The sequence below is a fragment of the Trachemys scripta genome, unplaced genomic scaffold, assembly GCF_013100865.1.
Source record: "Trachemys scripta elegans isolate TJP31775 unplaced genomic scaffold, CAS_Tse_1.0 scaffold_28, whole genome shotgun sequence".
NCBI lineage: Eukaryota > Metazoa > Chordata > Testudines > Emydidae > Trachemys > Trachemys scripta.
Window position 1 is genome coordinate 2,467,470 of NW_023260513.1, and position 69,375 is coordinate 2,536,844.

The window sequence follows — 69,375 nt, forward strand, 5'->3', positions numbered from 1 at the left end:
TCGTGAGACCGAATTCACTCACATTTTAAGAACAACAAAACAAAATTAGGAGATTTTTCATCTGAGCCTGAGACTTAAGCACTGAAATTCCATAGGAATAATTGGATACTTCACTTAACTTAATGCTCTCATTCAGACTCCTTTATACCTTCTTTGAGGTATTTCAGGTACTCTGCTTCTAACAACATTTTTTCATCCTCCGTAATGGTTACACTTTTCCGGAGGACGCGGAGTAAGAGATCTCTTTAAAAAATGCCTCTGAAATAAAGAGCACGTGCTGACACCAGCAGAATTGTTATGTTTAGTGATCACACAGGAAAAGAGCACAAAGTCAGTCAATGGTCAGGCAGGATTTGGTCACTGCTGAGGCTTCTGGGGAACAGATTTCTCCAGTGGAGCTGAGACAAACACCAGCCTAGAACACAGGCCTGAGGTCAGAGTGTGAGGCTGTTTATTAAATAAAGTATTTTGTCCTTAGCATGTCAGCCTATGGACACACAACACATTATATTGGTGCAATGCAGTAGAGTACCTCAGTCTAAAGGTAGCGAGCTCAGGGCACTTCAGTCCCCCTCTCCTTGTGCCTGGCAGCACTCAGGAATCACATGACATCTGTCTTATAAAAGAATGATACTTGCTACTTCCCTTTCTGTTAGTGATGGACAACAATCCCCCCGGCAGAATCGGAACGTGCCTCTTTGTGAGTGAAGTTTGAAAAATTGTTTCATTTCCATTCCTCATTCCCCTTCCTGCTTCCATTTTAAGCCCCCTATGCACCTTGTGTGCTATGTCCTCTCCTTTCTCACCTGCCCCTTGTTCTCCTGCCCTCTTCTAGCTGTAAACAAGTGTAAAAGTGAAGGAGGGAGGGAGTAGAGCAGCTCACAGAATGTTTTTTAAAAGTGTCAGGGTGGCTGGTCTACACTGTCGCGCTACATGGGCGTAGCTGGACCGATGCAGCTGGTAACGATACGCTATGCCAATGTGAAAGCGCTCTTCTTTTGGTATAATGACTCCACCTCAACGAGAGGTGGAAGCTATGTAGGCGGCAGAGCGCCTCCTGCCAACATAGCACGGTGTTAGACGCCGTTTAAGTTGATGTAACTTATGTTGCTCGGGGTGGGGAGGGGTTGGCTTTTTCACACCGAGCAACGTAACTTACATCGACTTACGTGGTGGTGTAGACAAGCCCTTTATGTTTGCATAGTACTTCATTATTATTGGTAGTCCATTGCTGCCGCTGCTGCTGCAATACTCATATATGGCTACGCCTATGACTCCCCAGCCCGAATCCTGATGCAGAGTCGGCCGCACTGAGGGATGGGAAGTCTGGATCTATGATATTTGATGATGCAGCTCTGTGGTGCCTTTCACGTGCAGCCTGGAGATAATTTCGTCGATCCCGCTCAAACTTGTCACATCCTGATCTTATCAGAGACCACCAGTGAGTCCTGTTCTGAGTCACTTGCTCAAGTTCGTTGGGACTGATACCAGCCCACTGGAGACTGCTCTTCAGATGATCTTTGAAGCACTTCTACGGACAGCCCTTCTTTCTTTTGCCCTGACTCAGCTCCCCACAGAAGATCTGTTTTGGAAGACGGTGGTCTTCCATTCTGAGGACGTGACTGGTCCATCTAAGTTGTGCGAAGACTGTTCCGGTGGACTGGGCAGAGGAAATCAATTTGTGATTCCACGGCCATAAAGGCAGTTCAGCAACGTGCTGTGGGGCATGTAGAGCATGACAAGGCCTGGAAGACGTCCTGGTCACCACTGGAGCTAAGGAAGTCCCCAGTCATAATGATTCTTTGTGCTGCTGGAATCTGGCTTCCACAGCCGAGAGAATGGGACTGCCGCTGTGCAACCACTTTCTCACTTACAAATGTCCCGCACAGGTTTTCTCACCGCTCTCATTCCATTAACGGGGTGTCTGGGGGACTAGGGAGGGGCAGTACCTCTGCTGGAGGAACACATTGTGCTCCTTCCTTTGGGACTAGTTCATCCGCTTTGGTCCCCACCTACACCCAGATCTCCCCTGTGGCTCCAAATAGCTGTTTGCATGTGACAGTGGCCACACCCCAGGAAACTGCTTTGACTAGTGGCCTCACCAGGTGAGTGTAGCCGATGGGTCTTTTGCCCACCATGAGATAGGGAAACTGTCTTTCTCTAGCAAAGTACTTTAAACATTTAAAGAAGAGACGAGAGCAGTGGTCCCATCTTCATTGTCCCCAATCCACTTTTAAACAACCTTAACTCTAGAGCTGGGTGAAATTCTTTGGCCAAAATTATTTTTCAATTAAAAACGCAGATTCAGGGTGAGCGAAACATTTTGCAAATTCATGTCTAATTCGCTAAATTGTTTTGATCGCAGACAAACCTAAAAAAGTCTCTCTCTCACACACATACACACCCACACACCATGGAAACACTTTGTTTAAATGTTTTATTAAAAAAAACTAAACCTTTTGAATATAATTGGCTTTTAGTTTTGAAATGTACTTCAAAAACAATTTGTAAAGGAAGAAAACAAAATGAACTGTTTGGTTTCAGGTCCAACAAAATGTTTCATCAATCTGAAACAATTTTTTGTTACTTTTTGGTTTGCTGTTTTAGTTTTAAAATTTTTGGTACAGTAAGTGAACTGAAAAATCAGTTGTTTGTCCTCTTTATAACAGCTCTCAACATATTTGAGGACTGTTATCAGGTCCCACCCCCACAGGGTTCTTTTCACAAGACTAAATATGCGCAGGTTTTCAGGGTCGAGTGCTGGTTTCTTGAGGTTTGGGCTATTGCTGTCGTAGCCCTTCACAGATTCCATGGGCCAGTGTTGTTCTGGCCATGGAATCTATCAAGGGCTATGTGTGATCATCTACACTGTGATCATCTAGTCTGACCTCCTGTAGACCACAGCCCAGAGACCTGCCCCAAAATAATTCCTAGAGCAGATCTCTAGGGGAAAAAAAACATCTGATCTTGACTTTAACATTGTCAGTGATGGAGAATCCACCATGATGCTTGGTAAGATGTTCCAGTGGTTAATTACTCTCACTGTTAAAAATGTACGCCTTATTTCCAGTCTGAATTTGTCTAGCTTCAACTTCTAGCCATTGGATCATGTCAGACCTTTCTCTCCTGGACTGAAGAGCTCGTTATTAAATATTTGTTCTTCCTGTAGGTACTTCTAGACTGTAACTTAGTCACCCTGAAACTTCTCTTTGTTTAGGTAAATAGATTGAGCTCCATGAGTCTATCACTGTAAGGCAGGTTTTTAATCCTTTAATCATTTTCATGGATCTTCTCTGAACCGTCTCCAGTTTATCAACATCCTTCTTGAACTGTGGACACCAGAACTGGACACAGTATTCCAGCAGCTGTCACACCAGTGTCAAATACAGAGGTAAAATAACCTCCCGGCGCCTAGTCTAGATTCTCCTCTTTATGCACCTCAGGATTGCATTAGCCCTTTTGGCCAGTGTTGCCCTGGGAGCTCATGTTCAGCTGATGATCCACCATGACCCCCAAATTCCTTTGAGTCACTGCTTCCCAGGAGAGAGTCCCCCATCCTCTAATCATGCCTTGCAGACTTTGTTCCTAGATGTTAACATTTATATTTAGCCATATTAAAATGCATATCGTTTGTTTGTGCCCAGCTTACCAAGTGATCCAGACAGTTCTGTATCAGTGACCTGTTCGCTCCATTATTTATCACTCCTCCAATTTTTGTGTTATCTGCAAATGTTATCAGTGATGATTTAATGTTTTCTTCCAGGTCATTTCTATTAATGTTAAATAGTGGGGGTCCAAGAACCAAACCCTACAGGACCCCTCTGGAAACAGACCCGCTGGATGATGATTCCCCATTTATAACTACATGTTGAGACCTATCCATTAACCAGCTTTTAATCCATCTAATGTTTGCCATGTTCATTTTATAGCTCTAGGTTTTTTAATCAAAATCTCATGTGTTACTGAGTCAAACACCTTACAGAAGCTAAGTATGTTACATCAACGTTATTACCTTTATCAACTAAGCCGGTAATGTCATCAAAAAGATATCAAGTTAGTTAGACAGGCTCTATCTTCCCTAAACCCATATTGATTACTGTTGATTCTATTACTTTCCTTTAATTCTTTGTTAATAGATTAGTTAATTAATTAGCCCTGGTAAAGCTCCCGCTGTTGGACACTCACCAGGCTTCTGTGTTTGGGTCCCATCATGCTAAACCCTTTTGCTTCAAGCTCTGAGCAGGCCCCAGTGGTCTCTCTATCACTGGCTTCTCTGGCTCCCTGCATGCAGGCACTGTGTCTGTTGCTCCTTCATGGAAATGGGACCTTGGGGTCCAGTTACCTTAGGCCCCCAGGACCAGTGTTGACCCTTGCATAGACATCCCAGTAGCTTACACATTCTTTTCCAGAGGTCTGACCTTATGGGTATTTGGGGTGACAGGTTACCTCTGCAGGGACGTGGGATAGCTGAAGCATGTAACACAGAGACTTTGCTCCCAAACCAATCACTGTTCTTTTAGATTGCTCCAGAGATGTACAGCTCTTGTCAAAACACTAAAACATCTATACATCGTTCCTGTTTCACTTTCCTCCCCATGCTGGAGTGTTCGTCAGGATTTGGGGCAGTATCCTTTCAGGGTTCCAAGTCCCCTCCCCTGCACCTCTCGCCTCATGACTTCTCCTCTGTAACATGCAATCTGCTCTCTCCTCCTGCTGCTTCCTTTGACCCTGGCTGGTCCCACAGTCAAAGAAGGTCCCCTCTGCTACAAAAGCATGCCTCTCTAGTCCTCTCTCCTGCTCAAACTTCCTGTGTCAGAGTCCCTCTGAGTCTTTGCTGAAAATCACCACCTGGTTTCTTTGTTTTCCTGTTTGTGGGTTTTCCATTCTCCAAAACCCACTCGCTTCAGACCATCTGGGTCAAACTGGTTCTCCCAGACCAGGCACCCTCCTTAGCATACCCACTGTTTGGCCAGAGACCCGGCATTAAGGTTAAGGATTTATTTTATTTTTTCTAGAGGTTCTTCCAGACCATGGAAGGAAAGGAAGAGGGGGTGTTGTACATCTCCAGGATCCTGACAGACATGCTGAGGCATTCAATGACACAGGAATTTCATAAAATTAACCAGAATTCATAAGCTGTACAGAGACAGATTTCCCAAATTGTCTCAGTTGCGTTTTTCAAAGAATTTGACAGGTGAGCTTCTCTGAAGGAGGTGCTGATTATTTCCATGAATAGTGGGCATAGCTGTTCCTACCTGACTTGTAACAGCGAGGAGGGGCATGGATCTGTTTCACAGGCTGTATCTCTAACATTTCTCAGGGCTTCTTGAGGTTCAGTATGTATGATGGGGGCAAACTCAGGGATGGTGGGGTGAATAATACAATCTGGTGAGCAATGGAATTTTCTTTCCCAGTCAGCTCCATTCATACATATTTGATTGATCTTATCAGTGAAGCATGTTGACAGCTCTTCACAGCAGTTGGCGCCTGGGTCTGATGTCTAGGCTATGTAGCCTGGATTGCTTAGCCAGGTCACCGTGCAAAATAGCTCCATTGACCATGATTCTGCTGCATGGATGTTGGAGGATCAGAAGGGTTGTTTTGCCTCCTTTACTGCAGTGCTGTAGTCATTAGGATTGCTGTACAGAGGGGTGGATTTGCTGCAGTAACAGGAGGGGTACGAGGGATGGACAGAGAAGTGAGGAGAAGAAACCTCTGGAGCTGCAGATTTATCAACCAGGTAGTTAATAAACTAATATTATGCAAGTGCTACGTGACACCTAGGGGTGCCGGCATTACTGCATAAGGCCGGTTTTTCCTCCAACTGTACATCTTACTTGTCAGGTCACTGTGGGACTAGGGAACCTGATTATTTTACTGTGGGCAAAAATTCTGCAGAACGGTGGCTGATTCCTACAACACAGGGATCAGACACAGGGCTCTGTCCTGTGCAGTGCTGAGCCGCCCTTTCCTCTCGTTACGTCAGTAGGAGCTGATGTCGCTCGGTGCCTCGTAGTCCTAATGCAACAGCGCAGCTTTTCCCTGGAGCAGGCATAGCTCGCCAAGGAAGTGCTATTACAAGAGTCTGAATACCTCGAAGGACTGGTACTAATGCTGTTATTGCAGGTTTAACCATTGGCCTCCATCTAAGTCACGGTGGTTCTCAAACTTCTGTACTCGTGAGACCTTTCCCACACCCAGCCTCTGAGTGCTGCCACCCTCTTATTAATTAAAAACACTTTTTTATATCTTTAACATCATAAATGCTGGAGGCAAAGCGGGGTTTGGACTAGAGGTTGACAGCTCGTGATCCCCACGTAGTAACCTTGCGACCCCCTGAGGGGTCCCAACCCCCAGTTTGAGAACCCCTGATTTAAGATAAGTTAAGAAAAGCCCTGGCTGGGATGATTTAGTTGCGGTTGGTCCTGCTTTGAGCAGGGGGTTGGACTAGATGACCTCCTGAGGTCCCTTCCAACCATAATCTTCTATGATTCTATAATCACAAGTCCCCACTTAAGACAAAGGTGGATGTTAGTGTGACGTTGCACCCCATAATGCTTTATGGAAATATGCTTATGAATGTGTATATGACATGACTGGAATATGTTTTATGCTACATATGCCATGTAACATATCTCTGCAAAGGTTATGATCTACTGAATCTATTCATCCTATTTGTATTCATGCATCATTTTTGTATTCGAAGTTATGAATATTGGCTGCATACTTGTCTGAGTCTAAGTAGCCTTAGTAAAGCATTTGGTCAGCTTCTTGAGAAAGGAATATGCAAATTAAGTGGCCAGTCAAGAAACACTTAACTGACAATGGATCTTGGAAGACTCCAATCTGCATAAGAAGTCTTCCTGGAGACATTCAAGATAGCATGTGAGCAATGGCTGCTGCCTGTAAAAACTGAGTCATGGATGGACATGTTACTCACCCATGGGACTCCAAAACTCCATCTTGGAGCTGGGTTTTACATAGGAGAGCGGAGGGGGTCTCCTCCGACAAGAGAAAGTCTATTTAAGCCCCTGGGAGACCTCTCCATTTTGTCTTCAGCTGGCTCAAGAGAGAGCCTCTCTACCCCCAAAGGAGACCTAAAAGAAACTGGAATAAAGGACAGTAACCATGGGGGTGTGAGTGATCGCTGGACCCAGACTAGAAGGAGGCTAGTCTGTAAAAGAGGCTTATTGGAACATCCCTGAGGGTGAGATTTTATCTGTAGTCAGCTTCTTACTGTATTAGGTTTAGATTTGCGTGTTCTATTTGCTTGGTAATTCACTTCATTCTGTCTGTTATTACTTGGAACCACTGAAATCCTACCTTTTGTATTTAATAAAATCACTTTTTACTTATTAATTAACCCTGAGTACGTATTAATACCTGAGCAGAGCAAACAGCTATGCATATCTCTCTCAGTGTTATAGACAGCGAACAATTGATGAGTTTATCCTGTATAAGGTTTATACAGGGTCAAATGGATTTATTTGGAGTTTGGACTTCATTGGGAGCTGGGCATCTGAATGTTAGAGACAGGAACACTTCTTACTCCATTTTCAGTTAAGCCTGTAGCTTGTGGGGGACGTGGTTCAAACCTGGGTCTTGGTTTGCAGCAGGCAAGCGTGTCTGGAATCCAAACCAGGCAAGGCACTGAAGTCCCAAGCTGCCAGGGGAAACAGGCTCAGGGGTAGTCTCGGTACATCAGTTGGCAGTTCCCAAGGGGTTTTCTGTGATCCAACCCATCACAGTTAGCCCACTCAGAAATTAGCACTGTGTAGGAGAAGGCTACATGCTGTGTATTGTTTGGCCAGAGATATGTGTGTGTGTTTGTGTGTAGAGAAGAGCAGAGAGAGAGAAACCGGGGCTGGACGGTGAGAGGGGAACAGACACGCAGCCTGAACAAGCCACTAGAAGCATGGTTTGGCCAGGGGAGTAGCCTAGAGAGAGGATTTGGGGTGGAAAGCTGAAATGAGTTTTGGACCTGTGAACAAGGACACTGGCTCCTGTTCGGTTCCTCCTGTGTTTGGGGAAACAGGACTTTGTACATTCTTTGTAAATAAGATTGAATCAAAGGTAACAGACTCAATCAGCGATTTCTCTTCCTAACTGGAACGACCCACATCGCTCCCGACTTTGAGCAGACAGTCAGGTTAAAAGGGGTAACAGTGCAGAACCTGAATAGAATAGCTAGAGAGAGGGGTATGACTGTCCCTAGTGATGAGATTAAAGACGTCCGTCTCCAATGGGAAATATGTATTGTAATTAAAAAGTTCTTATTTTTCAATCTGTTTTCCAGTTTAATGCGTTAAGAATTTCTCATCTTAAAATGTCCAGAGCTTCTGAACCAAACACAACAGGGAGCAGCTTTCTTTTAATATAGGAAAAATCAACAGTTCATTTGAAATCCCAGTACCAGCTCTAACGTATTGAGAGAATGTCTCAGCTTAGCTATTGCAATTGTTCTTTAAGCACTCTATTTCTAGTGCCCCGATTTCTCTCTTAGGTTGCTAGGAAAGAAGGAAGTCAAAACCTTCTGATAGACACTTCCTCTTACTGGATAGGTCTGTCATCTTGGCTCATGCATAAATATGAGGCAACTCTTAGACAGTCCGCCTTCTTGTCGCCTCTCATCTTCCTCTGCACTTGCCATGGCTGGAGAAATAGTATATGCTGATTTAAACATTCCTGGAGCTTTTTCCACTTCAAAGTCACTGCATCCATCTCAGCACCCCAGTAAGTGTATTTAGCTTCTTAGTTTTGTACCAATATGGTCTCCTTTTTTTGGTTTGGATTCCACTTTTTGGATGTATTTTGTTTTTGTTTTTACGGGTAGCACAGATATTTAAAGAAAGTTTTCTAGAAAGAAAGAGCAGGTGGGTGTCTCTCTGTTCCATTTGTAAGTTAGGACTCAGCAAATCTGAGGTAATTTACCACCTGTCAGAACTAGGAACTGAATCTCTTTAATGCAATATTGTGCATTTTACTTTAATGTTAATACAGAGTGTCACAGAAATCTTCAGAGCTACTGACAGTCTATACATGTAAATTACATGTGAAGAACAATACAGCTTTACTTTATGGCATTTTTATACATACTTCATAAACCCTTGGGGGTGGATACTTACGCTATATTGAAGATGCAGTACATAGTGTAGTGGGGTAAGTCAGGGGGAAAGAGCAATGCACTGGTCAAGGCTTGGGAAGACTGAACACAAGGAGTCTAGGAGACTCGTTTCAATGTCTTTCTTTTCTTGTTGGAGAGAATGTTATATCACACAGATCAGGGAGAAGAGACTGGATCTGGAAAATTGCTGAGAAGTCAGTGCAGTCTCAGGGAGGTGATTCAACATGATGAGGGAAATGTGGAGAAAAGGATCTGCTAAGATTCATGAAGACGCAAGTGGGGAGACTGAAGTCTAGTACCTAGGTTAGGAAATAGGTGAGGAGAAAAGAAAGAAATGAAGGGCAATGAAGGATGAAGAAAACTGTGGGGTTGGGGGGGGGGTTGTTTACTGGATTCTGAATAGACCTGGATAGGGAAGATTTGTGAGGAGTCAGGTCATTACACTTCAGAGGAATTAAAGTATGGACAACTCTTAACTTAGGGGAGACCAACAAAGATGATCACAGTCATAAAGAGAAGAGGAAACATAATAGCTTTCAGTGTTCCAGGAATAACGAATATACAAGGAACTGTAAACTAAACTTAAAAGGATGTAAAATGTAAATATATAAATCATGGTATGTTTTTTACAAGAGTCTCCTGCAAAGATTGGTATCTGAAAACAAAAAATCCTAATTCTATTTTGCAGAACTGTAATGAAATGGTAAATATATCCGCTATTTTCAGAGCATATTTTCTATAACTAGAGTCAGGCTACTAATGAGAGGCCATTTTAGATGACTATTATGCTGTTCATCTTAGAATCAAAATATATAACGCTGATATTTCAATTGACAAGCAAATTAAATACTAATAGTTCAGATATTTTAATCACTCAGTCTGTGTATAGTACAGTATATGCGGGATTACATATAAAACGTTAAAAACCATTATTTAGTTTGCACAGTGAAGCATTCAAAAGTTAGGACATGCCAGACATACAGTTGCTGGTACAACCTTAATTCTGCCCCACTGTGCAACCATCTTGTGTATTCAATGGGGTAGGGATCCTCTGGAAAAAGGTAGTCTTTAATTACATGGTCTGTAAATCTGGCATTTCCTAACTTCTGAGTGCTTGACTTTGCAATCTAAATAACATTCTTCTGAGAGTTTTCTTTGTATGTAATTTACTAGAGATTTTTAAAGGAAAAGGTAAAACTGCTACTGCTTGAACAACAGGACTAATTCAGTTAGCTGGCTGCAGCAAAACACTTTTATCAGAGATAGGAAATCGACCACTGCGTTCAGGTGTTGGTTTGTGGTATGGCTCTTGGGGGAGCCCAGTCCATGCCAGCTCTCTCTCCCTCCAAGCCTCCAGGAGTTGGAAGCCCTGTCCATGTGATGCACCCAGGCCCCTGGGGTCATGGGCTGGGTCCAGGATGCTGTTGGGGAAAACCTGACCCCGCTCTCTGCCCCCAGGGAGTAGGGGGAGCTCCAGCCCCATGCGGTGCCCCGTGGGGCTGGAGAATGGAAATGGGCCATGGTGGCAGGAGATGGGTTCTTATACATGTCCATTACTTTCTTTGGACGCTAGAGCTTAAATTGTGGAACCACAGTAGTTACACTTGTCAAAGAGTTCTAGGACAAGCCTAATTTTTTAATGCCATCTCTAATACCCCTCCCCCTATTTTATCCAAAAAATTGTTAATCTGAAGCCAGAACTTTTTTTTTTTTTTTTTTGGAAAATTTGAAGTCAATTTAACAAATCATTTAATTATTTTGTATTAAAAGACAGAAAAGCAATTTTTTACTTTTTTAAAAAAATACACCATTTTTTGTCCACGTATGTCTCCAGAACCTCTTGTTCTATTAAGGACATAAGTTTTATTTGTTAAGTCTCAGTGAGAACTCTCACATAAGATGGACTTTTATGAATAATGGGCTACTCCAAAGTTTTTAAAGTTACTCGAAGTTAAGTTCTTTGACACTGAAAGCACTGAAGTCTCCTGTCGTGATTACAAACTCAGTGCAGCCTAGAGACTGTTACTCTTTTTATTTTAAATGATGTTTCTAAGTCTCTAGCCCTTTTCCTCTTTGAAGACAGCCTTGAAAATGTAAAGCGATTTCTGGGCTTGTACTTCATGTGGTCTTGTACTTCATGTGGCTTTTCTAATTTTTTTACAGTAGGAAAATATCAGCGCCATTTTAAAAGCCCCAAACATTAGAATGTCAAGAAGTGACAGTTAAGGGGCTGAACCTGTTCTCTCAGCTACGGTCTATTGATGTTTTTTCTTCATCCCTCCCTCACGGCCTTTGTGCACCATCCAACCAACCATCATTTTCTTCCCTAAAACTTTCAAAACTATGTGCAAATGTCAACATAGCAAGTGACGAGGAGACTAGTTTTCCATTCAAGGAATGTACTGTTCAAGGGATTTAAAAACTGAAGCATGTTCAGAAACTATTCTGCAGATTTTAATAATGAAGTCAAGATGGTCACAATCTGCTTGCAGCTGTAATCAGAAGGAGAGGTGACCTCTATTTTCCCAGCTCAAGTCCTAACCTTTCCCATGACAAGAAGACACTGCTGTATGACATGGATAGTCGTAGATTTGACAGAATATGCAAAAGGAAGGCAATGCAAGGGATCTTTCCTCCAAGAATTTTCAAGCCCCACCAATCACTGATGGGGGCCAGACATTCAGGAATCTGTTCAAACCTTAATGGAGATGACAAACCCAAACCTCCTGCCCCAGTAGAACTCTAGGTTTTGGTGGAAGCTCCATCAGCCATTGCCCACTCCAATTCTGGTGCCTCATCCATCAGCACTGGTACTGGCTGAGCCAGCACCGGCCTAGCCTACTGTCCCCAATCTCAGGGTCTCCCCTCCCAGGGGAACCCCCACCCCCTAGCCCCACCTCACCTCAGTCTTGGCTACTGCCAGTCACCACTTAGCCCCCATTCACTGGGGTAGACTGCAGTGTATCAGCCACTCATCACAGGCAAGGGGGGTCTGGACCTGCTGCCTCTGCCTTGCCTACCCATGGGCTGCCCCCTGCAACCCAAATGCCCCGTTGGCTTTACCCTAGGCCTGCAGCCTGGGGCTTTCCTAGGCCGGAGCTCCCCGGCTCCCTTGGCCTTTCCCCAGCCCTGCTCCACTCTAGGCACTTGGTTAAGCTCCCTGCAGCCAGGCCCTTTTCTCTCTGAACACACAGAGAGACTGTCTGCTCCTGGTCCACTGCCCTCTTATAAGGGCCAGCTGCGGCCTGATTGGGGTGTGGCCCTGCTGTGGCTACTTCCCCAATCAGCCCAGGTTTCAGAACTGCAGCCCTCTCCAGGGCTGCTTTCAAGCCCTTCAGGGCAGGAGCAGGTGACCATCCCGCTACACTGTCCCATTAGAAAGGTGTCAGTTCCTTCAGCAACACTGCACCTGTACCTGTGATGGTGTCAGTGGGCCAGGGCAGGCCCAGAGCCTTGCCTTCTGCTCTCACAAACAGGGAAAGGAAAAGATTTGTTCCCTTTTTCTACAGGATATGTCCCTCAGGCTCTCTAGGACAAGCAGTAATGGCCAAGTAGAGCTGTGCTCTCTGGGATACCTGAACCCCTCTTGGAGTCTCTCCAGAGGAACAGAAGCAGGCAGCTAAGGGTGCTAGTAAGGGAGGGGCCGTACAATGGGTAAACATCCTCTTAACACAGCCTTGGATACCAATACAAGGGCTATGGCCACTGTGATAGGCCTGTGTAGATATTCCTGTCCCCATTTCCACCCCCACCCCTCCTGGCCTGATTACAGCAGCCCAGTGGAGGATAGAAGATCTGCCTTTTAAGGGCAAGGTCCTCTTCAGTGAGAAGATCTGAAGAAGATCAGATCTACCAGGGCCACAGCTAGAAGCGTGTGTCCTACCTAGCCTGGGAATGATCTGAACCTTGACAGGTTTCAAAGGGCGGGCTCAGCAACTTCTCAGGCCTGCTCCTCATGAAGGAGGTTTCAACCTCTCTCCACAGTGGCCAGGGGGGGAGACCTCGAAAGCACAAGAACAAACACTTCCAGCGTTCTTCTTCGCAGTCCTCCTCCTCTGCCTACAAGCTGCCAGTTTAATGGCACACTCGGGAGTCACACAAGTCTTCTGGCACCTTCCCCTCTGACATTCTCTGTCCCCTCCCTTCAGTCCTTGTCTATTCTTCTACAGAGACTGGTGCACAATAAATAACTTCTGATTGCTGGGCTTTGGAGACTGTCACAAGGCCGGGCTTCTCCCCCCGCTTGCCGAGGATTCACTGCCATACCCACAGTTGTCTTTAAGCAGGTTTATTGTCCAAACTTAAACAAACAATCAGTTCCTCAGCTCTCCCTTTCGATGTTAGGCTCTTGCTGCCTCCCCTCCCAGTGGACTCTGGCATCCTGCAGCTTCCTAAATTTCTCTGTCAGCTTCCTTCTCACAGCTGGTCCTCGCTCAATGGAACTTCCCCTAAACCTTTAGTGCCCCAGGCGCAGTTCCCTCCCATGACTGGCCCAGCTGGGAGCACCTGCTGTGTGTGGCACAGGCAGGGCCGGCTCCAGGCACCAGGCAACCAAGCACATGCTTGGGGCGGTACCTGGTAAGGGGCGGCCAATCTTGGGGTGGCGGGGGGCGGCGCGGCGCTCGGCAGGGGGGCGGCGGGGGGCGCGGTGCTCAGGGGGGGGGTTCCAGCAGCGCGGCGCTCGGCGCGGGGGGCTTGGCAGGGCGGCGCTTTTTTTTGCTGCTTGGGGCAGCAAAAAAGTTAGAGCCGGCCCTGGGCACAGGGACGCTGTACTGCTTCAGTGAGAGGAGACCATTCCATCCAGTTCTGCACCAGGTCCCGTCCCCACTCTCCTGCCTCCTTCCCTCCTCAGGGCGACACCCCTCTCACAAGAAAGACTTCCTGGAAGAAAGCTATAGACGTTCCTCTGTGTAACCAAGGGAAGGGACTCTATTCCCACTGCTTCCTCATCCCCAAGAAGGAAGGTCTATAACCTATTCTGGGTCTTGAAGGCCTGAACAAATATGTCAAGGTTCAGATCCTTTCCGCACTCTTAAGGAGACTCGTACTTCCCTCTCGATATGAAAGATAGTTACTTCCACCTGGCTATCGGGAAGAACCATTGCAAATACCTGGGATTCTGCATGCATGAATGAACTCCATTTTCAGACTTTTTCTCTCTCCTTACTCAGTTCCCAGGTGAGAGAGAGCCCCAAGCTTTTTCCAGACTCCACACTTACCCTCACTCCGCCCAGTCCTTTGTTCTGGAGCTGGGGTCTCTGCCCTGCTTCTCTGCTGAGAGGTGGGCAAATCCTCCCCCCTCTGGATCATTGGTTGCTAGGTGTCAGTGCCCTGGTGACTGGGCTTTCCACTGTCTTCTCAGAATTTCCACTGATATGGGTCAGCCTTGGCTAGTCCTGTTAATGACCCATCTGGTCAGCTCAGACAGCACAGTGACACACACACACATCTCTCTCAGGCTATGTCTACACTACGCAGCCTTTAACGACACAGCTGTGTCGCTACAGCTGTGCCGCTGTTTGTCAGCTCTCCTGCTGACAAAAAACATCCACCTCAAATGAGCGTTAATTTTGTTGGCAGGAGAGTGCTCCTGCTGACAAAGTGCTGTTCACACCCGGTGCTTGGGCAAAACTTTTGTCTTTCGGAGGGGGTGTTTTTTTCAATACCTCCTGAAAGACAAGTTTTGTCATTCAGTTGCTAGTGTAGACACAGCCCTTAGTCCATCCTGACAGCAAACTTAATCTTTTTCTCTTTGGTATTTTCTTCAGCTTCCCGCTACTTCCATCTAGTTAGACAATTAACGTTGCCCTTGTGAGGGTGATGTGGCCTCAGAGTTTTAAACTCTGAGCATGGTCATTTTCCTCCTCATATTCCATGAGCTTGAACTTAATCCTTATCTGCATATGAAGTAAGTTGTGCAGCCTCCAAAGGAGAGCAAGTTTCCATGTTTTCTTATAAATCTTTACCCAAGGTTTTGATTCTTGCAGATAGCGCTCGGTGCCCGCGCTGGCATCGGATGGCTCTATGGCTTGGATGGGCCGGGAACGTCATCCTGCTGGCAGCTGTGATCGCGCTTGGTGTTTGGGGTGAGTATCTCAGCGCCATAGATTCATTGGCTCAGTGAATTCTCCTCTTCCTCTGCAATTCCATTTAGATTCTATTTTTTGCCTCCAAAACATTTCTGAATAAATTACCAGGCATTTTATCACTGCCATAGACATCAAGCATGTTACATAAAAAAGGAGAGTTGAGAGCTTGATACATGAAACATGCATTATTTGGCTGTAACAGCACCACTGTGAGATGTTCATTCCACATTTTTGCACCTTACGATGGATAATGAGCGAGATTCCATCTCATACTTCTTCCCTGTCCCCATCCTAATTCAATAGATCTCCCACGGTATTTGGTGACTTGATACTTTTTACCTTCTCTCTTTTGTTACATGTCCTTGTGAAGGTCAGACTGGAAGACAGAGAACAACAAATGGAACTGAATGTAATTCCAGCCTGAAGGATTCCCAGTCTTGCTCGAATCAAAGTTTGTATCCAAAGCCAGACAGCAACTCAACAGGTAACTGTATCTGCTATTCTTTGCGCTCTTTGCAACGTTGTGTCCACCTGGAAGAACTCTCACTCCAAACTCGCTAATTGAAAATTCAGCTACTGTGTGACAATAACTTATATATAGCTGAGACGTGCCGGACCTTCATCTTCCCGTCTTTATTTTTCTTGTCATTTGTTCTGTTTAATGGCTGCAAAATAAATACTACAACTGGCTGAACATTTTCTGATTTTTTAAACAAAAAGAGGGTTTTGTCAAATTTTTTTTATGGCAAAATTTATTTTTAAATTTTCTGAAATTTTTCCAAAGGGGAAATTTTTAGAGAAAAACTAAATATCTTGTTTCATGGCCTTTTCCCCACTTTCCTATACATTTGATCTTACCCCATCTTTTCTCCAGTGAGAAAAAAAGGTAGAAAATAAAAAAGGGGAAAACCCTCTGAAAATTTCTGTCTGGGAAAGTCCCACTTTTCAAGGTTTTCAGATGTTTGTGCAAAGTAGTAGGAGTGACATCTAGTGGTCATTCAAAGTACTTTCAATGTGTATGAAACAGGCATATTTTATAGCAGGGATTCTCAAACTGGGGATCGGGACACCTCCGGGGGTTGCGAGGTTATTACATGGGGGGTCACGAGCTGTCAGCCTCCACCCCAAATCCCGCTTTGCCTCCAGCATTTATAATGGTGTTAAATATATAAAAAAGTGTTTTTTAATTTATAAAGGGGATCGCACTCAGCGGCTTGCTACGTGAAAGGCGTGACCAGTACAAAAGTTTGAGAATCACTGTTTTATAATGTAATAAAATTTCTATTATATAAAAAAACTACATTAAAAAATGTTTTGGCTGCAAAGTCAAGAACTCAGAAATTAGGAAATGACAGATTTATAGTTGTCTATAAAACCTTAACTCTGCCCTTTTGTATTAGACTCTTGCTGAACGTCGCATAGGAAGTCTGTGGCAGAGTCCAGTCCAGTGCTTTCAACACGAGAGCATCTTTCCTCTTCTTAAAACCATCTGACTCATCCACTGTCCATCCTATGCACTGAATGAGGCAGGGTCTCATGGAAAAAACAGAATGTGATCATGTCATTCAAGACTGTATCAATGTTTTACAAAGGCCGATTAAAAGTTGTCTGGGCAATCTTACTTCCTAGATTTCAGCTGTTCACCATTGCAGCCCAAATAACATTATTTTAACATATTTGTAAATGTAATTTAATACTTCCCACTACAAGAGCTTGTTTTCAGTTGCTTATATTTTTGCTGAAGATTAAATGTTCAGGCTGAACCTTTCCATGCCAGGGGTCTGCTGCAGCCTGAGTTTTATTTTATTTATTTTTTTTTAATTTCAGCCAAAACAGTCCAGCTGTTTGTGAGAACCAGGCTAGTGAAAATACATTGTTTTCCTCATGTTCAAAAATTCTGAAGACTTTGTTTTTCAGAGGCTTTAGTGCCATCCCCATGCTTTGGAATAGAGACTTGACATTTGGCCAGGGGGTGGCTTACGAATCAGGGATCTGTCTGCCTTGTGCTGCGCCTGTGAATATCCGCTCAAATTTGGCTAAGTTTTAAACCTTTGAAAATTCATGATTCTATCAGCAGTGAGTGCGCTCCAGCCCAGAGCTACAGGGGGCTGAGTAGTAGGACTTCCCATGCAATTGTATCCCTGAGCTGCTGCAGGCAAGGTTTGGGGCCTGACAGTGGCACTGAGAGCGGGGAGCCTGTCTCTCCTGTGCTTTCTGTGTCCCTCTGAGCCCTGGCAGCATGGAGGAGGAAGTTGCCTGAGTTGAATGCAGAAGGGACATGAGCCAGAAGGCGGGGGAGAGAGTACATTGAGGCTGCTGGTGGAGGAGAGTTACTTAAACCAGTCCTTTCACAGGTGGTCACTCTGTGTTCCTCATTCATTGGGTGCCTGAACTGTAGAAGTGTTGAGCAACTGTAATTGAAATCAATGGAAGCTGGGCACTGAACTTATGAAGTACTATAGAACGCGAAGTACTTTGAAAAATCAAGGCATTGAGGTGCCTAATTCCTGCCTAAATACCTTGTGAGGAGCTGCGTCCAGGTGTCTCAAGTTGGATACCCAATGTTAGTGGATACTTTTGACCTCAAACTCTCCGTGCCTAAGTTCCCCATCTGTAAAATGGAACTATTGCAACCTTCTGATCACACAGGGGTGCTGTGAAAATTCATTACTGTTTTGTGAAGCACTCAGATACTATAGAGCTGGGTGCCAGAGGAAAACCCAGGAGGAAATTAATAGTTCTGTCTTCAGAGCCGGCTTTGAATAGTGCGCAGTACTACTGGGGCTACCCATTGAATGAGAAGAAAACAAAATATTGAATAGCTGCTCAGTAAGTCAGCAGCACCGTCCGTCCTGTGCCCTGAATGACGCAGGGGTCCGGTGCAGAAAACTGGTATGTGACTATGTAATTACAGACTGGATCATAATGCATATGCACAAGGAGGCCCAATAAAGATTGCACAGGTAACCTTAATTCTGACACTGCCTAACTTTCTTTTGAGTGCTTGACTTTGCAACCGGTAGGTAGGCAGGCAGGCAGGTGTGAGAGAGATGCACAGAGCCCTCAGTTTGTCTGGGAACACTCTGGGAAGCCAGAACTTCCTCCAAGAATCCCTTGCCTCCCTCCTACTACTTTTAAAGTGCTTCAGAAGTGGTTCAGCAGAGAAGGTGACAGTTTTGTTGTGTCTTTCGTTTCAGAGGTTCGGTGCTCCTTGGGGGGAAATGCATTGTGTGATACTGAGCCTGTAAAATGTGAATTGTGGGCCCGATCTTATGAATTCCTATTCACATCACAGCTCTGCCAGAGCACCTCCCTCCTGCCCCGCACCTCCAATGGGCCTTTCCTCGAACAAACCATGAATAAAGAGAAATGTCTTGGCTGAGAATGTTTATCGTTTGAAAGCCCCTCGTGAACATAGGGAAGCTCAGCACAGTTCAGAAGCTTCCGGCCTATTTAATGCTGCCTTTTCCATGTCTATTTCTAGAGGGCTGTGGGTGTAAACTGTGCCCCGCTGACTGGCTGCCGCACAGGAACAAGTGCTACTGGGTCTCTAAAGAAAGTAAAACGTGGAGTGAGAGTTGTGAGGACTGCTCAGGGAAGAGCTCTCAAATGCTCGTGATCCAGGACAAGGAGGAGATGGTACAGTAAATAAAAATGGCTTAACCCCCCCCTTGACAGATGAGTGTCGCTAGTTATAATGTAATACAATGGGCTTGCAGCAAAACAACAGCGCCCCAGCTGTATGACATTTGGCTTCAGAAAAATCTATTACAGAGCACATTAAAGTATCATTGATACGTGGAGGGGAAGGAGGGGGTGAGACTGGGAAAGGGAAACACCAGAAATTGGGTTTATATCTATTGCAGAGCTATGTAGCAGGTTCTCTTCCGTCATTTGCAGAGAGAGCAAAGAAGCCAGAGAATTCTAGCAGGTTATATTCACCCAGACTCCTCCCTCCTGTCACTTACAGGAGTATGTACTGAGTATTCCACAACTGAACCAGGTCTGGCTTGGACTCAGTGTTACATCCCCAGAGAGGAAATGGACCTGGGTGGACGGCTCCACGTTCGATGAAACACTGTGAGTGTTCATGGTTCCTATTTTGGCTTTGAAACGGAGTGTGTCTTGCATGGTGCACAAATGGGAACACGAGGTTAGTGCTCTCTAGTGCTAGCGGGAGCAGAGGCTGTCTGTGAGCACAAGTAAAGTTAAGCACCAGGCAGAGACCTCCCCATGGAGAGCTGGTCAGTCTCAAGCCCCCTTGTGCTTGCAAGACCACAGGATAAAGGGGGGGGTCAGGGTCTGTTTGGAGAATGGGCATGTCTGGGAAGACACTAGTTTAAGCACAATCCTTGTCTTGTGAAGAGGCACTTAGCTGTTCACACCTATGTTAGCTCTCAGCTGTGCTGCTCTGCCGGAGTGAGGTGGCCCTTGTCCTGCAATGCGCTCGTTAATGCAGGGTCAGGGTCCCCTCTCCTGCTGAGCAGCACATTTTACCTCCACCGGGGCTGCAATGCAGGTGGGGAAAGTGGTGGTATTTTCCCAGCCCCGCCCACCAATTAAGCTCCACCCACTTCAGACACCACTCAGTGCACATGGCACAGTTGTACAAAGCAGGACCACACAGGTGCTGCTGGGCTCCTCGGCTTGGCTCCCCAGCAGTGGGGTTTGAACACACCCACGGGCAGTGTGGTCAGTCATCGCGGTGGATTTTGCTTGTTTTCCAGCACTGAACTGAGCCTGCCCAGCTCCTTTTCCACTCTGGGAGGCATGTTACTAACTAGGGCTCTGTAGAAAAGTACGGCTGAAGGAAGCTAGTATGGAGACAGGCCACTCCTCTGAACGAGGGATGGCTGCTAAAAATCTTGCTCAGTAAAGCTAAACACCCAGTGATTCCTGCTCTTTGTTCCCCAGGTTCCAGCTGACAGGCGCTGCTGACAGGGAGAGCTGTGGGATGATCAAAGGGAACCGCACTATTTCAGAAACCTGCACAGCTGTAGCTAAATGGATTTGTGAGAAAGTTGCCCTGAAATAAGCAGTCACACCAATGAGCTGCACTTGCGTAACTGAAATAGCAAGTGTCCCTGTTTATTTTCTAAAAGAAAAACACATTTGCTAATTAAAGAATTATAAAGCCTCCAACAAATCCCTTTTCCAAGGAAGATCCATTCACTTGTTCCTCGGGAGCTGGGTCTGATTTCATGAGGAGCTGGCTGCCCCCTGGGCATCGCGTGTGAGCAGACACTCTTGGCTCTCAGGAATAGTTTGAAAATTAAAAAAGTCGTAAAGCAGCAATGTCACTTTTGAAGACCTACGTGCCATTTGGCCACATCTCAAAGGCAGAGTTTTGAACATTCTTCCACCCAGCCCCACTTTCAGCCATAGCCTCTAATTCTGTGGGAGAGTTAGGTGAAGAAGCACCAGTTTGTATTCCCACATCTGGTAGCTGTTTACCATTTATGCACCCAAATCTGAGCGCACAATAGTTCTTGTCACAGATCCACAGGGTCTGCTCTATGCCCAGCCTGTAACCAGTCCCTTGGGCGTGTCCCCTTTAGTGGGCTGGGCCTGGCCCATGGCCTCCAAGACTCCAAAACTGGGCCTTTGGCACCAACGATCCCTATCTCTCTGGCTCCCTGCAGCGAATCCAGACTCCTACAGGAGGCTTGTGTACACTGGACCCCTGCAGCACACACGGCTCCCAGTGAGTATTTGCAGCAACACCAGGCAGCCTTTTCAAAACAAGGTAACACTTTATTAGTCACCTGCATATAGAATCTGAAAGTCCCTAGGGCAGCAATGAGAGGCAAAGGTTAAGGCCTGGTCCCCAGTGGCCAAGCCAGTGCAATCAGCCAGCCGAGCTGATATGGGGTCCATTTTTTCTCCATGTTCTTATGAGTCCCAAGTGCAAAATTCTGTCTCTTCAGAGTCCAGCCCTTCTCCGAGTCATCACCCTTTGCTCTCTAGCTGGGGCCTGTTTGCCGCTTCCCTTCCGAGAGGTGGCAGGGGAAATCTCCTTTGTTTGAACATCATGGTCACTGGGGTTCCCAATTGCCTTTCCAAATTCTCCGTTGATCTGGGTTGGTTTCTGCCAGTCCTTTAATGATCCCTTCATACCTCCCCAGACAGCTGTGTGACGCAAACACCTCCTGTCTCTTAATCTTCCTCCAAGAGCAGGTTTAACCCTTTTGCACCCCCTGGGTAGCAATGCATAGAGAAACTGAGGCACACATGAAAAATATTACAGAAAATGCCCACTTTGTCTGGGATTTCCCTCCCCCCCCGCCCCAAATATCCTTGAATGTACATTTATGAGCATGCTATGAGACCTCCCCTTGGACAATCTGATCCTAAAATCTTTGCAGACACTGCTCTGGGAATCCACAGGATTCAGCGCCTGCACTTGCTAGTCACTAAGAGTTGCCCTGTGTCCATAAACTGCTCAGCCAGCCCCAGTTTTTCAGCTTTTCTGGTGGTGGGGGCAGGGCAGTGTCACAGACACAGAGGGTCTGGGCTATGCCTGAACCTTCCATCAGTCTCCTGCTAGTAACTACTTTAGTGTCCTGGACCCCAAGGATCCCCACTGTTCTGCAACAGCCAGCCTCTCGCCTCAACGACTCTGAGACCGGGGCCTTGGGGCCCAAGCAACCCACTTGGCAGCTGAACTGAGGTAGGTCCTGTTCAGACTTTCCTCTCCAGAGTGCAGTGCCCTCAGTGAGGATCTGCAGCGACCCCAGGCAGCCTTTTCAACACAAGGTACCAATTCATCAGTCACCTGCAATACAGAGATTATTTTTTACATTGTTTTTATTACTAGAGGAATCTTTTACTTGTGATTTATGTCAAGCTCTATTTGGATGGAAATTCAATTAAAAGTGCACAAAACCCAGCATTTTAATGTTTTATTTAATAAAACTAAGGCCTTGGCTACACTTGCAAGTTACAGCACTGTAAAGCCGCCCCCAGCGCTGTAACTCACTCCCCGTCCACACTGGCAGGGCACTTGCAGCGCTGTATCTCCCTGCAGGTACTCCACATCTCCGAGAGGAATAACAGCTGCAGCGGAGAGGCTGCGACTCACGGGTGTGAGTGTAAACACTTGCAGCGCTGTACTAATCACCTTGTCAAGTGGCCAATCCTCTCCATTGTTGTGACTGGCTGCAGGAATGCGGAAGTGCCGGTGTCAAAGCTCGTACCACAGAGAAAAGCAAACAGTTTGCTGTTTGCTTTGAGTCAGTAAATGAATGAGTCGGGGGCCCGGAGTTCGGAACTTGCAAAATAGAGTGCTGACATGCTCCAAAAAGCACTCTCTCTCCCCGCACGCTCCCTGTCACAACCCACCCCACCCCACCGTTTTGAAAAGCACGTTGCAGCCACATGAATGCTGGGATAGCTGCCCATAATGCACCGCTCCCAACACAGCTGCAAATGTTGCAAGTGTGGCCACACCACTGCGCTGGCAGCTGGCAGTGTGGACAGACTGCAGCGCTTTCCCTACTCAGCTGTACGAAGGCGGGTTTAACTCACAGCGCTGTACAGCTGCAAGTGTAGCCAAGGCCTAAGAGTCTCAAAGTTTTAACTCCACAGCACGTTTCTTCCCCATCGTATAGGGATCAGATTTGCTGCAGATCCAGCGTCTCCATGTGCTGCACCGTGAGCTGCCGAACCAGTTCTCATCAATCAGAAAAGCACAGTCGCCGCCTCCTCTTATCGGGAACCTGCAACAGAGATGCCAGGAGTGGGAGTCAGGGAGGGGCGGGGCATTGCCCATCACTCACGGACAGGGCTGCACCCAGAGGCATCAACCCCATTTCAGACTCCTCCCTGGCAGATGTAGGCAACAAGTACAGCAACTCCTCACTTAAAGTTGTCCCAGTTAACACTGTTTCATTGTTACGTTGCTGATCAATTAGGGAACATGCTCGTTTAAAGTTGTGCAATGCTCCCTTCTAACGTCGTTTGGCAGCCGCCTGCTTTGTCCACTGCTTGCAGGAAGAGCAGCCCGTTGGAGCTAGTGGTGGGGGCTTGGAACCAGGGCGGACCGGCAGCCCCCCTACTAGCTCCCCCATCAGCTCCTCCCTCCCCTAAGTTCCCTCTGCAGCAGCTGCCCAGCGGGCTATCAGTTGCAGCTGTCCCTCCCCCCACTGCCATGTGCTGCTCCTGTCCTCTGCCTTGGAGCTGCTCCCTGAGACTCCTGCTTGCTGTGCGGGGGGAGGGGAGAAAGAGGGGGGGCTAATGTCAGGGTGTCTCCCTCCCCCCTGCTCCTGCACCCTGCTTACCCCATCTTCCATAGAGCAGGGGGGGATACGACAGGGCTCAGGACAGAGGGAGCTTGCTGGCAGCAGCTGCGGGCTGATCTAATTAACAAGGCAGGGTACTTAAAGGGGAAATGCGCATCTCTCACACACACACTGTGTGTCTCTGTCTGCGATGCTGTCTCCCCTCCCTCCATTCCTGCTGCCTTGTAGAGCGTGAGAGTTAACCCTTGAGGGCTCAGCCGAGTGCTAGTTCATTATTTAGCAGCAAGGCATCCCTGGGAAATATCCCACCCTCTGACTCCACCACCTCAACCAAGCTTCACAATCATCATCACTGTGTACCAGTATTAAACTGTTTAAAACTTATACTGTGTGTGTGTGTGTGTGTGTGTGTGTGTAGTCTTTTGTCTGGTGAAAAAAAATTCCCTGGAACCTAACCCCCCATTTACATGAATTCTTATGGGGAAATTGGATTTGCTTAACATCGTTTTGCTTAAAGTCGCATTTTTCAGGAACAGAACTACAACGTTAAGTGAGGAGTTACTGTAGTGGCTATTGCAGGGCAGGGAGAGGAGAAAGCGGGTGGGGCTGAAAGACGACAGCTGGGGCTTCCAGAGGAGTCTTTGTGCTGGTAGATATTAGGCACGACTTGCGCACTACTCAGCTTTGCCGGATGCTCTCCCCTAGCTCCAACTTTCTCTCCAGGCCCATTCGGCCCAGAGGGGGGAGAATCCATAGGCCTCTCCCATGGCAGTGAGCAGCTGCAGCTCTCTGCGGAGAAGAGTTTGAGCTGATCCTCCCCAGGCCGCTGGGGGACTGTCAGAGAGGCCATGGGCCTGTTTCAAACCCAATGGGCTGTCAGGACAGACTGTTAGTAATGAAATGAGATTTCTCCCTACAACATTCCCATGGAGAGAAGCTCAAATTACCCCAACAGCGAAGGACCCTGTTCATCTCCGCACACCACTCCTCAGAGCGAGCTTAGCCGGACAGGCCAATGGGGACGGGGGAGCTCAGGTTAGTGTCTCCTCCGGCAACCTCCCTTGGGCCCAGAACTGCACTGCATTGTAAACCCCGTAGGGCAGGGACCATCTTTCTGTTCTGTGATCGTACAGCGCCTGGCACTATGGGGCCCTGGTCTAAGGCACTGAGGTGCTACATTACTACAAATTATGATAACGCTGTGCGGGGGCCGCAAATGCTGCTGGAATATTGGTTTTAGTCCATGAAAACCAAATACCAGTAAGATCCCAGACACATTCCCACACCCCAAACAACCTTGGTTAAATATAGTCTTCGTCTTTTGGCAGCACGGCAGACACTCGTGATCTAACACGGAGAATGTTACTGGAGGGAAAGGGACTCACCGGTTGTCGAATTCGGTGCCATTGGGCCATCTCCAGGGCTGGCCTGGCTTCCTCTGGAGGCCGATCCAACGGTCGAGGAAGCCCTTATAGCGCAGCAGGAAATCCTGAAAAATAAGACAAGGCAGACCCTGGCTCTGGTGCTCACCTGCCCCTGTGGCACCCAGTCAGAAGTTCTGGTTGGGCCACCTGTAGTTTGCCAGCTGAGAGCCCGAGGTCCGATGACAGCAGCCCAGCCCGTGCCACAGGGAGGCTGAGAACAAGTCGCAGTTTAACGATTCAGCTGTGGGTCATGAAGACAGAACTCGGTGACAGCAACAGTTCTCCCCTGCACCAGCCCCACTCTAGGTTTGGAAGGGGTCAGAGCTGGCAAGGGAAGGGCCATCAGGAGAGCAACTGGCAGCTCCCTCCTCTGACAGCAGCTTCAGCCGGTGAACTGATCGCTGGCTGAGAATCCCAGTTTGTTGGACGTCCCATCAGACTGGGACCTGCTCAGCTGGGAGCCTGGGGACATGTGCAGGAGCTGGGGGCTGCTCAGAGGCCACATTTACCCCCATCCAGCTCCATCCCCACATCCATGTTTACATGGACAGACCTGCCCCTGCCCTTCTCCTGTCTGGGCAACTTTGGCTTCACTGGCACCTCTGCACCTCCTTGCCAGGCTCCTTCCCAGCAGCTTTGCACATAGCGCCCCCCTGCCCCCAGCCAGGCAGGAGCTGCTCTGAAGAAGGGCAGAGCTCACTCCCTGCACAGCCCAATAGTGCTTCCCCAGGCACCCATGGGGTCACTGGCTGTGAGGTGCTGGAGAGGCAGGTCCTTCGAGTGCTTGCTCACGTCAGTTCCAAGTAGGTGTGTGTGCACAGTCGTTGGAAGGTTTTTCCCCTAGCGGTACCCGTCGCGTCGGCTGTGGAGCCCCCTGGAATCATGCCTTCATGGCGGTGAATATAGGTCCCTGCCAACCCACCGCCTCCGCAGTTCCTTCTTACCGCCAGTGACAGTCATTGGAGCAGCTCTTCTCTTGCTATGGCAAACAATCCCCCAGTGGACTTTTTTTGTTGTACCTGTAAATAGTTGAAAACTTCGCTTTTTACATGGAAAGGACGGAGCCATTTTGAAAGTCAGCACAGCTCTTCGTTGCAATTGCTGAGTGGATGATGGGACTCCCGGTGTGGGTCCCAAAGGATCTCGTCATGGATCACGGCCTGTAGCAGAGCGTGCTACCACCCAGCAAAGATACCTGCCCCAACATTAACAGCGCACAGGCTTCCTCGGCAGCGTTCCTGGTGCAGGTCCCCATTCAGGACACCTTCATGTTGCATTACTCAGCAGGCTAGAGACAACGCAGCATTCAGCAGGGCAGTGTTGCAGTCTGCGACTCGGTGAACTCCGACCCCTCCTCTTAGGAGATGCTTGGGAGTCACCGACTTGGAAGCGACACGAGCAAGCACTTGAAGAAGAAAAAACGGTTACCTACCTTTCATAACTGTTGTTCTTTGAGATGTTGCTCACGTCCATTCCAAGACCCACCCACCTCCCCTCTGTTGGAGTATCCGGCAAGAAGGAACTGAGGAGGTGGCGGGTTGGAAGGGACCTTTATACACCACCATGAAAGCGCCACTCCAGGGGGCTCCACAGCTGACCCGATGGGCACCGCTAGGGGAAAAACCTTCCGACGACTGTGCACGCAGCGCACACACACCTACTTGGAATTGACATAAGCAACACGTCTTGAAGAACAACAGTTACGAAAGGTAGGTAACTTTTTTCTCAACAGGCAGCCCACTGGTCAGGAGCTGACCCGGGCAGCCCAGTCCTACAGAGGTAGATCCTCCCATGTGGGGCTCTGGGAAAGAGGAGGGTGGGCTGGGAGTGATCTCTGTCTGCAAACCCAGCTCTAGCCAGTGCTGGGATTCGGCTGCCAGAAACACTCTCAGGTTTCCCAGCATGAGAGGCAATGGGTCAATTTCTGGACCTCTGGGGTTGAGCCCAGCCCGTTTCCAGCCCTGCCAAGCCCAGTCAGTTGGGATAAAGCATCTGCCGCTCTCTCACCTTTTCCTGCTCACTGTCGATCGCGGCCAGGGAGGCGTTGAGTGCAGAGCACTGGCTCTGGCTGTAGGTCCAGTTCCCGTCAGTCTCTGAGAAATAATAGCATTTCCCTCGGTACCCGATCCAGCCGTCCGGGCAGCAGGGCCCAGCAGGGGGGCCCGGAGCAGCCACAGGTGGTTTGGATTTTTCCACTGAAAGTGAGACAAGTAACACAGGGTCAGAGATGCTGTCCCCCTCAGCCTGATTCTGTGTCTGAGTGAATGAGGGAGGAGAATCCCTCAGATCCAAGCTTAAACCCCTGGGAGCTGGGCTAAGGGAGGAACGAGACTACTTGGAACAAGAAATGGACGACCGCCTCCCCTCACATCTTCTTTAGTGGCTCTGTTTCTGGGGGTCACAATCACAGAAAGTGCAAATGACAAGCAACCCAGAGCAGAGTGCAGCAACACCGGAGTCACCATGAAGGCGTGGAGCAGGCAGGTAGGGGCAGGGTGACCATATTTCCCTACGCTTAATACAGGACAGCTGGTAAAATTCCTCGGATTCAAGCGAGTTCAGTGGCAATCAATCAGAACTACGCAGTGCAATCATTTAAATTAACATCAAGTTGACTGAGCCCCTGTTAAAAAGAAATCCTGCGTAGCTGGATTCTTTTTATTTACCTTCTTATCTTTAAGGGTTTAGGGTTCACTTGGGGGAGGGGTGACACACACACCCCTACCAGCCCCCCCCCCCACACACACACACGGGGAGAGTGACGCGCACACACTCCTGTACAACTCTCTCACATGAGGGGTTGGGGGAGGGACCGACCAACTCCACACTCCCTGCCCCCCTCCATGCCTGGCAGGGCCCCTAGGACAGAAACGTGTCTCCTGGCACCTGGCACCACATCTTCCTGAGACAACACCTGGGGGGCACAGGACGCAGGGTCACATGACCTCCCCAGATTTCTGCCAGGGTTCACACCAGAATGTGGCCAGCAGCAGCCTTTTGGCGTGTGTGTATGTGTGTGTGTGTGTGAGTGAGAGAGAGAGAGAGAGAGAGAGAGAGAGACGGGACAGGAGCAGCTTCCAGCCGCAGGGGACAGGGCGGGGGAGGACAGGATGACTTGGCCCCTGTCTTTGCAGAGCTCGTCTCTTCTCCCCCTCCACTCCCGTGTGGCTAAAAGCAGCTTCTCCCTTCCTGCTCGCGCAGTGTCGAAAGACAGCTAACACCTCCAGGCTGCTGCTAGCCACCGACACAAATAGCCACCTCCGGCTACAATGTGGGCAGGAAGCCCTAAACATGCATTGTGCACCAGGGCTCAGGGAACCTGCCTGCAGGGGCTTCAGTGAACTTGGCCAGCACGCAGCAGGGGCTGTGCTGATGGACCAGCAGGGGGAGCTGACAGCCCCACGCACTGCATCTTTGCCCCACCGCCACTCCCATCACTGGCCACTGCCCCCCTCTCACCGCTGGTGGGTGGGCGCCTGAACTGCTCGGCAATAGTGACAATAATGTACAGTGCGCCTGGAACTATAGAAACAGCAGCGCTCAAAGCCCTCACCGCTCATGGGTGGGCAGCTGGCGAGCAGGGATCCGGCCAGCAGCAAGACCTGCCAGTACTGATGGGAAGGAGACAGAAAATATGGGACAATTTCCCCATTTTTAAGAAAAAGTCAGAACACCTGCAGGAAGACTTAAATACGGGACTGTCCCTTTAAACACGGGACGTCTGGTCCCCCTAGGCAGGGGGAATGATACCTGATGGTCGGCACAGACCAATATTGACACCAGAGAGGGTTCAATATAATCACATGGGATGCTGGGTCTGCTAACCCAGGGACATCCTGCTACTCCAGCTGCCTGGCTCCCGTCTCCAGACTCTTTGCTTTAGAGATGCCTTGAGATGAAGATGGGATTAGACTCACAACAGGGAACAAACCCAGGTGCTTCTTGGAGCAGCTAGTCTTGGAACCCCCCAGAGGAGAGGGAATTCTTGAGTTAGTCCTAAGTGGCGCAGAGGACCTGGTCCCAGACGTGAATGCAGATGAACTGCTCAGCAATAGTGACCATAATGTACAGTGTGTCCGGAGCTGTATAAACAGCAGCCCTCAAACGGCACCGACAGGGCCAGTTAGTGTCTCTGGGGGACCTTCACTTCCGATTTCCTTCATCTGTGGGTTGAACCTCTCAGCCTCAACGGGGGTTTTGATACTGAATGATAAGGCCTGAGTCAGTGACACACAGGAGTACCCACCGGCCCTGAAGAGGGGCTGCAGAAAGGCCAGCCCGATAACGGCAGAGCGGCTTGCTGCAGACGGGATGTGACAACGGTGAGATGGCAGGTACAGAAGTCAACAATAAGGTCTGTCAGTAATGTGCCCTTTTAGCGCTGCTGATCCTACAGTTCCATGTGCACTTTACTCTAGACACGCACTATGTGTCTGGAGAAGTGGGAAGCTCTGAGGTGTAGGAAGTTTTAGCACCTTGAAAACACCCCCACTTGATCTCTCTGGGCCTCGGTTTCCCCATCCAGAAAACAGAGATAACAATCCCTCTGTGCCTCACAGATCTCCAGCTACTAAGGTAACAGAGGCTGCATAAGCCTTTAGACAAACTCCTTTCTCGCCTGATTGCCGAAGCCAAAGGGGACGGGGAGGAGAGATTCTGTGGCTGCGACAGCTCCAGGGGGAGCAGAGACTGGCTGGGCCATGCACTTACCTCTTAACAGTTCTGCTAAAGCAGCGATAGTGATGATGGTGATCAACATAATAACTGTGACTGCAGCGAGGACGACAGCTGGGATTGGGACTTGACGGGAAGCCCATTTCCTGAGCGTGTGGTTAGACCCAGGGCCTGAAAGAGACAAAGCCACGAGTGCTTCTGGGGAGCAGACTCAGTAATGGTATCGGTGCCTGAGCCGCTGTCAGCAAGTATCTACTGTGATTCCCAGGCTGCTGCACTTCCCCTCAGTCAGATAAATACAATGATAAACTCACCCCGTCCCAAATGACCCCACATTCGCCCGACCAGGATGGCCCAATACTTATTCAATCTCTCCCATTGCTCCTCCCACAGACTCTCACAAAGCTGCTACCCAGACTGGCTCTTAGCTCACAGTTGCCCAGAGGGGTGAGGGATGGGAACATGTCTTACGCTCACCTTTACTCTGCCCCATGCTCGGCCTTTGCCCTCTGCCTGGAGGAATCAGACTTCCCCCTCCACAGCCAGCCACTGAGCCTGCCAACTCCAGCTGCACCCACCCCCATCCCACAGCCTGAGACTGGACACTCAACTCCTTCCCCTCCCCTTAAGGGGAGCTCATGCAAAGTCTATCTGGTGTCAATGGTGTATGATTGAAATGTGACCATTGATATCACTGATATTGTCACTGTTAGATAATTGCAACAAACCTTGTACAACATATGTCATATCAGGTGTCAATGGAAAAGTTAGGATTTGCTCAATATAATTATCCTGTGCATGAACATGTATCATCTTTAGATACAAAGTTAATAATATTGACTTACATACCAATATTTCAAATGGGTTTGCTCCTGGAGAAACACCTACAAGGAGTTTACATCCAGTCTGGTCAACACATTGTGAATAAGCTAGTCAAGTTGATGGCCCTTTAAAGAAAACTTAACTTCTACATTGTGTCACAGAAGAAGCTTGTCCCCCACCGGTGAGCCTCCCTGTGGACACGTTAGACAGAATTTGGGCAATGGCTGCTCCTGAGAGTCAGCAAGGCATGTATGAGCATGTGACTTGCTCACGTGACCCTGGACTCCATCTTGTGCCTGCACTTTTCCACAAACTGTGCTGGGGGCTTTATTTTGGGACAGTGACATTCCATCCACATGGAAGAAGAGATAAAAGACCTTGGAAATATCTCCATTTTGTCTTCATTTCCTGCTTCATTTCTCTGGTCTGGATTTTTAACAAGGACGCTCTAAACAGGGACTGATGACCCCCAACCTGTTTGGGTCATTTCCAGGGAGACTTTTGCAAACTTGCAGTTCATTCCATCACTGCTACAAACCTGATCCAAGAACTTTGCACTGAGCGTATGCATTCGATTTCCTTAACCACTTTATCTCGCTCCTTCTTTTCTCTTATAAATAAACCTTTAGATATTAGATACTAAAGGATTGGCAACAGCGTGATTATTGGGTAAGATCTGAGCTATGTATTGACCTGGGTACGTGAAAGATCTTCTGAGATCAGAAGAACCCTTTGTTTGATGGAATTGGTTTTAAATAACCACGTGTCATTAAGTTTTGTGTTTTCGGTGGTAATATAAGAACTGGAATGACTAAGGAAACTGCTTTTCTGACTTCTTGTTAGCGGTGAGGTGAGACAGAAGTTTACTTTTATTACTTGCTTGGTAGAACTAATGGTAGATTAACCCCCAGTCTGGGGTGTGTCTGCCCTATTTCTCAGCAGTTTGTCCTGAATTTCGTATTCTCAGTTGTGACCCACTGAGGCCCGGTGACACCCCTCCCTTAAGGGAAGCTCATGCAAAGTCTGCATGGTGGCAATGCTGGCTGAAGGCATCTCCAGCCCAGACTGCAGAACACTGAGTCTGAGAAACAAGGGGGTTGTTTTTTTCTGTTTGCTGCTACAATAAAACCAGGTTCACACAATTCACCAGAAAAGCTACCGGGAAACCCTGGGACGGGCAGTGCTGGGGCAGACCCACTGGATTTTCTACAGCTCCTTCTCCAGCTTTCTTGAGTTCAGAGGTCCCCAAAGTATGGGGCAGGCCCCCCAGTGGGCGCAGAGGAACATTCAGGGTGGCACAGTGGGAGACCAGGCCACCCAGCCCTGTTCTGCTGCTGGCCCCGCCCCCAGCTGCGGACACGGCTATGGCTCTGCTCCCGGTTCCCAGCTCCGCCCCCTGCCTCGACCCCCGGCTGCAGCTCCACTCCTGACTGCGCTCCCAGCTCTGCCCCCAGCTGTGCGCTGAGAATCTGAAACAACCCCCAGGCTCCCCAAACTATGGACTGATTTCTCTGGACCCTGCTCCAGGGTTTAAACAACAGGGCGTCCCATCGCCTCTGAACTCTCAGGAATTCCCAATTCTCCTTTTCTTCAAGAAACGAGTTTCCTTTGAAATCTTTGTTTAACTTACATTCCCAGTTTGCCCTGATGGTAGTGACCAAGAAACACCTGGACAGAGACCTCGGGGCCAAGAATCCAGGCAGCTGTCATGGGAGAGGAGGCCTCTGAGTGCTAGGCATGCTGGGAGGGTCAACTTCCTCCTACACAGCCACCTTTGCAGATCCCCTTCCCCGGAGCAGTCAGGGTCACCTTTCTGCAGGCACGCCAGCATAGGGTGACCAGATGTCCCGATTTTATAGGGACAGTCCCCATATTTGGGTCTTTGTCTTATATAGGCTCCTATTGCCCCCCACCCCTGTCCCGATTTTTCACACTTGCTGTCTGGTCACGCTATGCCATCGGCACTGGCTGAGACAGGTGAATGCACTGGTGTGGCGTGCGTCCACAACATGAGTTACCTGCTGTCCCCAGACACCTGCTTGTTACTCACACAGACGCAGGGCCCTGGGCACATGCGCATAGCTGAGCTTGCCTATTGCTCTCCTGTTTCAAAGCCTGGCCTTTGGATGAAGAGAGAGAAAGAGAAGGGAAGGGGAAAATGAATGGAGACCTGGGCCAGCATTTCAGACAGGTGAACATCCCTCCCTCCCCCCCACACACACACTTCAAAATTGTCTCTGAATCCTGAAGCCAGTTGGGTCCACCCAGGCACACAAAGTACCAGCAGCGGGGGGCAAGCTGGGTCCCTGGCCCATAGGAGCCCCTTGGGGTGATCAGCTCCCTGCAGCTCATGCACACGGGAGGTCAGACAAATTGCACTGAAAACGCAGCCCCATCTGAGTCAGTCGCGTTCTCTCTGCCCATCCAAGCCCATTACACGGAGGCTCCAATTACCTCTCTCCGCACCTCCACTGCAGTTAAAGCGCTCCTCCGTCTCTCCTCTCTCTTGGAGTCCCTGGGGGGCATGCTGGACTCTGAGCAGCTCTATCTCACTGGCTGCAGCTCTCTGCGATTCAGGATCCATGTATATTCAGTTACGCACCGGTTTAGTTTAAAGGCATGGTGCTCAGCCAGTGAAAGCGTGCGTGTGTTCCCGTTTTAACCAGACTGATTGCGATTTAGCTCCAAGTCCTCTAGGAAGAGGTTTAAGCTAAACTGAAATAAGAGTGTCCACACACACGCTTGCAGCAGTTCAACTGAAGCGGTTCAAGTGTGGGTCCACACGGCCTCAAAGCAAAGTCGGTTCCGATCAGCAGCAGATTCTCAGCTCTGCCTCCATCTTCTTCGGCAGTTTCTCTGGACGAGCGGGAATCCATGCTGTCAAAGATTCATAGACTCTGAGACCAGAGGGCACCATTGTGATCTGTACAACACAGGCCATAGAACGTCCACAAATAATTCCTAGAAAAACATCCAGTCTTGTTTTTAAAATGGTCAGTGGCTGCTGTGATAATCAAATCCCATCCCCTCAGCCCAAAGTGCTAAACAGATGAGTCAGACCTACAGCTACATCCACCACTGATATGCAGCGCGGCGAGATGCTCACACTATGAGAGGCACGCGGGAACTGAGACCGACCGAGGGAACAGCAGATTCACGTCTCCCATCTCACGCTCACTCCGGGGAATATGCTCATTGAGTGGAATGGTGGGCAGAATCATTATTTTTTCTTTTTTTTCCTTTTTTTTTTTTGCCGAGCGCGTAGAGTTAAATTCGCGTCAGTTAAATGCACGTATGATGCGACTCCACTGTATATGCAAAGCGGCCCGTTGAAGTATGGACACGTAGTAGTCAACAAGATACACACAATAGACAAACAGGCATGCATGCAAGCTCTGAAGTGTGTGCGCATCTGAACGTATGAATCTCACGCCCACCACGTACACGTTTCAAGCTGTTAGCAGATAACGGTTTAAAGATCTGACACACTAAAATGGGAAGAAAACGAAAATCTGTCTCAGAATACAGTTCAGAACACAAGGAAGTATTCGAAAGTTTTTAAAAAACAAAAACACGAGGAAAGGATGTAGTTGTGCGTAAACACTGCAAGTGGTGTGGCCCAATGATTAAATGTAAAGATTTATGGGCTAATAGTTCTAAGTCTACAACAGTAACTGTTTGTTCAAATGAAAAAATTTATACGGGGGTAAGAGATAAATTGTTTTCTTAAACTCAGAGGTGGTAATGTTCTGCGTTCTGTTTCAGTTCTGCAGCAAACCACATTGAATTCCATTCATCAAAGCATTAATTTACTGAATGCTTTTTCCCCTGTCCCTCCATCCACCAAAATAAACCCCAATATTTATCTTGAAAAATCCACTGATTTTCAGTCCTATTTTTGTTGTTGTAGTAATAGACACTGATAAATTCCTGGGGAAAAAATGAAATAAAATAAAAACCGAAAACGAAGGGCCCTATGTATAGTTAAGAATATTATGCCCTGAATGAGGATCACAGGCCTGGTTTCGAAGCCTTTTCTCAGGCAAAAGACCTGATGATCTCAATCCCTGGTGCAGATTCTGCAGCAGGTGTAAGCATTGTGGATATAACTGGCAACACAAAGTCTGAAATCAGGATGTGGTTAGCCTGAGGCCGGAAGAAGAACCCAATCATCAGAGGGGGCCAGATTCTGATTTTAGTCACACTGATGTAAACCTGGAGTAGTTGTTTGGACATCAGTGGTGTTACATTGGCGTAAACCACTAGTGAATGAGATCAGAATCAGGTTGAAAAATCTATAATGGGGCCAGCTCCGACGTACCAGGTCTGCAAGAGAGTGAGATGACATGTGAACAGTTACGCGTTTGTTGTTGCTACTGTTGTAAGTACATGTAGCTGAACGTGGATGTGTTTGTGTGTGGAAGTGACTATCCCTTAACGTACGCACATAGCTCCACAAATGAGTATGCACACACACAAACACAGCTACACAGCTTCAGTTAAGGATATGCAGAGTAGCTGTTGTTCATATTCTCTATAGATTGTAGCACTAGTCAGAGATAAGCAACAAAGCATTAGGGGGAGAAGTTCAGCCAGGAGAGAGAGAGAGAGAGAGAGAGTGTGTGTGTGTGTGTGGTGGGGACAATTCTAAACCTTCTGCACCATTTCCATGCACCCCATGATGGGGCTGGGCTGCTCAGGGAAATGAGGCAATATAAAAGGCTGCAGTGGGAGTACAGGTTCATGATTTACACAATCCATTTTGGTCACTTGTGCCACTTTGGAACCATGTGTTGAGGGTCCTTTTTGGCATTAAAAAAACGCTAGTTGGCCAGAACCGGGTTAATACTAGTTTGCTGCTACTTGATTCTCATTGCTAAACTATTGTCCTGAAGGGAATGTGCTGTAGGTGTAAATATCATCCCCGGGATCTCTTCGGTTCTGGATCCGGGTCCTTTTTGGTGTCTAAAAAACCCAAATGTTCTGGGCCAGAACGGGTTAATGCCAGTGTGCTAGTAATGGGTTCTCATTGCTAAAATGTTGTCCTTAAGGTAACCTGCCATATGTAAAACATTTGTTCCCTTGGCCACTTTGGAACCAACTTTTCCAGGTCCTTTTCATGTTAAAAAACGGTCCTGGGTCGCAGTGGGATAAAAACGGTGTGTTCGAAGTCTGTTTTCATTACTAAAATATTGTTCTTAAGTGTCTCTAAGAGTATTCACTGGTTTTTGTAACAATTTTATTTATTAAAATGCTATTCCAGGGTGTTTCTGGTTTTACACCAGGCCAGGAAATGCTGGGTTTGGAGATGGAGACATACACACAATAGCGCTACCCACCGCTCAACGCTGGCAAGATGCTCCGGCCTAGAAGCAGGAAACTGCTGCCCCAACCCCACTGGTGCTGAGACCCTAGCACTGCCCTGACAGTGACTGAGAGGCAGACCCCATAAAGGGGCGAGGAAGGCTCTGCCCTCCCAGTGACTGGGGAGGTGGGCAGTGACAGAGGGAAGCCCTGCAGGAGGCAACAAGCTTTGGGGGTGCTGCCCTCTCAGTGCCTGGGGGCAGCAGAGTGGGGACTCGCATGCGTCACCTGACTGCAGTTCCCCACCCCACCCCTCTCTGCTTCTTCTGCAGCTCCTGGGAGAGGAGTTGGGGGATCCTGTCTGGGCCCAGGCTCTCCTCACCCCAAGCATCAGCAGTGTCTCTTACTGGGGGTGCACGATCAGATCAGTAGCCCCCTCGTCAGGGCTAGCTAGCGGCAGCAGCGAGAGACCTTGAAACAGGGCACAAATGTGATTTGTCCAATCCCTTCAGACAGCTGCCCAACTCTTCAGAGAACCCGCCCCGCCTCTGGTCTCTATCTCCCCAAATTCCTCCTTCATTTTATCACCCAGTTGGCATCCAGCCCGCAGGGTTTGTGTCCAGTTGCGGCTTCCCCTCCACAACTGGCTCATTCCTCTCAACCCCCCTACATCCAACCCCACCAGCTTCCCCTCTACACCCAGCCCTGCCCAGCGATCTATCCGTCTGCCTTAGGGTTTTATCCGGCTGACGGACACCAATATCTAGGTGCCTCTGACATAAAATCAATTGCAATAGCCAAGTCCCTAGTGGTCTCTCTGGCTCTTCTCCAGTTATGGGGTCAGATCTCTGCTTGGGAGTAGGGTCCCTGACAGCCTGGCCGGTCCCTCCCGTTGCTGCCATCTGCAGTACTTAAGGGCCCCTGCAATCAGGCCCCCAGCCAGGGTCCAGCCCTGCAGCTCTGACTCTCTTCTGCACTGGGGACAGCACTGCGGGTACCTTCCAATCCCTCAGCCTGTTGACTGATCATTTCTGCCTGCCCGAAAGGGTGTTTACAGGGGCTTTCCCAGCCAGACCTGAGTGTGCTCTGATTGGCTGCAGTCAAAGCAGGAGCCAGGATTAAACTCTTGCGTTTCTCCTCCCCCCACTCCCCCAAGTCAACAAAGTGACGTGTCCATTCCCTTTTCTGCACCCCAGGCTCCCGCATGCACCCGCCCAACCCAAACTCAGCACAGGAAGGGGGCTCTGCCCAGTGCCCAGGCAGGGACTGGGGGGCAGGGAGGGGGAGGAGCCCCACAGGGGAGCAGGCTCTGCCCAAACAGGGACTGTGGGGCAGGGAGGGGGAGGAGCCCCACGGGGGAGCAGGGAGGCGAGCTCTGCCCTGGTAGGGACTGTGGGGCAGGGAGGGGCAGAGACCCAGCTGAGGGGCAGGGAGGCGGGCTCTGCCCTGGCAGGGACTGTGGGGCAGGGAGGGGCAGGGAGACGGCTCTGCCTTGGCAGGGACTGTGGGGCAGGGAGGGGCAGGGAGACGGCTCTGCCCTGGCAGGGAGACGGGCTCTACCTTGGCAGGGACTGGGGGAGACCCCGCAAGGGGCAAAGACTGGGGGACAGTGGGAAGGGGTGGCCCCCGCAGGGAGGGGGCTCTGCCCTGGCAGTGAGGGGGCGCAGAGAGGAGGGACAGCCGCGGAGGGGTGCGGGTGGGGGACAGCACTGCAGGGGCCAAGTCATGCAGCGGGTGGGGAAGAATTGGGGGTCCCTGCCCGAGTGCCACCATAAGCAGCAGTGGAAACTTACCAGCCTCGGTGGGTGGGTCCGAGAGCCGAGTCCCGGGCAGCAGCGCGACCAGCACCGGAAACAGATCCGCGCCCCGGAGCTCTGAGAGCAGCTGCTGACAACAGCGGAGTTCTTTCCATTGCCGCCCTCTCCATTGCTCCCAGCACGAGCATCCCCAGCCCCTGCCTGGCTCCCTGGCACTGAGATCGGGGGGGTTTCTATACGTGTCGTCGCACTCCGCCCAGAAAGGGGGATTACAGGTTTGTTGGGGTTTTACACCCTTGTCCGCGCCAGCCAGATAGATTACATCTCATGAGTCCTTCATCTCCGCCCTTCCCCGCAGCTCACAGGAGAGGAACTGAGACCAGAAACAAAAAACTTGTCGTAGAAATTTCTGTCCGTTCCAGCTGAGGACGAAGGAGAGACGGACACAGCTAGCCACGCAAGGAGCCCCGGGAGGGGCGATCCGTTTATTTCAATTGCAATTGGTTTCGAGCTCATAAGTCAGCAAGAACAAAGAAAACACTTACACCAAAGCATTATATGCAGTTGCTTATGATAATCTATCGCTCTATGATTGGCCAAACTTTGCCATCATTACCATACATAATTAACAAGCTACATGTATCTGCCCCTCTTATGACCCCTTATTGTTCATCTACTTGCCCCTCCTCCTGGCTTATTTTGCAAACCAAGCAGTTTAGCTACAGGACGCTGGCACAGAAAGGTCCATTGTCTCCAGGTTTGGAATTTGGCGACATTTCCTCTCCAAGGAACTTCCTGAGTTAAGACAACATATAGCTGATGTTTTCCCTTCTTCTTTCTCCCATGTGTACGTGACAAATTTGCCCCCAGGCAGTTAAGCAGAATAATTTTATATCAAACTCAACCCCAACCTGCAACACACTGACAAGTTTGTGGAAGAGTTTAGAGGCAGTGGGGCCAGATAACCTGAGCCCTGATCTCAGGCGGGGCAGGGACTGTCTCTCCCTGTGTGTCTGTGCAGCATCCAGCACAACGGGGCCCTGATCTCAGCTGGGGCAGGGACTGTCTCTCGCTGTGTCTGTGCAGCGCCCGGCACAACGGGGCCCTGATCTCAGCTGGGGCAGGGACTGTCTCTCCCTGTGTGTCTGTGCAGCACCCGGCACAACGGGGCCCTGATCTCAGCTGGGGCAGGGACTGTCTCTCCCTGTGTGTCTGTGCAGCGCCTGGCACAACGGGGCCCTCATCTTGACTGCGGGGAAGGGCATGGGTCTGTGTGCTGTCTGCCATAATAGGAAAGGGGAGGTGACTTGGTTGATGGGGGCAGGGAGGGAGGTCTAGGTGCTGTTGTAATATGAATAATAATTTCTGGGTAACTCCCGACTGCTGCTTCCTCGGAGCAATGAAAGCATTGAATTTCAGGGGGCAGAAGCTGTGGGGGAGAGCAGGGCGGGAGCCATGCAGGAGGCACGGCGTGTGGTGCTCTCTCCCAGCCGGTGAGCCGGGCTCCTGCTGGCTCCCAGGACTCCTGCTGCAGGGCGGCGCTGGCAGCCAGGTGAGGCAGGCAGGTGAGGTGAGGGGCCGGCTGGGGGCGCGCTCCCCTGGTGGGGCATCCATCCACGCCTGTCCTGCTGCCCTGCTCCCCTGAACGTCAGGCAGCCCAGGTGCAGTCCCTGGCGTGCACTGCTGCTGGCGGCCCCTGGAAAAAGGCCAGGGGAAGGGAGCAGCAGGCCAGGGGGTCTCAGCTCTCATGTGCTGCTGCCACCACAGCTCCCTTTGGCAGAGAACAGGAGCAGCGGCGGGGCAGGAACTCATCCACCAGCCAGGTAAGGTAACCCTGCGACTGGGACATCCCCAACCCCAAGCTCCCACCCCCTCCGCACACTGCCACCTACACACACACACCCAAGCCTCCTGCCCTGAACTGCTCAGGGCAGGGGACTGGGGTGGCCCCCACACTCCCATCCCCCAGCCCTGACTCCTGCACCTCCCCCATCCCCACCCTGAATACCAAACAGGAGCTGCCCCAGGTAAGCGCTCTGCACCCTAACCTACTGCCCCAACCCTGAGCCCCCTCCTGCACCCTAATCCTGGCCAGACCCTGCACCCCCAGCCCGCTCCTGCACCCTATCTCCCTCCCAGACCCCACACCCCAACCCTGGCCAGACTCCACACCCCAATGGTTTTTTACATTTTTTTCATAAAGCGCTCTCATCCAAAGTGCTTTATAATAGTTAGCTAACGGTACAAACAATATTTGGAAAGATCATTAAGTGGTCCACCGAGACCCTCAGCAATTTTCAAGTGGTCTGTGAAAAAAATAAGTTAGACTATAAAAACAATCAAGGTACTTCACTTTATTTTCATTTACTTCCTCTTACTTATAATATAGGAGGAGGAGGAAGAAAAAAAAGAATGAAAAACAGAGATGGGGGAGATAAGAGAGAATGTTCTTTTTCTTGGCTGCGTCGGGGAGGGGGGGGGAAGGGAATGTAGCTAAGCACAGGGCCCCACTAACTCTAAATCGGCCACTGAGTTTACATACAAGTTGTAAACAGTCCTCAGCAAGAGAGAGAAGACAGGAGACAAGGAAAAATCTGCACTTCAGGAAACAGAAGAGAGAAGAAACAGCACAGAACTTTTCACCACCAGACATGTCACTTTCTTTACTGTTTGAATAAACTTTGCTTTGAGGGGTGACCTTCAGGAAACTGCATCTCAAAGGGGGACTGGACTATAAAAGTGAGGGGCAAAAACACCCCATGTTCCCTCTCCCTTCCCAGCTCTCTCTTTTCACCTAAGATAACAAAAGAAAAAGATGTTGGACTTTGGAAGCAGATGCTGGCTTGAGAGTTTGGTCAGCAACGTTACTGGGAACCTGTGGTGAGGGACGTCACCTTGTACCGAGTCTAGTTTAAGTTTAGAAAGCGTTTTATCTTTATTGCTCTTGCAACTATTTCTGACTTTATGCCTCATTACTTGTACTCACTTAAAATCTCTCTTTTTTAGTTAAATAAACTTGTTTTAGTCTTTAATTTAACTAACCCAGGGCTGTGACTTGTTTGGGTAACTATCTAAGGTAGCAGACTGTGTATGTTGCTCCTCTGAGAGGGGCAATGGACATAGTAGATCTGGCCTGTCCAGGAGAGGGCTGGACAGTGCAGAACATGTTTTGGGGGGAAGTCCAGGACTGGGAGTGTGTTGGGGTCACCCTGAAAGTAGTGACCAAGGCTGGTGGATCCAGTGTGGTGTGGGTGACAGGCTGCTGGCTGGGTGGGACCTGCAGGCTGTTTGGCCCAGGTTGGGAGCTTCTGCACAGGATCGTGAGGCACCCCAGACTGCAAGACAAGCGGTGACACAGCCTCTCCCTGGTTGGGATCGCACCCTGGAACGTTTGGTTCCCACACACTGGCTCACAGGGGTTTTCCAGAGACTGAGACAGAACTTAGGACACACAAAGGCTGAGTTTAAACAGATTCAAACAGGACTTCCTCTTGGCGCTGGGGGGGGACCCCCAACCCCACAGGGAGGGCCTGGAAATGTCATTTGCTACTAGACTCCCCTCTGGAAGAAGGATGATTTCTGGTGGGTTTAGTGAGGGGGAACTTTTAGTAATTTTTATACATTTTCTCCATAATGCTTTTGCCCTAGAACAGTGGTTCCCAAACTGGGGATCGTGAATCCTTGGGGGGTTGCGAAATGTATCAGGGGGTTCTCAGAAAAAATTCTGTAATGGCGGACAGAGCCGTCCCTAGGGACCGCAGGCATGGGGGCCAGCAGCCCGAGCCCTGTGACCATGACTTCCTGGCAGAACATAAACTTCGGTTGGATCAGTGCACTAAAACCAATATAACTGCACACCTAAAAAGATTCTGCACAACGTTCAGGCAATACTTTCCAGCTATGTAATCAATTTCTCTTTTTCCTCAGTGCTCAATATCTGCGTTGAGAAAGTGGTATCGTCAAAGGGGTTGCAAATCCAGTCATTATCGCCTGACAGAGATCTCCTGTGATTATGAACTGAAAAGGACTTTCAGAAGTCTGTCATTGATCAACTTTTGGCTGAGTTTAAGAAACAAGTATCCCCTGCTGGCAGAAAAAGCTACTATAGTTTTGTTACCGTTTTCAATAACATGCTTATGCAAGAAAGTATTTTCCTCGGCTGCACATCTGAAAACCAAATACAGAAGCAGACTCAATGCTGAACAAGACCTGAGACTATCTTTCTCCAATGGTTCCGGACTTTCAAGATCTATGCAGAGCAAAGCAAGCACATCCATCACACTCAGGAGATTGAAAGTTCAAGACTCCTTCTGAGAAATGGAAAGGGAGGTGGATATTTTTTTGCTGTTTCTAAAATTAAATAGGCTGCTAGTGTTGTTTTTAAAATTATGATGAAGAACAAGTTTAAGCTTTGCTGTAGTCTGCATTGTTTGCCTGGACTGCTCATGACCCGAATGCTTGTGGGAAGAATTCTTTATTTGAGTTGGCTTCTTAGGGCTGGTCTACACTGGGGGGGGGAATCAATCCAAGATACGCAACTTCAGCTACGCGAATAGCGTAGCTGAAGTCGAAGTATCTTGGATCGAATTACCTGGGGTCCAGACGGAGTGGGATCGATGGCCGCGGCTCCCCCGTCGACTGCACTACCACCGCTCGCTCTGGTGGAGTTCCGGAGTCGACGGTGAGCGCGTTCGGGGATCGATATATCGCGTCTTAACGAGACGCGATATATCGATCCCGGATAAATCGATTGCTACCTGCCACTACAGCGGGTAGTGAAGACGTACCCTTAAATACCTTCATGCTGTTTCACATCTGGTACTCCTTGATGAAACATGTAGGAGGTTTAATCGAAGTGATATGAGCTACAAAAGTGAAATCTTGGAAGAGTGTTGCCGTTTTCATAAGGTAATAAAATGAATAATGTAATGATAAATAATAATGCACTAATAAATAGTGTGTAATAAGCGTGTCCAAAAAATCCCAATTATTTCCCAAGATCACCACTTCTATAATTTGTGCTCAGGTAAGGGAGAAAATCCCTGGAAATATTTATTTTTAGGAGGGGGTTCGCGAGATTTGCTATTTCCATGAAAGGGATTCACAGGTTGTTAAAGTTTGGGAACCACGGCCTGTAGCAGGAGAATTACCCCGCTCTGGTGGGAAAAGCTAGGCTGATTGCGAGAAGGGCTTAGCTGCAGAGCAGAGGCGAGAGGAGCTGGGGAGCTCCAGCCTGGCAACTCCCCAGGCTGAGGCCTTGTTAAAGGCTGAAGAGAGGTACTGGGGCTGGGAGGTGCAGCAGGGGTTAGGCAGAGGCAGATGGTCCGACCCCCTTGCCAGTGATGAGTGGCCATTACACTGCAGTCTGCTCCAGTGAGGGGGCTGAGTGATGACTGGCAGTAGCCACTGAAGCAAGGTGGGTGTAGCGGGTTGGGGGTTCCCCTGGGAGGGGAGACCAGAATATGGTGGTACTGCTGGGGGCAGAACCCCAAGGTAAGGGGCACCGGGGTTTGGGCTGGAGACTCGAGACCTCACCTGATGGAGGTGGGATAGAGATCCAGTTACCCTGAAACGGTGATGGTCTCCCCGAGAGAAGGGTCACAAACCGCGGCATTAGGGTAATTGACAGCTAGGACTGGATAAAATCCTGGAGACAGACTAAGAAACAAGGAACCAGGCTGCAGCATGGAGGGGCCCTGGAAGGGACTAGAACAAGGCTTTGTCACAGCTGATCTCCGTTGAGTTCATGAATCCCCTCGAGTTCATGAATCCACTGCTCGCTCCTCTCCCTTCGCAGGGGTATCAGGTTTACTGCAGATCCATTTTCTTGATGTGCTGCATCTTGAGCTGGAAACAGTGAAATCTTCATCCAGGTACGCACAGTCTCCTCCTCCCCGTATTTCAAACCTGTAACCCAGAGAGAATTGGAGCTAGAGTCAGTGTGTGCCAGGCACAGACCGGGGGAGACACCCCAAGTCAGGAGGGGAGCTGCTGCACTCACAGCCCCTCTGGATCCCCCTCCCTGCACCAGCACCAGGCCCCACTCCCGGCAGGAGGGGATGTTAAAGCAGTGGGGCATTTCCATCGCCTCTGACCAATGCAGAGAAAAAGAGACTCACCGATTGTCAAACTCGGTCCCGTTGGCCCATTTCCAGCCCTGGCCCAGGTCCCTCCGGAGGCCGATCCAGTGATCCAGTTTGCCTTTGTAGGGCAACTGGGAATCCTTACAAATCCAATAAACACAATCAGCTGTGCTAGACCCTGACTCTGTGCTGCTCCCCACCTTGGGCAGTGGGGGATTTCTTCCATTGTTATTGGGTGAAGGGATCAGATAAGTATTAACCCTTCACCCTCCCCGTCCTCTTGGGGCTGTGGCACTGTAGCGGAGAGGACACCCGCTCCTGCCCTGAGGGGTTGGAAAAGCCCTGCAGAGGGCTGGGGCTGGGCAAGGTAAAACCCTGGCTGATTGGGGGAAGTGGCTGCAGCTGGGCCACACCCTAATCAGAGCCCAGACGGCCGGTATAAAGAGGCTGGGAGCCAGGAGCTTAGTAGAGTCTCTCTCCCCCCCCCCCCATTCCTTCAGAGAGAGAAGGGCCTGGCTGCAGGGAGCTAGACAGGGTACCTGTAGTGGAGCAGGGCTGGGGAAAGGCTGAGGAGCTGGGGAGCTCCAGCCTGGATAGCCCCAGGCTGCGGCCTGGTAATAGGCCAAGGGGTACTGGGGGTTGCAGGGGGCAGCCCAGGGCTAGGCCAAGGCAGCAGGTCCAAACCCCCCTTGCCAGTGATGAGTGGCCTATACTGCAATCTGCCCCAGGGAGCGGGGGCTAGTTGCTGACTGGCAGTGGCCTAGTACTGAGGCAAGGTGGGGATAGTGGGTGGGGGTTCCCCAGGGAGGGGAGACCCAGATCTGTGGGGTACTGCCAGGGGGCAGCATCCCAGTAATAGGGGCACCAGGTCCTGGGAGGGACACGGGTGCCAGCAGAGGATAAGGCGGATCACCGGCCTGCAGAGGGCACTCCAGAGGCTGGATTGAGCTGATTCCCCGGAGTAACCAGCAGGAGGTGCTGCAGGGGTGAGTCCGCACCCTTTACAGGCACCTACTGGGTGAAGCAGGAATTGAGCTGCAAGGTCACTGTCTGCCCAGCAGCCCCTTCTCAGAGCACAGGAGGGAGAGGGGGCTGCAAGGGGAGGGCAGACAGACCTGCCACCAGGGCAGGTAAGTTGATGGGAAGAGGCCTAAAGCAGCCTCACCTCCAGCTGGATTCCCCCCGCCCCACCCAGGAGGGAACCCTGGGGCTGGGCTGAGCTGGGGGGGGGGGGCAGGTTCTCACCCCCTCCAGCCCCAGGCAGCCCATTGGCCTGGAACTGACTGAGCCGGCCCAGCCCTGCACAGGGGGAGTCTCCACCTGGGCTCTGGCAGATGCAGGGTCGAGGTGGCTGGAGCCCCAGGTCCAGCCAGGATTCAGCTGCTAGAACCGCACTGACTCTGGCCGCCCAGCCTGGGAGGCACCCGGGCTCCTCTCTGCCCTACAGGGGCTGAGCCCAGCCTGACTCCAGCCCTGTCTGTGGTGCCAGCGATCGCTGGGCTTGGCACAGAGCATCTATCCGGGCTTCTCACCAGCTCCTGCAGACTCTCAATCCCAGCCAGGGAGGCAGCGTGTGAAGAGCAGAAGCTCCAGCTGTAGGTCCAGTTCCCTTCGGCCTTAGAAAAATAGTAACATTTCCCTTGGATCCGGATCCAGCCGTCCGGGCACCAGGAGGCAGCTGGGGGGCAAGGAGGAGGCTGCCTAGATTTTACCACTGGAAAAAACAAAACACAAGGTGAGGGATCGTCCCGTCTCTCATCTCTGTGGAGAACAAGCAGGGACAGAAACAAGAACTGCCCGATGGGATCAGACTGATGGGAGAGATGGGCCAGTCTGACAGTGGCCAGCAACAGCTGCTTCAGAGGACATGGCCACCAATCCGACAAGCAGTGTAGTTGGAGTTTGTTATAACACACACTGCGGTAGTGCCAGAGGCAACCAGGCCACAGCCCCCATCAGGTTGGGGATGTACAAAGTGTGCAGTGAAAGGAATGGGAAAGGTGAGAGCAAGGGAGGAGAGTGTCTGGCAGGGGCGCTGGAACTGGGGTGGTAAGGGGGGGCCATGCCCCCCCATGTTTTAACGTGGGAGGGCCAGGCCTGCCCACTTGTTAACCTGGGCGTAGAGCCTTGGGCAGGCTCGGTGGTGGCGGCGGCAGGGGCTGCGCTTCACGGCCGGGGAGCCGAGAAGGGGATCAGCTCCCCCGCCATGACACGCAGCCCCTGCTAGTGGCACCAGCCTCGTGGGGGGCTGAGCTGGGCTACGGTTACCATATTTTAAGTGTCCAAAAAGAGGACACTCCACAGGGCCCCGCCCCTGTCCCAACTCAACCCCTTCCCCAAAGTCCCCACCCCAACTCTGCCCCCTCCCCTGAATGCTTCCCCCCCCCCCCCCCCCCCCCTCCTTGTCCTCTGCTTCCCTCAAACATTTGATTTGCGGGAAGCCTGAAGCGGGCAGCAGGTAAGCTGGGGCTGGGGCTAGGGCACTGGGGGGGAGGAGGCGCGGCCCAGTCTGGCACCCCCAGCCGAGCGGCTCCCTTCGGCGGCCGGCCCCAGCGTCTCCGGCGTGGCTCGGCTCGGGCCCTGGGGTGCCGGCCCCAGGCAAGCGGTGCCGGCCGGCGACCAAGAAGCCCTGGTCCCAGCGGCTCTGGCCAGCTCGGCTCGGGCCCCGGTTCCAGCCGAGCCGTTCTGGCCCGGCTCCGGCCCTGGCCCTGAGCGAGTGGCGCCGGCCGGTGGCCGAGCAGCCCCGGGTCCCAGTGGCTCCGCCCGAGCAGCTCCGGCCCAGGCCCGGCTCTGGCCCTGGGCGAGTGGCGCCGGCCGGCGGCCAAGTAGACCCAGTCCCAGCGGCTCCGGCCAGATTGCCTCGGGCTCCGGTTCTGGCCAAGCGGCTCCGGCCCAGCACTGGCCCCAGCCCTGGCGGAGCGAGCGGTGCCAGCCGGCAGCTGAGCACCCGCCGGCCCCAGCGGCTCCGGCTCCGGCTCCAGCCTGGACCCAAGCCCCACGACCTCTCCCTCCCTATTTTCCCGGACATGTCCGACTTTTTGGCAATTCCCCCTGGACGGGGATTTGAGGGCCAAAAAGACGGACATGTCCGGGAAAATCTGGACGTATGGTAACCCTAAGCTGGGCCTTAGCTCCCCTCCCCACACCATGGGGCCCCACCCCCTGCTCCTCTTCCCTTCCAAGGCTCTGCCACCTGCCCAGGCCAGAAGCCAGAGCCGGGGTGTGGTAAGAGCCACCCAGGGAACCCGGGCTGCTGTGGGGAGCCCCAGACGCTCCACCGGCCCTGGGGGGAAAGGAGTGGGGGAGGGGCCACAGTTCCTGCACTGGTGCTTTCCTTCCCCCCCCCCCCCCACCCCCAGCAGGTTCCACGCTCCTGCTGCCCAGCACATGGATTCTCTTACAGGGCTAACTGCAGTGTCATGTGCTCACACCTTCCACAGCCGCATCTACAGAGCCGGGCAGCTCAGTCCAGGAGGCAGCGCAGGGTGAATATAGAGCGGGTCACTTCTGTGACTGATCTCATGGGAGCAGGTACAACAGGCAGAATTTAGGTGTATTCTTATCACTTAGCTAGTTATAGAGGTATAAAAGAAAAAATCAAAATCACTGTCTGTTTGTGTAAGGGCCTTCTCGTGCTGTGACCGTCTGAGGCCTGGTTTTTAGGCTAAGATTTCAGCGCTACTCCCCTCGTCGGCAGGGCCGGCTCTAGGTTTTTTGCTGCCCCAAGCAAAAAAAATTTTTGGCTGCCTCCCCCCACAACCCCATGCTTTTTTTTTTTTTTTGGCTTTTACACATGTTTGCACTTTACAGTTTTGTTTTGACTGTTTAAAATTTAAAAAAAAATGAAAACAGAGAATTTGTAGTTAGTGAAATAAAACAATTTCCTACTAGTGTAATTTTAACATTTAATTTTAACAAAAACACAATTACAAACAATTTGAGTTCAACTATACACTGTAATGAAAAATGTTAGTGTCTTCCAGTTTCTCATAAAATTAAAAGAATTTATATGAACTGAATTTTTCTGGTTTTTACACTGGTGTAGTCTTTTAATAAGTCAGTGAAATCGAATTTTTTGCAATAGTTCTTTCAATTGTAATTAATGCCGGTCCTGACATACGATTTTGAGACATGGTGGACCTCAAATAATTTTTTAGTAATTTCAGTTTTGAGAAACTGCGCTCACCAGAAGCCATTGATACTGGTAATGTTAAAAGAATGCGTAATGCTATAGAAGTGTTTGGAGTGAAAATCATTTCTTGCTATAAATTCTAATACTTTTAGAGGAGAAGTTTTAGGACTTATTAGCTCAGATAAAGCTATTAATTCATCATACAATTCTACTGCATCCATGTCAGCAGCGTTATCAGTACTGAGCGCTAAATGTAGGTCTTGGCACTGCTTCATGCGGTCTTCTTTGGAAAACTGATTTTTAATATTTCCAATATCGTATAAAAATTCGAAAGTTTCACAATGACCATGCAACTGACAAAATCTTTCTTCAATGGAAGTTATAGCTACATCCAAAATACAATAGAAACATTCAACTTTCGTTTGGATCGAGAATAGGATCATCACAAAACTGTCTTGTTTTTTTCCAAGGATGAATGAATTTTTGAGGTGCAAATGTTGGTTCAAAATCAAGATCCTCTGCTATTGTTGCTTCTTTGACAATTTCTTCAAATCCTTCATCTGAACGGTATTTTTTTAAATATTCCAGCGCTTTATTTAAAATCATCTTTGCCTTGGATATCTCTATGGTTATGTTCTGCCTAACTTTGCTGGTCAAATTAATTTGATTTAGAATATTGTGCCAAATAACCGTGCAACATGAAAATTGAAACTGCATCATTTTCTGAGCCAATGTTTCAGCCTCATGTCGAAATGAAGGATCATACGACCAGTCCTGGCTTATTTGAAATAGTGCATCGTAAATCTCTCCTGATGAATAACGGAATGGTCTAATAGCTTCTGTCCTGCTTTCCCATCTTGTTTTCTTCAGAGGTTGAAGTGTGAGGTTTTTGTTCAAGATGCTTCTTCAAGACTGCCCAACGGTGTGTGGAAGCATTAAAAAAGTTGTAAATTGCTTGCACTGTGGTAAAATATGAAACGGCATCTTTAGATGATTTGGCGGCATCACTGACAACCAGATTGAGCGAATGCACATGGCAAGGAATGAAAAAAGCTCGATTGTTTAAATTCAATATTCTTTGCTGTACACCTGCATGTCGTCCTCGCATGTTTGAGCCGTTATCGTACCCTTGGCCGCGCATATTTTCTAAAGGTATTCCATAGTGTTCCAATCTCTGCAGAATTACATCTGTGAGGGCTTTCCCAGTAGTTTCATTCACTGGTATAAATTCTAGAAAGTGTTCACAAATTTTCACTTCTGCATTTTCATCAATTTTCAGAAATCGTAAAACTATTGACATTTGCTCGGTTTTGCTCAGATTTTGAGTACAATCAACTATAATTGAGTAATATTTGGCATGTTTCAAATTCAATAAAATTTCATTATGCACTCCATTAGAAATTAATTCTATTATCTCATTTTTGTGTATTTTTACCCAAATAATGGGTGTGAATCTCTCCATCTTTCACTCTTCGTACATGCTCAGCCATAACATTATCAAATTTTGCCAATAACTCAACCAATTTTAAGAAATTTCCATTGTTGTTCTCATATAAAATATCCGAGGATCCACGGAATGCAGGCACTGTTCGGCTAGGAAATTAATGATTGCCAGTAAACGTTCCAACACTGCTTGCCAACGTACAATTTCTGAATTTAGTTGACGTTGCTGTACCGCATCGATTGTTGTACCAGTACGTAATCTGTTTGACAGCTCAATCCAATTTGTCAATGAGCGTAAATTATTTTTTGATGTTTCATGTTCTTTCAAAAGCTGATGCAAATTTCGCCAGTCATTAAAACTTGCAGTTGTCAGAAAAATGTCCGAGTTACAGAACAGTTTGCAGCAAAACCAAAAAAACTACATCTTTGGTCTGTGAATACACTAACCATGATCTATTAATTTGTTCCCCATTTTTCATTTTTTTCTTCATACTGGATGGCATAAATCGATGATTCGACTCATTAAATGGATATTCAAATGTAGGATCTAGTTTTGAAGGACCTTTTTTCACAATAATAATTCACATTATATCAGTAATTATTGTCGGCCATGTACTTGGATCCGATCCTATGTCAGTCTCTCCACCTTCCAATAATTGTTCTTCAGTTTTAGACTTGGATAACCGTTCTTCATTTCTGGACTCTTCAGCTGAAGTAGTAAATCTTTGGATGGATTGTGATTGTTCATCTTTATCAGTTAGTGAAGATAATCTTTGGTCAGATTGTTCATCTTTATCAGTTGATAACGGTAATCTTTGGTTCGATCGGTCTTCATCAGTTGATGAATAATCACCTTCAGTGCATTGCTTAGAGCTTTCTCCTTGATTGTCGACTTTTTTAAAATACTTTTTTGAAGTATGAGAGTTTTTCTAATTCTTTTTGCCGTTTCTCGTTGTTGCCGGTAAGCAGCACCAGAAAGTCGTTTTCGTTTTTGTCCCAGCATTTTCGCCCTATAACCACTGGCACCGACGCGAAACGGAAATTAGCGCGAATGGTGCCGATAGGGCAGCACAGTACACACATGTAATCGTGATTTGAGTGACCGTTTCACAACGTGACATATTTTTCACGTCACACTCCTATTGCACTACTGTACTTGCCGTAGGTAAGGCGCTAGTCATTGGGACGAGAGAGCTCCCCACGAGCTCGGATACACACTGGACCCAGCCCTGCTGGCGTTTTCCCAGCGCTGAGGCCACCCAGCTAGGAGCCCGAGGGGCATGCAATGGAGAGAGCTCTGGGGCTGGAGGAACCAAGGAAGAGGTGCTGGGCTTGTTGGGCAGATGCTGCTCCTCTCTGCCAGGTTGCTCGCCCCCTGCAGGGGGGAGGCAGAAGGAGACTTCAGGCTCTGGAGTGCTGTGAGGGGCTGGGGAGGGAGGCAGCAGTCTCTGGGGCTTCAGCAGGCAGAAGCTCCCCAGGGGTCCTGGGGACCTCCTACCTGGCCCGACTCTTACCTTGCTGCGGATCTGGCCCGAGGCAGATTAATCTCCGGTCACTGCCGCTCCCAGGGCCAGGGGTTGGGGCTGCTGCTGGATCCCAGCCCTGCTCATCCTTGGTCTTCGCCTTGGCCCCGGCACAAGCTGGGCTCAGCCCAGGTTGCCACTCTGCTCCCCTCTCCCCTCCCCTGGCAGGAGGCAAAGTAGAGGGGAGGAGGCAGAGGCAGGGACAAGTCAAGGAGGAGCAGACCGCCCGTGCGCCATGTTCCCCCGTCCTCTGCAGCCGGGGCAGGGCCGCGCTACTGGCTCCGCCTGGGGGGTGGGCGCTGACAGCGGGAGAGTGGCGGGGACATGCTCCCCACTTAGCCAGCTCCGTGCCCCGCCGTACCCCAGGATCCAGCCCAGGTGAGGCCCCAGCATTTTGCTGCCCTAGGCCCTTGTTTAGCTGGTGCCTAGAGCCGCCCCTGCTTCTTCAGGGCTGGGGAAGGGAATCAGAGGAAACCCGGGGAAGAGCTCCATGGAGCTCCAAAGTTTGTACCTTTCACCAACAGAAGTTGGTCCAATAAAAGATATCACCTCCCCCGCCTTGTATCTCTAACATTCTGGGACCAACCTGGCCACAACACCACTGCAGCCAACAAGGGAGAGTAACCCACCAGACTGGTACAGACAAAGGCAGCCACGGCATGTACCTTGCACCCACCCACTAGGATGGATGAAGTGAAAAAAGACACGGGCGCTTGGGGTGTATAGCACATCACAACACACCCAAAGCATTCAGGCATATTAAAAGCCCCCCTATCAACTTAAACATCACCCTCCTGGCTGAACATTGTTCTCCTGCTGTAGTTACGAGCAGAATTGATTGAAAATTTTCTGTCCACTTTTCTTAACCAAAAAACCTGCCTTTTTTTAAGAATGAAAATCACTGCAGAAAATGTTTCCGTTGAAATTTTCCAGTTTTTGGTTAAAATAAACGTGTTCCCCTGGAAACTGTAAATTTCCTCCCTCATTTAGCCTCCTTTTCACTGCCCCAGTGGCAGTGTTGCCAACTCTCACATTTTAATCACAAGCTTAATGATATTTGGTGTTTTTCCTTTGAGCCCCAGCTCTTGGAGTCAGGGGATTGTGAGAATTTCACTCTTGTAAAAAAAGAAAAGCTTGAAAATGTGACTTTAGTGTGACCTAGAAGCTCAGAAACCAGAAAGTGAGTAACAAAAACAAACAAAACCCCCAAAAGTATTATTTTTCTCAAATCTTATTATTTTTGAGGGCCTGACTCATGGTTTTTGAGCAGCAGGGGACGGCAGTGCTGGAGTGGTGTAAATAAAGAGACCTTCCTTGGTGCAAATGAGAATCTGGCCCATGGTATTTCAAGTGGACAGTGTCCCTTTAACACAGTGATTGGGTTTTCAGTCACAGCGAGCGTCCTGCAAACGCTTCCAGGGAGAGCGAGTCATGGTTCTGGGGCAGTAGGAGCCGGGGTTACCTGCCAAGCTGCCATTGTGGGGCTCACACAGAATTGATTTCAAGCGAGACCGGAAATCCTCCAGGCAGGAGCTGCATTCAGTGCTACTGACGATTCTGGCACCATCATTCTCTGATGCGTTTGCAGCTCCTCTGATCTGTCCTTCACACGAGACGGGCACCTGGGAAACTTCAAAACACCCTCACAGTCACTTCTAAGGCAACTACTTAGGGATTAAAAACCAGCCAGTGGAGGGTGTAAAATCATCAAGTGTCCATCACAGCTAGGCCAGGGGCAGAGAGAGAAACTCATTCACTACACCTGTAAGCAGAGTCTGCATGAGCTCTCCCCTGATATCTAGTGATGAACAGGAGGAAAGACCTGAGGAGCAGAATGTATTTGCATAGACACGCCTCCTCTGCCTAGGTATTCAGCAGACAGACCTGCTTTGCCAAAGTGACCAATTTTGGCTGGTGCTGGGTTACAAATCGCTCTAGGGTTGTGGGAATGCGGCATCGGTCAGCGCTATACTTGGCTGGTGCAGCAATTCATGTCAGCAGGTGGGCAAGGGACATCTATTTAGAACACATCCCCAGACATCGGCAATACCAGGAGAGATGAGCTGGAGTGCCGTTGAGAAGTGAAGTCAGGAAAATAACTGAAATATTTCTCTCATAGATTGTATTTACTGAGAGACAACCTAGCCTAAATTCTCAACTGCTGTAGGACAATCTACACTCATTGCTATATTTGCTTTCACAAGCTACTCTTAGTGTAACCTTTTATGAGTGATGTACCCGAATATTTGGATGCTAATATCTAAACTGTATCATTACATTTAGTAACCCACATTTGGGATATTGCAGTTTATGGACTATATGTATTTTATGATTTTTAAACCAAACTTTGTATTTTTGGATAATTTAAGCATTATACCCAGGTGTACAGACACTCTTTCCTTAACCTGTGTTATTGGATAATTTTAACATTAGCTTTAATAAAAATGTTTAAATTTGAACGCAGGGTAATGAAATGTTGTTCTCTAGATTGTCCGGGTAAAGGGCAGCAGAACTGTGCTTAACCTGCCTTAATTGAGGGGGTCTCCCTCACCTGAACCTCACTTGCTAAGCAGGGGGTTGGGATGCCAAATCCCACTGAAGTTGAGAGTGGGGTTGGAGTGGAGTGATGACTGTCAGGGTACGTCTACAGAGCAGTTAAACACTTGTGGTCGGCCTGTGTCGGCTGCCGGACTGTAAAATGGCCTTGTAGGTACACAGGGTGCAGCTGTAACCTGGGATCTGGGACTCTACCACTGGGTGGAGCCCCAGAGGCCCTGCTGCGCCCAAATGTCCCAGGCAAGCAGTGGGTGTTTAATTGCAGTGTAGACACACCCTTAGGCACTATTTGACTCGCCCCTCTCCAGTGTTTAAGGAGAGCTGACTGGACTCAACGGAGAGTCCTCATTTCCGTTCAGTGATGACTAGAGCTGAGATCACTGCTGAGCGGGTCGAGGGGCTGACCATGCTGTGAGGACCGTGCTGCAGTGAAAGCCAGCGAAGAGGCAGTAGCGATCGCTAACAGCTGAAATCACTAAGAGTTGGGCAGAGGTGAGCTGCATGGCTTCCCGGGCAGGGGGCGTGGGGAGCTGCCTCGGGGGTGCCTCAGGGTGGGGAGGGGGAGAGCTGCCGCAGGGCTCCCTCAGGGTGGGGTGGGGGAGAGCTGCCGCAGGGCTCCCAACCCTAGCTCTGCTATGCCCCCTCCCCGAGCACACCGTCGCTGCTCCACTTCTCCCACCTCCCAGGCTAGCGGCGCTAATCAGCTGTTTGGCGCCACAAGCCTGGGAGGGGAGGAGAATTAGAGCGGGGGCGGCGTGCTCGGGGAGGAGGCGGAGCAGAGGTGGGGTGGGGAGCTGCTGCACGGCTCCCCGAGGGGGGGAGCTGCCGCGGGGGGGGCACCTCAGGGAGCGGGGGGGTGGGGAGCTGACGCAGGGCTGGGGGCGGGGGCGCAAGGTGGAAGTTTCGCCTAGGGCGCGAAACTTCCTTGCACCGGCCCTGGTGGGTGTTTGCACTTTCCAGTCGTGGTGGGGGTGTTTTCCCAAATTAATGCTGGGTTCGCTTTTACTAGAAGTTTTTGTTTGTTGTACAGACTCAGTGCTGGCACGTGGGAAGTGTTGTTTCTTAGAAGAGCCCAAGGGATGTTTAGTTTTCCCAGATTACTGGCTGGGGGAAATCAGGGCTGCCTGGTGCCACAGGCAGAAAGTCTCTCTGACATCCCTTGCATAGATCACAAGCAGCAGCTTAACGTGCTGCGTGCGGATGCTGTCTGTAGCCTGCCCTCTAACAGAAATAAGAGCCTTATGGGGTTGGTTTGTAGAAGGAAAGTGGAGTGGGGAGCAAAGGGATGGGGCAGTGGTGGTGGGAGGGGAAGCAGAGACCTGGAGTGGAGATAGGGTTGGGGGGAAGGTTGCCACCTCTGCGGTACAAATACCCAGGGTGATCTTGAGCCCATAAAACTGGACAGCTGGCAGCGTGCACAAAGCACCCGGGCAGATCTCCCAGGACAGCGACCTCATCAAAGGGGCGATCCTGGGAAAACCTGTCCGGGGGCAAATCTAAGCGGGGAAAGTGGGGACCTGGAAATGAGGGGAACATACAGAACCTGCCATGGGGGGTGGGGAGACTGTGTGTGACGCTGGTATGCGAGAGGCAGGAATGGTGCAGATGTGCATGACCCCTGGCAAGAGGAAAGAGGGAAATGGGGGACAGACACCGCCCCTGGCATGGAGGGGAGAATGGTGGGCATGATCTGAGGGGTGAGGGACATGGGGGACACACAGAGCTCTTGTCATGGAAGGGGAAGGATGGGGGACAATGGAATAGGGGGAGAGGAACATAGGGGGCATATAGATGGGATGAGGGAGAGGGTGGGGCTGTAGGAAGTCCCTGCAGTGGGGGGGCGGGGCGGCTGCCAGGAGCCCCTGGTGGGTGCAGTGAGCTCGACACAAACTACGAAGCAAGCGACCGCCTAGTACAAATAACATACGTGTGCCTGTTAAACGCCTTAGCGGCCTCAAGTTACTCACCCTGAACAGCCAGCGCTACCACCGTTCCCAGCAGGATGAGGGACCCAGCCCCGGCCAGCCCTGCGGTGACCCAGATCCACTGCGGGTACTGAGGGGAACCTGGAAGAGTCAATGTTTGGTGACCAGGGATCCTAGTGTTCTGTGATAACCCCCCCCCAAAAAAAATTCTCTGATAAAAAACATAAAAACCCTCATTTTCCATGATTAAAATGAAACGCTGAACTTTAGTTTCCCGAGCCACAATATATAGAGGTATGAGTTGAACACTATGTTTTATTCGTATATTTACAAGTTTTAAACAAGTTCGAAGCCTACCGGAGCCATCAATCATTACAATAAAATAAAATGAATGGAATTGCAATTTGTATTTCTTACTTCTGGGTCTGTATTCTATATCTTCAGACAATTGTGGTTTTTTTTAAAATGCACAAAAAATAAAGCAAAACTTGCTTTTATATTAACATTACTCATGTACTGAGTTACTCCTGGAGACTGACATGAAAGTTGAGATGCGTTAAAACACAAGCCCCTGTATGCCATTGAGTTACCTCCATATGCTGGAAGCAGTTTATTGGAGTATGTTTAGCTATGTCAATTTAAAGGGCATTCAAAAATCAACCACAAGAAGGGGCGGTTGCGCGCACTGAATAAGTGACGCTGGGCCTTTCAGTCAAATTTAGTGAATAGTTAATATATGGTTTATTTTTTTCACAAAATGTAAAAACTAAAGATTCTCTGTAAAAAAACCAACACAAATTCCATGTTTTTCCCGGGGCAAACAGACGTCTAGGGTCCCTGTTGGTGACGCACTGTTGTTATACCAATAAAAACTAGCAGGATCTTATTAAAGGGGACAAGATAAAGATGCCACATTTATTATGATAACAATTTGATTTATGACCAATAACTAATATCTTAATCCTTATACACACACATTATACCTAATACTACACACACACACATTCACACACACACACACACACATCCATCAGATGTTCTGCAGCTGCTGCATAGTTACCAGTCCTGTTTGAGTCTGTGGCTTGAGTTTGCAGCTTGGGTTCATAGCTTGTGGTGGCTAAGTGGCCAGGAAAGCCGGGCACAAGGACGAGCTGGGTCTCTGTTGGGCATGCACCAATGCCCTTCCATGTTGGCAGCAGAATGTTACCCTCCTCCAAAGTTTTCCATCTCACCCATCCTTTTTGTAGGCTTTAGTTTGAATCCAGAGTCTATAGGTCTTGCTGTGTCATGCTGCCTCTGGGTCTGGTGATTGATCACCCGTCAATTGCAGACATGACTTTCAGCCTCGGACCGGGGCTTTGATCTTCCTTCTATTGTACCTTTTCTTTTTAGGGTGGATTCTTCTTACTTTGTTAGGGCTCTTGTCTGCATCTTCAGCCGTTGGTGTTTGAACTCTATGTAATCAGGACAGGCTGGGGCTGGAGGTTGATTCCATCATCCATACATACCTCATTCACACATCTAAACTAAACTAATAAGATTACAGTAGGGTTTGCAAAAATGAAGGTTGCAGCAAGCCCTTACAAAATGGAGTAAGCGTTTTAAAATGGGGCTTGAATTACAATATGGCAAACAGTGAACAGAAGTTACAATATAGACAAGTATAATGGATGGCAAACAGTGAACAGAACTTACACTGTAGGCAAGTGTAATAAATGGTGAACAGAAGTTACAAGTTCTACACTGTCAGCCTCCAGCATGAGGGACAATAACACACCCAGGGATGTGTTCCCCTCTGGGTAGGGTGACCAGACAGCAAATGTGAAAAATCGGGACAAGGGGTGGGGGGTAATAGCAGCCTATATAAGAAAAAGACCCAAAAATCAGGACTGTCCCTATAAAATCGGGACATCTGGTCACCCTACCTCTGGGGCCAGCGCAGCCCCCTTGCTGGGTTATGCTTCTCGCCCCAGCAGGAGCAGCCGCACTCAGAGAACCCCGGAAGGCCAGCTCCTCGGGTGCGTGTCTACACTGCTGCCGGGAGGTAGGATTCCCAGCCCGGGTAGACAGACGTGCAGTAGCTCTGCTCAAGTTAGTGTGCTACAAACAGCCGTGTGGACGGTGTGACTCAAGCTGCCCACCCGAGCTCAGCCCCAGGGGTCCAGGACTCAGGTGGGCTGAGCCTGGGCTGCCCCGTGCAGCAATGTCCACATGGCTATTTTTAACGAACTAGCTCAACCACAGCTAGTGCGTGTCTGGCTACCTGGGCTGGGAGACACGCACTGCGTAGACCTATCCCAGGTGTCTCTCTAGCCTGCGCCCTCCTGCCCCTGGCCATCCTGAGAGATACCTGCAGTGACCACCCGATGGCGCTGTACCACACTTCCTCCCCTGCCCCCTAGACACCCCCTTCCCCCACAGACTGGAAACTGACCGCGCCCTTTGCTGGGGAACTTCTCCAATATTTGCCTGAAAAATCCCCATTCCCGAGCATGTAATAATTTCCCAAGCAATTATTCCTGCCCGGCAGCTTGTTAGCTGGGCTATTTACAGAAAGTGAGCACAAAAGGGGCCTAAACACAACTATGGTAAACTCCTTTAACTAGGGTGACCAGATGTCCTGTTTTTAAAGGGACAATCCCATTTTTGGGGACTTTTTCTTATATAGGCGCCTATTATCCCCCCGCCCCCGGCCCCGTTTTTTCCCAGTTGCTATCTGGTAACCCTACGTTTAATATATGGGGAGATTTGTTGGCGTATTTCCCCAGTCCTAGCCAGAAAAGGAAGGAAAGAATTAACAACTGTGATCACTGATGTTCACATTAAATTGGTGCAACATTGTCTGGCTACCTCGTCCTTATGGAAAATGCAGCATCACCCTTCATTTAGATCAAGATCCTAAGCTCTGGGAAGCTCCTGGAGGATGCACATTTAGATTTATGTGTTATATACGCTTAGGTTTCAAAATAAGGCTACAGTGCATTTTCCATTGTCTGTCACAGCAGTGTCATCTTATCCCATTGTTTATATTCAATGTCCAATGAAAATACACGTACTGGTGGTCAGTCAAGCACCACACCTCTGGATTTGTCGTAGCCCTAACATTTACTGGGTGCTTTGTTGGTTTGATACTTCCCCAGTGTGCAAATGCTGAAGAAAATGCCAGAAGTCAATGGTGCTGCTCATGGTAGTAAATCCTACACCTGCGAGTAAGTATTAGCCAGATCAAGCCCTTAGCGGTGACACTGGAAATACAGGGAGTAGCTTCACTCACTCTCTCGTGCAGGGAGTTGTGCTTCACTCCATGGGTCATCCGCTCACCCCGGGACACTTTCCCTCATCCCCTCTCTGACGTGCGGCATGTAAAGTCCCAGGCTGGGAATGTCAGAGCTGTCCAGTGGAGTTGGGTGCCCCGGTCCCAGTAAATTTCAGCTCCCTTGGGTCTCTGTGAAGCCCCAGCCACACCCCGTAATTGCTGCGTTGCGAAAGTGGATGCCCTGGGAGGATGCTCAATCACTTACCTTGGGGCCCAGCTCCAGTGGGGCAGCCTGGTTGTCCCTGCATCGGCCGGAGGTTTAATACCGTGTAGCCCTCTTCGTCCTCCATTGGCCAAGTGTGTCCCTGGTTTGATTATCCAGCAGATACTCAGAGCGAGGAAAGGAGGCCCCCCACCAACTGGCTCTCAGACTTGGTCTGTGCAGCCCAGGGCTCCCACAAGCACTCACTGTTCTTCAAAAAAAACCACACAGGAAATGCAGGTGCCAAGTGCATGTGTGGTCTGAGCTACGTCTCTCTCTTCCACCCTCCCCTGGACTGTGCTGGAGACCTGCACTGGTTGGACAGAACGGCTTTGAATACAAGTGGGTCAGAGCCCCGTGGCTAGTCGTGCTGAACTGGGTTTCAAACCAATGCAAGTTCGCCCTGCGTCCGCACTAGAGGCCTCCTAAACCGTTTCCACTGCAATGTCTTTTGGGTACCGATCCTGCTCTTTTCAGCTCAGCCTCCAAAAGCAGTGCATTCTGGGAAACTCAGAAACCCCCCCAGAGCATTGAGGGGCAGCAGTGGGAGGGGATGTATGGACCTATATAAATCACTGGCCACGGTGTGTTCCGTGTCCCCAGTTGTGCCTGATCTGTCGAGGATGTGGGTCTGTTACAGCCCCACGTACAGCCCCTGGCTCTCTGGTTCACACGGTGGAGAGGCTCACGCTTTTAGCTCTGAAGCTGCCTGGTTCAGTTCCGCCAATGGGCAGAGAGACTGATGGATTTACAAAGATAAACTCGAGAGAGACAGAGTCAGAGACAGAGAGACACTGGCCGGCCTTGGGGTTACGGCACCGGGCTGGGACTCAGTAGATGTGGGCTCAGCTCCCAGTGCTGCCCCCAGACTCCCTGTGCGACCGTGGGCAACTCACAGCCGTCGAGCTCAAACGTTGCACGTGCGCCCAAGGGATCTCCTCTGGCTAGAGAAGGGAAACGCCCAGCGGAAAGCAGCCTCTCTGGAGCAGATGGAGTTGATCATGGGAAGCAGTTTGTTAGTAGCTTAGCGAGGGGGTCACCACGAGGCGTGTCTGGCTCGCAGGCTGCCTGCCGGGCCGTGCGTCTTGACTTCCTATGGGGTTTCCCGCTCACACGCAGAAGCTGCAGGCTGGGCCTGAATCTAGCTAACCACTGTGTTATATTTGCACCCAAGAGTGAGGAAGCTGATTTAATCACAGCCAGCTGCTGTGTGGAAACTTTGATTGTTCTGGCACCAAGCAGGACCAAGGAAAGTGAGGCTGGGCTCTGAGCACAGAGCGACCGACCATTCAAAGAGGCAGAATCCGGACTGGCCCTAGACCAAATGAGGCACCCGCGAGGAGCATCTGTGGTGCCCCACCCCTCCATTTGTTAAACTTTTGAATATCTTATTTTTTTTTATTGCATTTGTAGCCCATTTCATGACTTTCATGCTCGATTTGCATGCATGAGATCAGTGGCGGATTAGCCACTACCCCCGGGGTGCATGGCGAGGGGCTCTGGCCAACTGAGGGCCCCCGGAGTCCTGGCCGCTGGATGGACAGGGTGGGGGAAGCCCCCTCACCCCGACCCCGCTCCCCAGCAGCAGTGCCAGGCAGGATGGGCAGGGGAATCCCCTCCAGCGGCCCCCAACCCCCTCCCAGGCAGAAGCCACGGGGCGGTGGAAGCCCCACCCCCACCCCCAGACACTGCTCTCCAGCAGATGCCTCAGGTTCGAGGGGAAAAAGAAACCCCAGTGCCCCAACCCTGGTCCCCTGCAGAAGCATGAGGGGTGGCGGGGAAGCCCCAGCACCCAGACCCCTGCTGCGACCGTGGGACTGGAGGAGCTCTCACCCCCCCTGCGTCCAGGGGCCGCGGCATGGAGACAGAGCTTCTCTGGTTTTGGGGCCGCAGTTTAGGTGGGGGCAGAAAGGAGCAAAAGGGTTTGCAGGGCTGCAGTCTGGGGGGGATGGTGTGGGCCCCAGGGAAGGGGCAGAAAGGGGTGGGGCTGTGGGCGGGGCCACAGGCAGAACGGGGTGGAATGGGGTGGGGCTACAGGCAGAAGGGGTGGGCCACTTGCTCTGGCCCAGGGCCCCAGGAAACCTTAATCCACCTCTGCATGGGATTCTTAGTGGTGCAGCACAGAACTCACAGCTGGGGGTGCTGGGGATGGCGACTTTAAGCATCTTTGAATCCTCGTGGATTGTGGGCTCCTTTCGGGGCTGCATGATTTAGACAGCCCGGAGGGCCTCAGCGACTCTAATTTATGTCGACCTCCCGAAGCTGCCATATACGCGGCAGGGCTGTTTGGGATCTCAGCCCTGGCGCTGGGCTGTGTGGCTCCACCCCTGACTCTCGCCTTCTGCCCCAGGGCTTGCAAGGGGCCCTTGGAAGACCTGCCTTCCACAGCTCCCGCATCTCAGGAACTCTCCCCGGGCTGGATCCACAATAAGGATCAGTGTTGATGGGGGAATAGCTCTGTCCTCAGAAGCAGTGCATTCTGGGAAACTCAGAAAACCCCCCAGAGCATTGAGGGGCAGCAGTGGGAGGGGATGTATGGACCTGTATAAATCACTGGCCACGGTGTGTTCCGTATCCCCAGTTGCTCCTGATCTGCCGAGGATGTGGGTCTGTTACAGCCCCACGTACAGCCCCTGGCTCTCTGGTTCACACGGTGGAGAGGCTCACGCTTTTAGCTCTGAAGCTGCCTGGTTCAGTGCCTGCTGGTGCTTGTCACATGCGCCCGCCCGCGTTTTCCAATCCTTGAATCATCCTGGATTGTGGGCACCAGAACTGGACACAGGATTCTGGGAGCAATCACAGCAGGGCCAAAGCCAGAGGTAAAATAACCTCCCGGCTCCTACTCGAGTTTCCCCTGTTTCTACACCCCAGGATCACATTAGCCCTTTTGGCCACAGTGTCGCACTGGGCGCTCGTGTTCAGCTGATCATCCACCACGCCCCCAAAGTTCTCTGTCCTACTGCGCTCTCGGGCTTTGTGCTCAGCGTGTCCTGTAGCACGTGTGAGGGCAGAGTGCTGGTACGTGTGTTAGTGGCACGCTGGGACAGGGCTCAAAGAAGGCAGAGTTAAGGTTGTTTTGCGGGGTGGGGATTTTCCCTCTGAGTGTTTATACATCAGTGACCTATGCTTGTTTGCTAGAATAGCTGCATATCACATTGTGTGTTGTGTGACCAGCCCGTGCTGCGACAATCCAGCAGGTAAATAGAGAGGTTTTTGGATTTAGTGCAGGCAGGTCGATACTAGGAAGGACTGCAGCCAGCCAGAGAACTCACTGGAAATTGATTGTAGCCACTTCAGCAAACACATGAGCATGAGCCTGACCCAGGGGCTCTCACAGGAAATATCCTTTGGTCAGAAATCGCTTAGCACCGGGCGGGTTGTTCACACCATCAGCATCCTCGGATCCTGCGGGCTAGCTCAGATCAGCGCTTCCTGTCCGTGCTGGGTGCTGCCATTTGCTGCTTTCACCTCCCACTCCCCGGGCTCTGCCTGTGTCCCAGAGACCAGCCTCACCCACTGCTGAGATGGGCAGGGCTGCAGGGAATGGGGCTGGGGATGGGCGAAGGGTAACGACAGGAAGATGCCAAACCAGTCTTGAAAGGGCAGGTCATTAAACCCGAGACTCAAGTTGGGCCCAGGGGGAGGAGCTGGTAGCAGTAGAACAAAAGGCGGTGTTGGGAACTGGCCCAGCGAAGTCGGGTTTGAAGAGGGATCCGAAGGTGGATTGAGAGGCTCCTTTGAGTCCTGGGAGAGAGAGGCCAATTCAGACATTGGGGGCTGTAGGCCCAAGGGGGAGAAGATGAAGGATCAAGGAGGGAGGAGGTGGTAGAGTGGGGTTAGGAGGGACCTTCCCCTGGGGACAGGTTATCCTGGAACTGCAGGTGTCTTGTTCCTTCCTCTGGTGCTGGCCAGTGTCACAGAGAGAGGAGTGGGTAGAGGGACCCCGGCTCTGCCAATCCCTGTGATTCGGTGAGTGCAGCCCAAACACTGGAATGGGGGCAGAGCTAGGGACGGAGATGTGGGCAGGGGCAGCTGATCCACCCCTGCCTTCAACCTTGTAGAGTCAGTTACCCAGTGGGAGGAGAAACTGATGGATTTACAAAGATAAACTCGAGAGAGAGACAGAGTCAGAGACAGAGAGACACTGGCCGGCCTTGGGGTTACGGCACCAGGCTGGGACTCAGTAGATGTGGGCTCAGCTCCCAGCGCTGCCCCAGACTCCCCGTGCGACCGTGGGCAAGTCACAGCCGTCGAGCTCAAACGTTGCACGTGCGCACAAGGGATCTCCTCTGGCTAGAGAAGGGAAACGCCCAGCGGAAAGCAGCCTCTCTGGAGCAGATGGAGTTGATCATGGGAAGCAGTTTGTTAGTAGCTTAGCGAGGGGGTCACCACGAGGCGTGTCTGGCTCGCAGGCTGCCTGCCGGGCCGTGCGTCTTGACTTCCTATGGGGTTTCCCGCTCACACGCAGAAGCTGCAGGCTGGGCCTGAATCTAGCTAACCACTGTGTTATAGTTGCACCCAAGAGTGAGGAAGCTGATTTAATCACAGCCAGCAGCTGTGTGGAGACTTTGATTGTTCTGGCACCAAGCAGGACCAAGGAAAGTGAGGCTGGGCTCTGAGCACAGAGCGACCGACCATTTAAAGAGGCAGAATCCGGACTGGCCCTAGACCAAATGAGGCACCAGCGAGGAGCATCCGCGGTGCCCCACCCCTCCATTTGTTAAACTTTTGAATATCTTATTTTTTTTATTGCATTTGTAGCCCATTTCGTGACTTTCATGCTCGATTTGCATGCATGAGATCAGTGGCGGATTAGCCACTACCCCCAGGTGCGTGGCGAGGGGCTCTGGCCAACTGGGGGCCCCCAGAGTCCTGGCCGCTAGATGGGCAGGATGGGGAAGCCCCCTCACCCCGACCCCGCTCCCCAGCAGCAGTTCCAGGCAGGATGGGCAGGGGAATCCCCCCCAGCGGCCCCCAACCCCATCCCAGGCAGAAGCCATGGGGCGGTGGAAGCCCCGCTCCCACCCCCAGACACCGCTCTCCAGCAGAAGAGCCAGGTAGGAGGGGCAAAAGAAGCCCCAGTGCCCTCTCTATTTACCTGCTGGATTGTCGCAGCACAGGCTGGTCACACAACACACAATGTGATATGCAGCTATTCTAGCAAACAACCATAGGTCACTGATGTATAAACACTTAGAGGGAAAATCCCCACCCCGCAAAACAACCTTAACTCTGCCTTCTTTGAGCCCTGCCCCAGCGTGCCACTAACACACATACCAGCACTCTGCCCTCACACGTGCTACAGGACATGCTGAGCACAAAGCCTGTGAGCGCGGTAGGACAGAGAACTTTGGGGGCGTGGTGGATGATCAGCTGAACACGAGCTCCCAGTGCGACACTGTGGCCAAAAGGGCTAATGTGATCCTGGGGTGTAGAAATGGGAATCTCGAGTAGGAGCTGGGAGGTTATTTTACCTCTGGCTTTGGCACTGCTGTGACGGCTGCTGGAATCCTGTGTCCAGTTCTGGTGCCCACAATCCAGGATGATTCAAGGATTGGAAAACGCGGGCGGGCGCATGTGACAAGCACCAGCAGGCACTGAACCAGGCAGCTTCAGAGCTAAAAGCGTGAGCCTCTCCACCGTGTGAACCAGAGAGCCAGGGGCTGTACGGGGGGTTGTAACAGACCCACATCCTCGGCAGATCAGGAGCAACTGGGGACACGGAACACGCCGTGGCCAGTGATTTATACAGGTGCATACATCCCCTCCCACTGCTGCCCCTCAATGCTCTGGGGGGTTTCTGAGTTTCCCAGAATGCACTGCTTCTGGAGGCTGAGCTGAGAAGAGCGAGATCAGTACCCAAAAGACATTGCAGTGGAAACGATTTAGAAGGCCGCAAGTGCGCACGCAGGGCGAACTTGCATTGGTTTGAAACCCAGTTCAGCAGGGCTAGCTGAGGGGCCCTGACCCGCTTATGTTCAAAGTCGTTTTGTCCAACCAGTTCAGGTCTCCAGCACAGTCCAGGGATATGTGGAGAGAGAGATGTAGCTAAGACCACACATGCGCTTGGCACATGCATTTCCTGTGTGGTTTCTCTTGAAGAATAGGGAGTGCTTCTGGGAGCCCTGGACTGCACAGACCAAGTCTGATGGCCAGTTAATGGGGGGTCTCTTTTCCCCCCTCTGAGCACCTGCTGGGAAATCAAACCAGGGACATGCTTGGCCAATGGAGGACGAAGAGGGCTACACGGTATTAAACCTCCGGCCGAAGCAGAGACAGGCAGCCCCCCTGGAGCTGGGCCCCAAGGTAAGTGACTGAGCATCCTCCCAGGGCATCTACTTTCACAACACAGCAATTACAGGGTGCGGCTGGGGCTTCACAGAGACCCAAAGGAGCTGAAATTTATTGGGCGTTGGGCGTCCAACTCCACTGGACGGCTCTGACAGTCCCAGCCTGGGCCTTTGATCAAATGGTCCCATCTGGCCTTAAAATCTATGGCCCAGCCCCTTTGTGTTGCTGTCTCCTGCATCCCTGCAGAGCCAGGGCAGGCGCGGGGTTTAAGTCACCTCTGCTCTTCCCGTGTTATTAAAATGGGACGGGTGGGAGGGTCCTCCTTAGATCCCGGGCAGAGGGAGCAGGGGCCCAGCAGCCCAGGATCTAAGGTGCGAACACCCACACTAGAGCAATGACTGGGCGGGGGAAGGTTTTGTTCCCAATGAAGCAGGAGCCAGACATGTCCACACGGTGGCCCCAGAGCCCCAGAGATGGGCGCGACCGGCTCGGAGGAAGGCTTGTTTAAAGCGACCCCCCACCGGGCCAGGCCAGGGGCTCAGCAGAGAAACCCCGGGCAGCGCCAGGGTTAGTGACTCATGGCCAGCCGTCTCCTCTATAAATAGTTAATGACCCAAGCACTGATCCAGAGAAGCTGGGGGGGTGGGAAGCAAACATGAGAAGGACAGAGGTGGGGGGATGGGACACATGGAGCTGGGGGGGGACGACAGGGAGGGCTGGGGACACCCCTGCCAGAGCGACGATGGGAGCCATCAAAGCCGCGTCTCGGCGTCTCCATGCGGCAGGAACCCCAGATTCACAGCTAGGCCGAGAACCTGGAAGAGACGAAGCCACGAGTACACCTGGGGCTGATGCAGAGGCCGGGGGACTGGAGTCCAAAGCTGCAGCCCGGAGCACGTGGATAAATGTCCCGTTATTAAAGGACAAATCGGGCTGTTGTTTTCCCCATCGCTCCTGCTCTGACTCTCCTGGGGTCCCTAACCCGAGTGTGCCCGGGGAAGTGGTGCTCAGCTGAGAAAGTGTCTGACTCCCCCTGCAGTCTCTGCCCCCTGCCTGGGGACCAGACTCTGCCAGGGACTCGGCCCACAAGCCCACCAGCCTGCCTTAGTCCAGACTGCTTCGGGATCAGGCGGGGGTGCTGGCCGCAGGACTCCCTAGCATAACTAACTAAAGGTTTATTAGCCAAGTAAAAGGAAGGAGAGTTACTGAGAGGTTAAAGCAGGTAAAAATATATGTAGCGGTGAGTCACAGTCTATAATTCCAAATGGTGGCAAAGATGTCATCATCGGCAAGTTTCTCAAACCCTCTCAGGGCTCCCCAGAGTAACTTGGGGGATCTCCAACTTTTCGTTCAGTTATTCTGCCCTCTCGAATCCAAACAGTCCAGAGATGAAGAATTTTTCCTGGTGTCCATCCTTACAGCTTCTTCTCACAGAAAACAAGCCGACAGGGTCACTACCCACATGGGCTCTTTCTCTGAGGGCCGAGAGAGAGGAATGTATTTAGTCTTTGATCTCCGATCATTGCACACAGCCATGACTTGCTTTGAAATTCGCACGTTCGCTGTTCGAGTTCTTCATTTGCATTCCACGTGGCTGCTGTCTCGTGTGATGGGTTATTTGGTGACAGGGGTAGACACAGTGGAAATGTCGCCATTATAGTCCATCAGGATACAGGGAAGTGAACACAGTGCATGCAGCATCCCCTTCGTTTTCATGACGTTTAAACACCAAATTCACACTGATGCATTTAACAATCACTTTGGTCTATACTAGAACCCAAGGGAATCTCCGGCTCTTCCCAGCAGAGACCACCCCCGTCTTTCTACCTGGTGCCCTTTCTTCTCCAGGGTCAACTAGTCTCTGGCTTTGAGAGGTCAGCAGGCAAGTCCTATGCTGCTCCCCTAGCGCTCCGCCCTCTGGCTCCATCTTCCCGGCTCAACCCCCCTGCTGCTCCGCCCTCTGGCTCCATCTTCCCTGCCCAACCCCACCCCCACCCCCGCTGCTCCGCCCTCTGGCTCCATCTTCCCTGCCCAACCCCCTCCACCCCCGCTGCTCCGCCCTCTGGCTCCATCTTCCCAGCCCAACCGCCCTGCTGCTCCACCCTCTGGCTCCATCTTCCCTACCCAACCCCCGCTGCTGCTCCACCCTCTGGCTCCATCTTCCCAGCCCAACTTCTTGGTCAAGAACCTCATGCTCCCTGCAGCCCCTGCCACAGCTTCCTCTCCCTGTTCCCCTCTGGGACCAGCTGCCCTGTCTCAGGCCCCAGGAGAGGCCGTTAATGAGGCTCAGGTGGGCTGGATTGAAGAGCCCATTGTTAAATATTTGTTCCCCATAGAGGTACTGACAGACTGTGATCAACTCACTCCTTCACCTTCTCTTTGTGATGCTAAATAGTTTGAGCTCCGGGAGTCTAGCACTATACGGCAGGTTTTCCAATCCTTTAATCCTTCTCGTGGCTCTTCTGAGCCCTCTGCAATTTATCAACATCCTTCTGGCACCGTGGGCACCAGGACAGAATCCCAGCCGCGGTCGCAGTAGGGCGAAATCCAGACGTAAAATAACCTCCTGCCTCCTACTCGAGATCCCCTGTTTGTACAGCCCAGGAGCACATTAGCTCCTCTGCTCATCGCATCGCACTGGGAGCTCACGTCCAGCGCATTAGCTACCACGATTATCTGTCGCTGCTTCCCAGGATAAAGTCCCCCGTCCTGTCAGCTTGGCCTACATTCCTTGTTCAAGGGTGTCTGAGCCCCTGTCATTTTTGCAGTGTGGATGCAGTTCAAGCCACAGACCGGAGTCAGAAGGTCTGTGTGGTGCAGTACGGACCGGCTAGCATGGCTGTGAGACCCGGGGCCAGCAGTTGTCAGCCCAGGTTCACACTGCAAGCACAGGCTTGGAAACACCATGTCCACAAGGCTGGGGCCCACAGGCCAGATCTGGGTTTACAATGCAGTGTGGATGCTCCAGTTCGGGTCCCACAGACCAGATCTGGGTTTACAATGCAGAGTGGATGCTCAAGTCCAGATCCCACAGACACGGGTTTACAATGCATTTAGACAAACCCCCAGAGGCTCCGTTGTGATTCAGGAGTCCCTCTGGCTCTGCCTGGGTCCCAGTAGGCATCCCTCCTTTCCCCAGCTCTATTCCCACTGTCACCGATCACGGACCCTGCTGGGCGGGCAGGGTTCAAATCAGCCCCCCAGTCCTCCGGCTTTAGCTGAGTCAGAGCAGGCCTGCGTCTCCGTTCCTGTGTCAGTGCCCAGACTCCTCCCCGGCAGCCCAGTCCCCATCACCTGCCACCTGCCACTCCGGGACCAGCTGTCTCATCCCAGAGGAGGCACTATCCCAGAAATAGCCCCCGGCGCCCTGCCCCACACCCGGCCTCTGCTTGTGGCTCGCTTGGATCTCGGGCTTTCCCGGTCCCTGGGAGCAGCAGCCCCCACCCCAGGTGAGTGAGCCCAGCTGGGACCCCAGTCACCAGGACCCCGGGCAGTTTGCGGACAGTGGGAAGAGCCAGGGCCTATTTTCCCAGCCCTTTGAGCATTGCCAGCGTCTAGCCCAGACCCTGGCCCAGAGAGATCTGTCAGCGGCCGCAGGGCTATTCAACTGCAGTGCCGATGCCACGGCTCACTCTGGATCCCGGACTCTGAGCCCCTCCCCTGCTGCGCCCGAGCAGCCACCCGGCAATTCTCTAACCCCGCAGCCCAGGCCGGAGTCATCAGCCACGGCCCAGCCCCCGGGGTTTGATTGCAGCGGAGACATCCTCGTAATCTCTGCGTGACCACGGCTGGTTTCTCGGCATCAGAGCTGGCCTGGAGAACGCGACCCTGCTTCACACGCCGCCAGAGACGGGCTGGGGGCCCAGAGTTGGGATCTCCCCGGACACAAACCTTCCAGCCTTTCCATGGATCGCGGGGCACAGGGCAGTTCTTTGGACGCAGGCTGGGGGCAGGGCTAGAAGGGCGGCTTTGATGCACCTTGTCTAGTGATCCCATGCACCTGTGTTGGGTGCAAATGGGATTTGAAGGGGCCTCCAGCCCTTGGGCTGTCGTAGCTTGCCGGGGAAGAGGATGCCCATCTGGTACCGTCTAACCAGCGACCGATCCCCTCCCATTGAAATTCAGCCCCCCTGCGCTGCTCTTTCCTGTCTAGGGTGACCAGATGTACCGATTTTATAGGGACAGTCCTGATATTTGGCGCTTTGTCTTATATAGGTACCTATTGCCCCCCACCCTGTCCCAATTTTTCACATTTGCTATCTGGTCACCCTATTCCCATCCCATCCCCGCCCTGAGTCCGTAGAGGTGAAGAGCTCTTTGCTGAGCAGTATCAGAGGGGTAGCCGTGTTAGTCTGAATCTGTAAAAAGCAACAGAGGGTCATGTGGCACCTTTGAGACTAACAGAAGTATTGGGAGCATAAGCTTTCGTGGGTAAGAACCTCACTTCTTCAGATGCAAGTAATGGAAATC

General features: G+C 50.7%; 2 protein-coding genes across 10 annotated transcripts; one reads left to right on the plus strand and one right to left on the minus strand.

Annotated features, from left to right (window-relative positions):
* Nucleotides 1-5,559: 5,559 nt before the first annotated feature.
* Nucleotides 5,560-21,664, plus strand: LOC117870469 (killer cell lectin-like receptor subfamily B member 1B allele C). Of its 2 annotated transcripts, none has more exons than XM_034757644.1 (6): nucleotides 5,560-5,740; nucleotides 15,096-15,210; nucleotides 15,584-15,697; nucleotides 18,698-18,852; nucleotides 19,184-19,293; nucleotides 20,128-21,664. In XM_034757644.1, exons 1-6 carry the CDS (start codon nucleotides 5,573-5,575, stop codon nucleotides 20,246-20,248), a joined length of 783 nt encoding a protein of 260 aa, XP_034613535.1. In that variant the 5' UTR covers nucleotides 5,560-5,572; the 3' UTR covers nucleotides 20,249-21,664. The 2 variants fall into 2 exon arrangements, with proteins under 2 accessions (XP_034613535.1, XP_034613534.1); XM_034757643.1 differs by lacking the exon at nucleotides 5,560-5,740 and adding an exon at nucleotides 8,601-8,733 and having other exon boundaries at nucleotides 15,112-15,210; nucleotides 20,128-20,300.
* A 998-nt stretch (nucleotides 21,665-22,662) lies between these two features.
* On the minus strand, nucleotides 22,663-37,923 carry LOC117870465 (C-type lectin domain family 2 member D-like). Of its 8 annotated transcripts, none has more exons than XM_034757634.1 (6): nucleotides 37,471-37,919; nucleotides 32,840-33,861; nucleotides 29,588-29,722; nucleotides 26,885-27,072; nucleotides 24,839-24,942; nucleotides 22,663-22,931 (listed from the first exon to the last, which is right to left on the minus strand). In XM_034757634.1, exons 2-6 carry the CDS (start codon nucleotides 32,955-32,957, stop codon nucleotides 22,781-22,783), a joined length of 696 nt encoding a protein of 231 aa, XP_034613525.1. In that variant the 5' UTR covers nucleotides 32,958-33,861; nucleotides 37,471-37,919; the 3' UTR covers nucleotides 22,663-22,780. The 8 variants fall into 8 exon arrangements, with proteins under 8 accessions (XP_034613525.1, XP_034613528.1, XP_034613527.1 ...); XM_034757637.1 differs by lacking the exon at nucleotides 37,471-37,919 and adding an exon at nucleotides 32,392-32,493 and having other exon boundaries at nucleotides 22,665-22,931; nucleotides 32,828-32,967; XM_034757633.1 differs by having other exon boundaries at nucleotides 22,666-22,931; nucleotides 32,828-33,250; nucleotides 37,471-37,916.
* Nucleotides 37,924-69,375: the final 31,452 nt, after the last annotated feature.

Coding starts and splice junctions, on each gene's coding strand:
- LOC117870469 (XM_034757644.1), top strand. CDS start 5,573: ATGGATGTTGGAGGATCAGAAGGGTTGTTTTGCCTCCTTTACTGCAGT. Junction 15,211..15,583: donor GATCGCGCTTGGTGTTTGGG/GTGAGTATCTCA, acceptor GTCCTTGTGAAG/GTCAGACTGGAAGACAGAGA. Junction 19,294..20,127: donor TCCACGTTCGATGAAACACT/GTGAGTGTTCAT, acceptor TTTGTTCCCCAG/GTTCCAGCTGACAGGCGCTG.
- LOC117870465 (XM_034757633.1), bottom strand. CDS start 32,957: ATGGATCCTGAATCGCAGAGAGCTGCAGCCAGTGAGATAGAGCTGCTC. Junction 29,723..32,827: donor CAGTGGAGGTGCGGAGAGAG/GTAATTGGAGCC, acceptor TGTCTCTTTCAG/GCCCTGGGTCTAACCACACG. Junction 27,073..29,587: donor TTTAGCAGAACTGTTAAGAG/GTAAGTGCATGG, acceptor TCTCACTTTCAG/TGGAAAAATCCAAACCACCT.